Source organism: Diceros bicornis, chromosome 28 (genome assembly GCF_020826845.1).
Source record: "Diceros bicornis minor isolate mBicDic1 chromosome 28, mDicBic1.mat.cur, whole genome shotgun sequence".
NCBI lineage: Eukaryota > Metazoa > Chordata > Mammalia > Perissodactyla > Rhinocerotidae > Diceros > Diceros bicornis.
In genome coordinates this window covers 41752414-41822513 of record NC_080767.1, presented here as the reverse complement: position 1 = coordinate 41822513, position 70100 = coordinate 41752414, and the positions used below count along the sequence as shown (strand labels likewise).

Below are 70100 nucleotides of genomic sequence, written 5' to 3'. Positions count from 1 at the left end.
TTTCATTGTGGACGCAAAACATCGTGACAGATGTAGAGTGAATAAGATGTTAACACGAGTGATTACTCCCTGCTCCTCCCGCCATCATTAAGCAACTAAATAATACGGCCAGAGGCCTGGAAACAGGCTGCTCGTGTCAGCCTCAGCACCGCCACAGCCGGGATGGAGGCCCGAATCCAACGGTGAGAGACGAGCAGAGGGCCCCTTGCTGCCCTTGATCAAGGGTCTCTGGGCCCCACCAGGGGGGTCTTCCCACAGGCGCCAGCAGGCGCGGCTGCTTCCACTGGGGTCTTCTGCTTGGGCCAACTTGTCGTTGTCCAGGTCTGAGCTCTGGCCCCTCCCCGCTCTGTCCCTCCTCTGCCCTGGTTTGGTTTCCTGAGAAAACGTGTTTGCTCTTTTCCCGAGACACAAAAGCGGGCATCCACTCACTAGTGCCGCGGGCTGCTGCAGAGGCCCCGGGGTGAGCGCCTGCCCAGCTCTGTGGGTGGTCCAGGACCCAGGGAAGGCCCTTGTTCTGGCTGTGGCTTGATCTTCTCTTATTTGGATTTCAGGAGCCACTTAGTTTCCATTTCTGGGGTGGACATCGGCGTGGTGATCTCCGGCTGCCTGCTGCACAGTCTGCCTCATCAGCCCTGAACTTAAGACACCAGGGTGGCCCGTGCCCCGCTCAGCGCCCTCAGTGGCTGCCCACTGCCCACGATGGGGTCCAGATGCTTCGCAGCTGGGTGCCCTTGGAGAGGCCTGGAAGCAGCTCGGTGTGCCCACCTGAAAATGGGCAAGCAGTGGCACCTGCCTGAGAGGGTGGCGAGAACTGAAGGCCACGTGCACGTCACGCCCTGCCCACAGCTGCAGCGTCCGTCCAGGGCTGGCTGTGTCCTTGAGAAAGCCCGCTCACTCCCCGGAGGGACCGCGGTCACCCATTTCCCCACTGCATGGGTACAGAGTTGGAGCCAGTCTCCCAGCCGGCCCCTCCTTTAGTGGCGAAGGAATGAAGAGAGGGGGACCTGCCAAGTCCACGCTGGCGGGTTTTGCGCCCCACATTGCTGCGAGAGTGAAGATGAAATGCGCTAATGACATAAAGACGACGTGGCAGTGCTGGGCGGTGAGCTTCTCCCCTGGGATAACGAAAACGTGAGATGCGAGCTCAGAGAGATTGAGCTGCCTGCCTGAGATCACCCAGCACTGTACCCCAGCCTCTCTGAAGCCAAAGCTAGCGTTTTTTGGGTGTGTCCCAAGAGGGACTCGGAGATATGTTTGCTATTTCAACAACCATGGCGAGGACTGGTTCCCTTCACCCCCATTGTGTGCTCTCCCAAGATCCAGGAAACTACGTCTCCCAGCTCCCCTTGCAGGCAGGTTGGGGTCATAGGACTGACTCCAGCCAATGAAACGGGAGGCAGCCACGGAGACCGCATGGCGCTTGCTCTTTGGTACCATGTCCCCCTTCTCCAAGACCCTGGAGGCTCACAGATGGAGATGCCTGGATCCCTGCGCACCGCATGGAAGAGAGAGGAAAGCTGTGGCGTCATTCCACTGCCCTCCATCCTAGAGCGTCAGAAAAAATACAGCCCGCCCATCAGACCTGGGGTCAGAGACACTGTTCCTTCACTGAGGGGGTCTCTTCTAAATCTGTAAAGAGCAGCACAGGCGGCCCCTGGAAATGGCCAGTGTCCAGAAGGGTGGCCGTGACTGAGTCAGGGGAGGCCAGTGCCACGCCCTGCTGCTTCTTCGAGAGAAGCGAGAACGACCCCAGAGGCTCGGGGCCGGCATGGGGCCGTCGTCCACAGCCCTGGCCGGCACCTTTTAGAAAACCTGGTCTCCCCTCCCAGGGCTCTGTCCTGTGCCCCCTGGCAGCCTCGGGGACATCTGGGCCGACTTCTCTCCCCACTGAGAAGTCAATCATTTCACACCCAGAAAGGGAGACCAAGGATCCTCTGCAGCTCATCCCTCTGATTTATGAAGTCGGCGGACTCCGCGAAGCTCCCCGAGGCCGGGCAGTGTTTTATGTCACCCTTTTACATGCATGATCCATTTTATGACTTGTTTAAGAAGGCGACAGAAAGTGCACGCTTTCCCCCCTCCGCCCACCCCGCGTAGGAAATCGACAAGCCCGGCCTCTCCAATCAATACAATCAGATTCTGCTGACATTGAGACGGAGGCTGAAGGTCGTCTAGGGGTGCACTCTGACTGCGGGGAGCTGGGCAGGCCGTCCGGAGCCAGAGAGATTTCTCGGTCATGCTGCTGCTGTATCTAAAAATGATCTGGCGCTGTACTCGGACAGATGGTCCCGGGGTGGGGCCGGTGCTCTTGGAGGAGCAGTGTGGGGAAATTACCCCCACCCCGCCGGCCCTGCTCCCAGGGAGAGCCGCAGCCTGCAGGCGGCCCGTTAATGAAACTCAGTGGGCGGAGGCTGCGGGGAGACTCAGATTTACACACACGGAGCTGGAGGGAAACGGGAGATCACTCCATCCGGCCCCTCCCTTCATACAGTGGCACATCTCCTCAGCACCCCGCCGGTCATCTCCTCCCCTCTGCTTGCATACCGCCAGTGCCAGGAAGCTCACCACTGTGGGAAGGCTCTTCCCTGCACCAGCCGAAACCCCTCCTTGTACCTGCCCCCTTGGTGGCTCCACTTCTGAAAGCTGAAGGAATCCAGTCCTTTCTCATCCTGAAATGAGGCCACAATGGAGACCAAACAGAGGTGGCCAGCCCAGCTCCTCCACCAGCCACCTGGCTGGTCTCAGCTGCCTTCTTAAGTTCTTTGCCCTTGGTGCCCCACTCGCCTCTCCGTTGTCCTAGTCCTGTGCCTCGGTTCCCTTCATCACACCTGACGTGGACCATTTTCCCCAACTGAACTCACCTCCTGCCCTCCCCGATCCCGCTGTGAAGCCCCCGAGCTCACAGTCAGCCATGGGAAGATAGTTATGGCCGGACCACGGAGCATATTGAAGCAGCCGTGGCATAGCTGGGCCCTTTGGCCATTCACGAGGCCCTGAGCCCTCTCGTCTCTGTGCAGACATCGGGGTTTATGGGTCTTTTTGTTCCCCGTGGCTCCCGGCGGGGCGCTGAATATACCAGGTGCTCAGCTAGCCAGTCTGAGGTGGGGCAACCCCTGACCACACCCCCAGCTCCCTGAGCACACCCGCCTCTCACCTCTCATCCTTGTGGGTTGATGAGGAGTCGTGGAGAGGTTCTCCCAGGCGCCATGGCACATGCTGTGTCAACGTCCATTTCCCCAGGCCGCCAGACCCAGTGGCCGTGCTGCCCTAACCTACAATTAGGGAACGTTCTAGACCAGACCTGGTGGCTGTGACACTCTGACTTGCTTGCAGGGAAAATTCTAGATTCCTGAGGTATTTGCCTGGCTCTTTTGTTTCCTGATGGCTTTAATATCTGCAGGACCGCGCTCTCCTACTTTTCCCACAGAGCGTGCCCCCCATCTCGGGGCAAACAGGAGCCTTCACAGCTATGCTGAAAGGAGCAGTGTGTTCGAGAATGGTCCCGAGCATGCTACAGACCCCACGCCGCAGCACCCAATTTGGGGTGACTTTACAATAACGGGGATTGCACCATTCCTACGGGGCACCCACCCCATTTGCTTGAGCGATTTGCCTCGAGGCACGTTGGTGAGATCCGAGGCTGGGGCCGGACCAGGCCTGTGGAGGTCATGGTTTGGGATTTCCAGGGTCAGAGACAGAGTCTGGGGCCAGGGTGGGGACGTACGTGAGGGGCTCATGTAAGGTAACTGGAAATTTGACTTCATCCACCCACGGTGGGCTGTTGGGCGCCTGCAATGTGCCTGCCGCGGGGCGCGGCCTGGGGACCCGTGGTGAGGAAGTCGGAGGGCCCTCTGCCCTCCAGGAGCTCTGGGGATAAAGCGGGGAGCTGGGAGGTGGATGCCAGCAAACGTTACCCTAAAACCTGCAGAACAGCACAGGGTAAACCTGTTTGGAGGAAGACAATTTATGAGTAATATTCTCGAAACAACTGGTTGCATCTAATCAAATAATGTTTCTGTAACTCACGGCTAATTTGTTTTCAAGATCAACCCTATGAATATTTTCAAGTTGGGATCTATTTTCTGATTCTTGGTATCTGTACACGTTGCCTCAATTCTTCATCTCATTTCAGCTGCTCTGAATAATTCACACACACCAAATTGCTTCTTGCTCCTGCTGTGGAGACGGCGGGGGAGAGGCTGCACGGTCCGGAGGGCTGGGGGGTGGAGAGCGGAAAGGAGCCCCTGGCTTCCTCTTGCCGTCCCTGAGGAGGGGCTGGGGTGCTTTCAAACTGAAGCAAAGGCAAAGAGGGTGTGTGACAGACCTCCACCCGCCTGGAACTCAGGGCTTCCTGGGTCCTTCTCTTCCTTTCTGTGTCATGACCCAACTCTCATTTTGAGAAGCAGAAAGGAGATATGCAGACTCCACCCTGCACATCACAGAGAATCGTGGCAGGATGTCCCCAGGGCCCTGCGGCCAGAATAGAGGGCAGGAGCCAGAACAGGCTGGGTCCCGCTCCCCAATGGTTCCCACAGGCCTCGAGGGGGACCAACAACCTCTTCTCCTTCCCACCAGCTCAGCGCCCGGTGGGAACCTCCGAGGAGGTCTAGAAAGATTTGCTCTAGTGGAATGAAGACTTGACGACGGCCACGTTTTGATTTGCATTCTGGAGGCCCATTCCCACCTTGTCCCAGCGTTCCTCCTCTCTGCGTCGTGGGGCTGGGTGCACCCCATCATTCACTTTCCTGCCAACGTTTGCAGGCACAGAGCTGGTGGGAGAGGTGAACATCTCCCTCGGAGTGTCTTCTGTGGGGGCAGGACAGACAGACACTCATGAAGGAGTTGCTCTGTTGACTTGAGTTGATCTGTAGGTGGAGAAGAAATTGGCCAGGTGAACACCTGGGCTGGTGTGTCAGGCAGAGGGAATGGCCAGTGAGGGCATGAGGCTGCAGCCCCGTGGTGCTGGGGACGAGCACCAGAACACGTACATTTGCAGTTTCGTCTTGAACGCGTGGCCTCGTGGCTCCGCGATGGGGTCGTTGCCCCAGTCATTGCTCTGCGGTCTATGAGGCTGGTCCGTGGGTATGGCAAGGTGGTCAGCGCTGCCAGCCTGCCCCTGAGGCTCGCTCGGGGTCACCTCCTGCTCCCAGCCTATGCGATGGATTGCTGTGATGACCAAAGGAGGTAATGAACTCGAGGGGCTCAGCCCGGAGCCGTACACGCTGACCTCAGCATTGAGGAACACTGAGGAGCATCGAGCCAGGCCAGCCAGCGCCCAGCGCCCACGTCTCACAGCCCCCGTCGTTCCCAAGCCTGAGGCCCCCGGCCCCGGTGCCCATGTCTGGCCTCCCTGCCTTGGTGCACGGGCTGGCCCCCGTGTTCCCCATGGCGATCCGAGTGTGGGTCCCATCTCAATCCTGATCCGTAGCTGTGGAGCCTATGCCCCTCCAGGTCGGCTGAGTGGCCTCTGTCGCACAGCTGGCCGGGCTGGAGCCGGGTTCTGTTACACTGACCTCTCGCATCCACCACCTCCTCCACTGTCCACGGAAACTCTCTGGGCGTCACACTTGTGTGTGTCCCTTTAGTCTTCCCTTGTGAGAAATGGCTCCCCCCAAAAGCCCACACCACGGAGGAGAGCAAGAGAGGGGAGCCTCTAAGAACAGATGTTTGTTATCCAGAAAATCGCCTTTCAGATTACTTTAAGCCTGTAGTGATAGAATCGCTAATGGTTCCAAGAGGCTGCCTCAATTGTTTTGTTATTTTATTGCATCTTTGTGGGCAAAATTAGCTGCTGGTTTTGTATCTGAGAATCGGAGACTTGTGAGCACCGCCTGGAATTGTCTGTCTCTGTCTCCTTTGCTGGACTGAGAGCCCCTTGGGGGCCGGGGTGTCATGTCTGAGCCTCTGGCATGAGCTCGGCACGCCTTAAACATCTGCAGAACTGAACATCGGGGATCGCTGCCCAGGGCAGCTTTCAGACCAGCCTTCCGGGGACAAGCGCAGACAGACAGCCTTCTGGGAGGAAGGACTGAGGAAGTCTGGGTCTGGCCATGTCAGTTATTTCTGAGGCTCCAAGACGCGCAAGCCAGGCCCGGAGCCGCCGAGCTGCGAGAATGTCTCCTTTCCCGGCCCTTCCCGAGTTAACGTCGGCTCCTCCGCATGACCTGGGGCAGCCGCAGTTTTCCTCTTTATTATGGCCTGCCACAGCCAATTTAGCGGGGCCCGTGGGCACCGGCCTAAGCAAGACAAGCGGCCGGGAGCTGACAGGAGAGCCTGTCCCGCTAATCAAAGGAGGCGGCAGCAGGGACGAGGAGCTGGCGGGAAGGGCAGGGTCGCGACGCCAGCGGACAAGTGGGCACCTTTTGCAGTCTGCTGCCTCGGGGACAGCCGAGGGGTCTGTGCTGGAGTTGCTGGCAAAGAACGTGCTTTTCAGGAGATCTGTGTGAACCATTGACGTCCTTGAAGCGAGAAGCTGTTGGAGAGAGAGACAGAGGAGGGGAATCCTCCAGGAATGATACAAGAATTCAGTAAGCAAAAACGAGACAATGAAGAACGTGCAGCAGCGACATCACCCTTGGCGGCCTTCTTTTCTGTCCGCGCTGGGAAGGAGACCATCAATACCGAAGTTACTGTTTCTTCTCGCAGGGCCGGCGGCTGGAGGCTCCTGTGCTGCCACAGCCCTCCCTCCTGCCCGACTGGGGACGAAAACGGACCCCGGGGTTGCGGGGGGAGCAGGTGTCCTTCCCGGCAATTCTGGAAACTCTGGCCAATTAGAAGACAGTTGCGTGACATCGCTCCAATTTCTCCAAACACGACCCCTCATTCAGCAGGAGCCCAAGGCTGGGTGTCGGGGGATGTAGTCCTGTCCCAGGTCCGTCACTAACTAGCTGTGCTAACTTGTTCAGGTGTTAACTAGTCTCTCTGGGCCTCACTGTCTTTGCTTGCTAAGTGGGGATGGCGGTGCCTTGGAGGCGGATCAGAGGGCTGCGGATCATCTGTGGAGGACACAGGTCTCACTAAGCAGGAGAGGGAGGTTTGAGAGGGCCACAGGGTCCTTCAGGCCGGAACCCCTGAAGTCACTGACGTGATGCCTGGTGCTCCCGCCAGCCCGAGCGGAGGTCCCTGAGCATGGGGAACATCTACAGCATCAGATGTAATGCTCCCCGGTACCCCTCCCACGAGGCCCAGTGTGGGGAGAGGAAACAGGCCCCAGGCGGGGTGTGTGCGGTGGAGGCAGGTTGGAGCCCAGGTCTGGGGGACTTCACGCCTGAGCTGGGCCCCTCCCTCCTGCGATGGCACAGGGCTTGGGCGGGGCTGGGGGGCCTGGGAGGCCGGGGCAGGTGGGATGAGGTCTTCAAAGCAGAGGTGGACGCGGGCGGGTGGATCGCAGCTCCATTAACCTCGAAGGAGCAGCGACGTGACCTTCCGAGGCCTGCTTGCTAACCTGCAGCTGCTCTGCGTCTGATCGGGTGTGTGGAATGTATGTGTGTGTGTGCGCGTGCGCTCACGTGTGTGCCCTTGCGCTGTGCACACGTGTATGTGTGTGCACGTGGTGGGGGCAGCAGGAGGGAGGGCACACAGAGGAAAAGGCCTGCTCCCCCACCTGCCAGCTTCCCCAGCGAGGGTGCAGCAGGAACAGACGCCAGTCTCGGCCTTCCTTTGCCGGGGCCTTGCCCGCCTTGGCCGCCCTGCTCAGCGCCCAGCAGCAGTGACTCACCAGCACCCAGGGCTGCAGGACGAGCCCAGTTCCTTGGCTGGCACACCGTTCTGGCACCTTCCGCTGCCTGCTGTGTGATGAATAAGCGTCTGGTGACGTACCAGCTGGAGGACAGGCCGTGTGTGCCAATGGGCCAGCAGAGGGCGGGAGGAGCAGACCGCAGGGGCCCCGGTTCAGGGCCCAGCCCGCCAGGGGTCAGCGGTTCTGGCTGCTGCTTCATCTCCTCGAGTCGGCTTCTGTAAAATGGAGAGACGGCGACACCGTGTCAGGCGGGGGATTTCCCCGAAGATCCTTCCGAGGACAGGCCCTCACCTCGCTCTAGAGTCCTGGCCAAGTCTCCGGATGTGGGCACTTCATGCAGAACAACACAGGGCTGCTTCAGAGACGCAGCATCCCGAAACCACTTTAATCTTTGCTGATCCGACAAAATCAGGGAAGGCAGAAAAATCCCCCTCAGATTTAGTAATTATCCTGGGTGAGACTTCACCATCACAGGGATTCTGTGTCCTCGTACACAAGGCTTTAAAGAGCCCTTTGAAAAGCGATGGACTACGGCCCGCATCAGAGAGGTCACGAATATTCACCCGGAGCAAAACTTATGTAAATGGACCCTTGGGCCTTGGGGTGGAATTTCCAGTGACAACATCAAACACAGACTAACTAAGAGAAGAGCCCAGAAACAGACCTCAGTACGTGGGACACTCAGCAGAGGATTCAGGGGGAAAGCTGGGCTGTTTAATAAATAGTGTTGGGACAGCCGGGCGGTCTTTGCAAAAAGATAGAACTGGACCCACACTTCACACGACATAAACCCAGAGGCAGTGACAGCCTTAACGTACCAGCGCCAGAGGAAAAGGGTAAGTTCCTTATAAATGTCCTGACTGTGACTCGAAAGCTTTAGAAGAATGATTGATAACTTTGACTACATTAAAGAAAAGCCACTGTAACCAAAATCAAGAAAAGAATGACAAACACACAGTATTAGCAACCACGGAATCACAGTCAGAGGCTAATTTCCACCCATACAGAGAGCTCCTCATGCTTGTGTGAAAGAAAACACCAACAAGCGAGGAGGAAAAGATAGGCAAAAGGCAGGACTGAAAGTTCACGGATAGATATTGCCACTGGCCTCGAGACAAGTGAAAAGATACCGCTCTGACTCTTAGTAAGAGAAATAAAAATTCAAGCTGCACGGAGACACCACTTCTTACCTCCCAGAGTGGAAAACTCCCAAAGATTTTCCGAACACTCCATGGGGAAACCAGCACTCTTGTCCAGCGCGAGGAGAGAGACAAACTGGTCCAGCCTCTGTGGAAGGGTGTTCAATAGCATCAGGCAAAATAACACAAACATTTGCCCTCAGACCCTTTATTCCAAAGACATGTGTCATATGCAAAGACACGATGTGATTTTGCACAAGGTTATTCATGGAGGAATGGTTTTTAAGAGCAGAGTATTAGAAATAACCCAGATACCCACCCCGGGGCACTGGTTGCATACACTGAGCCACATTTGCACGATGGAATACCACACAGCGATGAAAAGGAATAAAGTAGAGTTCCATGTTACTAAAGTTGCCTGTGGGAAAAACGGTTACGTGAAAACAGCAAGATGCAGAGTAATATCCAAGTGGGGGCCCTTGTATAAGAAGAGTGGGATGTGGGCTCCAATTCATGCCTCTCTTTACTATTGAGTTCGAAGTTCTCCCTGTCTCATTCTTGTAGCCTGTGAAAATAATCTCTAACAATGGATTTATTAAAACAAAATCTTGCTACAGGGGACCCTTTTAAAAACAACTCACTCACAGGAAACCAAATGGAGACTGTTCCCACGAGACTTTCTCCTCAATACTGCAGGTCTGGGCCACCAAGGAAGGGACAACTTATCTGATGGTGAGCAGATCCGCCCCAGCTCCTTCACAACCAGAAGGCTCTGCTCTGCCTGGGCCTGATGACACATGGCATCGGATGGACCATCTGGCTTCCGAGCTCACTGGGTAGTGGGGTAGCCCTCCTCCGTCACGTCCAGGCATTCAGTCTCGCTCTTCACGGCTCAGCAGGCCCCAGGGCCACCGCCTCCGATCTTGCTTCTTTCAGAGAAAGGTGCCACATCTTTCTGGGCCATGCCTGCACAGGTGGCTGAACAAGGATCCGACCCAGATCCCTTCCCTCCCCAGCCTCTGAGAGCTGCCTCAGGGGATTCATTTCCCCATGATGAACCATCCATTGTCCAAAACTCAGCCCCTGCCCGAGCGTCCACCCGCCTTGTCCAGCGACACGTGAGGGCCCGGAACGTTTCAGATGCGTCTCCATGTCTGCTCGTGCCGTCTTGTGGACGTAAACACTCTTTCGTGGGACGGAAGATAGCTGCCCTGAGAATTCCTCCATTGGAGGACAAGGAGCCTGGCGCCACTTTACAGCATGGTGTGAGGTTGAGAGGTCGCATGGGGGGCGGGCATGGGTGCTAATATCCGCTTCCAAGTGTGGTCTGTGCTCAAGCTACCACTTATAACCTTCAAACGGAATTAAGTTGTGTTCCAAGAAAAGACGACAACGTGACACCCAGCTCGGCATGTTTGGCTGTCTGAAATAACCATTGCCACTAATTTTGGGGTCCCTTCTCATGGGCAGAGCCTGGCACCTCCGGGTGACCTTGCACTTCCCAAGAACCCAAGAGATGACCGTTCCCCCCACAGCAACTGCTTCCCTCCAGCTCACTTGTAAGAGCTGGGATGGCGAGAAGAGCCACCTTCTCTGCATGCGTTCCGTGAATGCTACACGGGCATCCTGACTCCGTGGGAGCTAGAGGAGGATTCCACGGGCACCCGTGCGGGGTCACCCGGCATGGGCTTCCTTCAAGAAGAGGAATTCCAGGTCCAGCCGCACACAGAACTGAGTGTCTCAGGCTCCGGCCTCCGAGGACTCTGAACAACGGCCAGGTTTTGATTCCAGGCCAAACTTTTAATAAAGAAAATTCATCCACAGATGTTCTGGCACCAGCCAATATTTTCGGTTATTGGAATCTGGGAGATTTAGTGGCAGACGGGTTGTTTTATTTGCTTTCTGGATGAAACCATTTTTCTTGCGTATTTAATATCCTGGAGGAATATTTTCCCTAGCAAATACTCAGTCTGAGACAGCAAATCCATTCTGGACCTATCGGGCCATGATTTTCTTTTCTGGTGACTCAGAACAAGTATTTGTACGTGTGTTTCTTCCTGTGTCATTAAGGGGAAATGACGAAGAAATCGGCCCGTAATTGGAGCTGTGATGACAGAACAATTAAATGTGCCTGCACGGGTTTCTGTCTTGTCAGGAACACCCGTGGCCGCATGGATGGTATTATGGAACTCAGGGCTTTTATGTGAGTAGCGGCTCCTCTCTCTCGTGGGGATGAGTTTGTATGCCATCTCACTCCAAGATAATCTGTAAACTTAAAGTATGAAAATACCTCCCACTTTTAAAAGTTTTAATTGTAAGCTTGTCCTGCCTCGGTATGTGAGAGCCCAGGGAGGGCTTCCAGCTAATGAGGCCCTCATTAAGGAGTAGGTATTTCCCACCCCTCCCTCCTCTCCTCTCCTCGATGTCACGAGTCAGCGTGTCTCTGACTTCTGTGGCTGAAGAAAATCGAAGTGCCAGCAGAGACAAGAAAGCAAGAAAGGATTTTTGGATATTTTTGTCTTGGGCTTAGTGAATACCATCCCCTCCCCAAAATCCCAAAGAAAATATTGGGTGTAAGAGAATCATAGATGCTGGGAAGAAGGGGCAGATGGGAGAAAGGGTGATGGATGAAGGACTTAAAAGAACACCAGAAGAAGCAATGACTTCTCCTAGAGGATGGGAAATGAGAAACTTCCAGAAGGCAGGGACCTTTGAGCTGGGGCCTGGGGGCCTTGGGAAAAATTTGGGGAGGAAAGACGGTGGCGAGGGCACGGGTGAGAGCACCAAGGGGCTCCAGGGTGCAGAGTGTCTGGAGGTGGAGAGCTGCTTGGCGAGGTCTGAGAGGACAGTAGGGAGTGGGCAGAGGGGACAGGCCAAGGTGCATGCAGGTTAAGAGGTGGCATGTGTCAGGCACGAGGCGGCACTGACCCCCTGCAATGGAGTCTAGGTGGTTGTGATTGAGAAGCTGAGGACCCACTCGTGGTTAGAGACGTGGCCCCGGGGGTTGGGTGAGGAAGGGTCCTAGAGCAGACAGGGGCTCCCACGCTGAATCAGGACCTGGTGGCCAACAGTCCCAGGCACTGTTCCCAAGTCCTGGTGCGTCTCCCTCCCTCCCCACCCAGTGGCTTCAGGCTCGTCCTATTTTTCACTGGGGGAGCTGACCACGGAGCTAAGGAAACGCCCGTGCGATCCTAACGATGGGTGAGAATCAGCGGATCGTCATCGCCTTCCTTCCTTAGGATGTTTCTTGACCAGAAGGTGGATGGGGGAGGAGAACCGGGGAGGCTTTGCCCTATTTTTCATCTCATATTTTCCCAACTATTGGCCAGGGCCGGATCACAAGGGCGCCTACTGTGACTAAGCTGGGCACAGTCCCCACGCCCCCCGCTCACCACTTCAGCGGCTCCAGTTTCTGAGCGGGCCCAGGGACCGGCGTGGTACGTTCTTAAACATTCTCAGACTCACTCCACTTCGTACTGAGCATTGCGAACATCAGACACACCCCATCTAAGTGCCATCAACAACCCTTCCTGGGTTCCGGCCCAGCTGTCTTTCCAGGACCAATGAGAGAAACTCAGAAAGACTGCTTTGGAAACAGCTCATTTGCTCACGGGTCTGAGCGCAGTGCCAGCCGGGACGGCCTCACGGGGTTGCCCAGCTTTCCCCCGTGTCCGTGTCACTGCCGTTCCATCCATGCTGCCAGCAGGTGCCAGGTGCCCCAGAGCAGAGGGGAGAGGAGGGAGGTGGGTGGCTCCCGCATGCCACACGGCCCTCCTGTGCTCAGGCAGGGTCCGAGCGCTGTCTTGTGAGAGGAGACTGACTTTGACCCTGTTCCTTCTGGCAGGAAGGAACTGGCGGGAACTGGCTGGCAGGAAACCCCAGGGCACTCAAGAACAGCTCAGGACATGGAGATGCGGCCTGTTCTGCGGAGACTCCAAGGCCTGCTAGAGGCAGGGCCCACGTTGGCCTGGGCTCCTCGTATGTGCAAGGTTCTCCGTCTCCAAGGCCCAGGGACCCAGACCCCAGAGAGGGCTGGCCACTCGTCTCCTGGACCCACCACAGCCCCTAGTGAGTGGACTGGCCAGAGGGGCCTGAGTTTACCTTCCCCGACTCTCCAGCAGTCTCTCTGCTGGTGCCTCCCGCCACGCCTGAAGCTGGTGCCTGTGCAGACTCCTTCTAGTGGTGCCCGTGCAGGAGCCTGGCAGGTGGAACGGTGGGGTGGGGTGGGGTGGGGTGGGGTGTGTGCGCAGTGGTGCAGTCCTTGGATTCAGATGCCCCCCAGGCAGAGGGGGACTCCAAGCTGATTCTCTGGGCTCCGACTTTTGGGGGGATGGGTGTCTAGAGACCCGAGGGGACTGTCCATAACGTGACCTTGCTTCCTCTTCTGAAAGGACCACTCACACCCTGGAATATATCTGCGAGCATCCAGAAGTGTCCATCGTTTTTAAGACCCTCAGAAATGACGAGTGAAGCAAAAACATCTCCTAATATTTTTATTGTTCCTTAGATAACTGGATAGTACAAAGTTTCCCTCTTTTTTACTTAAAAAATGTACTTTCCACGCACTGTGGCCTTCAGGAACATTCCTTTCCCACTGGAAACTGAAGCTTCCCTAGATAAGCCCTTCTCAACTGTGGTTACATTATTTAGGTAATTTAACAAGAAGAGAATAATTCCTTTGACTATTATCAACACGAACTTGATTATCTCTCTATAAGGGCAAACACTGATATTTTTTTTTCTTTTTAGAAACGAAACCATCCACTTATTAATCCAAACTACGGCATTGCATCTACAGCATCCATTGCATAAACTGAACACACAGAGTTACCACCTCAAGGGAACAAGAAAGACGCTGCACGATGTATCTACGGGGGACGCGGATTCGAACGACGTGGGTACCGCCCCTGTCTGCTCCACACGCTCCAACCATCCTCCGCAGGGACTAGACACAGGTCTATGGGCTACTTGGAGTCTCAGGACAGTTAATGTAAGACACAACACACGGTCGAGAAACAGCAGCTGTGATGGGATGCGAGTTAAACTAGCCTACGATGAACCCTCCGCACGCTGTGCGCAGCCTGGGGGCTCTCGATGAGACACAGCAATCACGTCCATGGGAGCGACCACGACCTAAGGAAATGTCCATGCGATCCTAACAGTGGGTTGTTCTCGGGCGAGAGTTGGCCAACAGTCATCGCCTTCCTTCGTTGGTATATTATTATTTGACCAGAAAGGGGACCAGGGCAGGGGCGGGAGGAGAACCAGGAGCCCTGGGCTGCAGTTCCAGCTGCAAATATGGGGGTTTCTTCCCAAGCGTGTAACCCTCCGGCTTGACCTGGAGAAACATGGAGGTAACGCCAATCCGCGACGCCGGAATCCACACTGCTGATGATTTGTCAAAATTAGTATTGTTAGTATCAGTAACATTATTTTGGCAGCTGTTTCACAGGAATTTCCACGTGGGTGAGGCCGTGGACCCTCGGCTTCCAGGCAGAGGCAGCTACAACTCGTCGGACCGGATGACGTGGAAGAGGGTGACATTGTAGAGGATCTGGTGGCCGTTGTTCCACGCGTAGAGGGCGCGGTCCTTGGGGTTGTAGTCCAGCATGGAGATGTGGGAGTACTTGTTCTGGAAGGGGATATCGATGTACTCGTAGGTCGAGGCGTTGGTCTGGTAGGCGTAGTGGACCTTGGTGCCCCCCGAGTAGCCGTTGGTGACGTAGAGGGTCCCGCAGATGATGAAGGCCTCCCCCGCGCTGCGCTTGGGGTAGCTGGTGTTCCAGGTCTGCAGCACTTGCAGGGAGACGGGGTCCAGCTTGCTGATGACGATGTTGCCGGCGTTCTGGTTGGTGGCGTAGACGGCCCACAGCCCGTTCTCGTCCACCATGAGGTCGATGTCCGAGTGGCCGCCCCAGGCGTAGTGGTACATGTTGTTGTAGCCGGCGTAGTCCAGGCTGCGTGTCTTGAGGATCGTCTCCGTCTTCAGGTCGAACCTGATGACGATGTGGCTCTGGAACTTGTTGAAGTAGATGGAGCCGTTGTAGACCACCTGCCCCGTGCCCGACCAGGGGTGCGGGAGGCGGTGGGACGTGAAATTGTCCGTGGTCATGAAGTCGATCATGGATTTGTACTCGCGGACAAAGCGGTTATTGTGGTAGCCGTCCATGTACCAAACCTGCGGAGAGAGCAGACCCCGTTAGTGGTTCCGAAGGAGGACGGGGAGGCTCCTCCGGGGAGGCAGCCCGCTCAGACTTGGAATTTAACTTAGCACCAGAGAAGGATCTGAAGGCCCCGGAGAGAATAATTAAGACTAAACGATGTCATATCCTTCCTCCAAACTCATAGGGAACTTTTCAAAAGGGTACAGGACTACCTCCCTACCAGACAAACAAGTGTCCGGCTTGAAGAAAGGCTAGGAAAGGACCCTCTGCGAAGGGGGTGTGGGAGCTGACAGCCTGGGGCATCCCCGGTCTCCCTATGGGCATGGCTGCAGCCACCCTCTGCAGGTCTCCTAAGTGGGTGGCAAGGAAACCACTGTGGGCGCCCAAATCGAGACCCCTGCTCGGGCTGCCCCCAGGCCATGGGTCTGTGGGCACATCTGTTTGTTCTCTCTCTACCCTCTCCCTGGCCGAGGGCACGCAGGGTGTTCATGCTTATTTGGGGAAGGCGGAAACTCCATCAGTGTATGAAACCCCAAACCAGCAAGACGGGGTTGGAAAGCGAACAGCCACCCGGGCCCTGGACGAGGACGGACGCTCACAGCAGCAGTGCTGACCCGTTATCAAGGTCGCCAGAAGGGCGACCTCCCCCATCCAAGGAGGTGCGTCCGTCAGGCCTCTCTGTCCCGCGAGGCCGTCACGGCGGCCGGGTTGAGTTATCAAACCTGGTGGGTGGAATGTATCAATCTGGCATTTGAGACGCAGTGCGTGTGTACTCAGTCACACCCCATCCAGGGAGAGTGCCTCCCCCAGGAGAATGCTGGCTTCTCAGAAGGCCCTGATGGTGAAAACCAACCAAGACAACACACCCAGCAGTGGCCCAAGTTTGGGGTCACAGGGAAGAGATTTCCGATTCTTGCTTCAATGCCAGTTGACCTGAAAACCATCTAGACTTTGTACGAAACGCTTCAGTCATTTTCAACCAACATGGGAGCAAATTAGAAAGCAATGCAGTTAGTCGGGGAAACTCTGCCGGGCGAATGCCATTCCGAGTGCCCGTCTGCAGTAACACAGCTGATGGTCCATCAGGGCCCTGCCGGCTGCAGGAGATTAGGGACGTGGGAGCTTTCAGACCCGAATTACACATGCGTTAAAAACTTAAAAAAATCATAACCTTGTTCCTGAGACATCGTTCAGCTGCTTAGAGGCAGATGCGCCTTTTGTTTTTAACGAGTTTTTTTTTTTTTTTAAACCGGGTCTCAATTGAGGCTTTTATTTTCTCCGGCCTCCCGCAGGCCGGTCCCCAGTGATGTGGGTCACGGATTAGCACGGGGCAAGAGCAACGTGTGAGGGGCGTTGGAGGACTCAGGCGATGTGCAGAACCTCCTCTGATCCTGTTGCTGAAAAGCACCCTCCTGCCTCCACTTGGCTATCTCCTGAGACGGGGAGCTCACTGCTTCTTTCAAGACTCAGCTCAAACAACATTCCTCCCTGAAGCCTCTCCCTATCGCAGCATGGAGAACACTTTCTGGAAGTGTGCAAATGTGTGCCCCCGGCACCAGTGGGCCCTTGATAGTGGGGACCCTGTCTTACGCGTCCCTGTACCCCCAGGGTCCAGCATCTCCTTCCTGTGGGCAGAGCTGGGGGAAATCGGCATCAGATTACTAAGAATTTTTAAATTCTTAGTAATAACAAGGTTATGATTTTTTAAAGTTTTTAACGCAGGTGTTAATTCGGGTCTGAAAGCTCCTTTCCTCCTTTTCCTCCTGTAAACTGGCAAACTGAACACAGGGCATTGCACTTTTGTGAAACGCAATTGAGGGTGGGAGGGAAAGTCAGCACGAGGTGTTAACTGTTTAACAACCACTCTTGGCCTGGTAGCTTTAAGTTGCCAATGAGAAGCTGTGCTCTGCAAAAGAGAGGCGCATATGTGGACCCCCCCGAGTTTGTTCACTCTGATGTCATCTGAAATGCCTTCTCCTTCCCCTCCTATCCAAGTCCCAGGCTCAGATGGAATCTGTCACCTCCAGCACGCCTCCCCCGAGCTCTCCAGCCTCGCCCAGAACCACAGCACCTGAACTGCCGGAGGCCTGGGACCAGCGGTTCTCATCCTGGCTGACTCTGAGGGCCCTGGGAGCGTTCACACTCCAGAGCGATTACATCAGACCTCTGTGGGTGGAGCCAGGCATTCGTGTGGGTTAGAGCTTCTGGGCGATTCTAACGTGCAGGCAAGGCTGGACCCTCTGGCTTGGAGCCTGAGCTGCTCACCGTGGACTTGACCACACGGGCCCTTTGCAGGGGTTCTCAGCCCGGGCTCCCCACCTGAGGAGCTTAGAAAGCCCTGTGCTGAGCGCCTAGTGCTGCCATTCTCAGTTACTTGTTTGAGTTATGGTCTCGGCACCAGGATGTTTAAATCTGCTCATGGATTATTACGTACCAGCCAAGATGAAAACCACCACTCTAGCTACACAGCGAGTACGTGGGGCCATCCTCTCCCTGCGTCCCCACCAGGGGCCAGCTCGGGGCGCAGCCTGGTGGAGGAAAGCAGTGAGTCCTCTTGACAGATGACTGCCCAAGAGTTCTCATCCTCGGTCCAGGTCCAAGGCCAGTGTTCCAGCGAGGCTGGCGTCCGGGGAGGTGCCGAGGGGGTGCTGTCTAAAGCGGCTTCTCAGCCACTTGGCCTGAGTTAGCTCTTCCCTTCGGCTTGTCGAGCATCTGTCACGTGTCCTCCTGACAGGGCTGCTACCACCAAGGAGCCTGGGCTGCTGCAAAAGATGCTCTAAAGGGAGCCGCCGGCCGACCGGGCAGAGGACGAGGTGGGAGACACCGGCGGCTCGTGCCAGAGACTTCACTAGGAAGTGAGGGTTGAAAGGGAGTGGGGAGAGGTCAGGGCCCAGGACCAGCCCTGCTCCCTCAGAGAAAGGACTAGAAGGGGCACCCATGATTGTTGAACACCTAGCTGTGCAGGCTCTCGGCTGACCGATGACCACACTCACAGGCTAGCCCATTTTGGATAATTTGACCTTCAGGAAAAGGGATTCGGTATGAGCCTTATAAGATATCTGGACGGCTTTGACACTGTCTAGAGGACAGGGAGGAATTTAAACACTGAGCTGAGCTCATTACTGTTTGTAAAATGACAGTATTTTGGTGATGATAACGCCCCCTTTGAACATGAGCTTCCTGGGGGCAGCGAGGGGCAGCTGGTCCCCTTTCTAGTGTCTGATGTGAGTGGCCTGGGACTTCTAGGGTGGAAACAGGCCAGTAAGAGGGAAGGCGGTCACTGGACTCCAGAAGGATGGTCCATGGTCAGGGTGGGCTACTTGTCTGAGTTGGGGGCAGGGGTCTCCTGGGGAGGGGCACAGCCTGGCAGGGATGAGAGCCTGGAGTCGGAGCGGGAGCTTCCGGAGCCCCAGTTCCACCAGAAGCATGTAGGCCAGTCACTGCTGAGAGAAGGCTGCTGCTGGATGTGGTGGGAGAACAGCAGAGCCCAGCACAGTGCCTGGCACACAGCTGGTGGTTAATAAGTGAGTCGAGGAAGGGTGGATGCAAAGGCAGCCCAGGCTAACCTTGTTCTAACAGCTCGGCGCAAGGGCGGCAGGTACCTGAAGGCTGTGCCGGCTCTTCTGCAGGCCCTCCCCCAGATGGGCTCCCCCCCCGGGGGCTCCGCGGCAACTCAACCCCCTCGGCCTTCGCACACCCCTCTCACCACGCCCTCCCTCCCTGGCAGCCTGCACTAAGCTGACATTGATTTTTGGTTTTTTTTTTTTTTTTGGAGTGAGTTATTGGTTCCCTGCGTGTATGTGATCAAAATTGGATGGGAGAATGGAAAAGATCAAAACAAAACAAAACAGAGCTCTTCCAGATCAATGGCAGGACTGGGGACGTGTCACTTAGCAGGCTGGGCACTGGAGGCGGCGATGCTGAGCACACGGGGCTGGGAGTGGCTGGCTGGGGGCAGGGCTACCAACTGCCCAGAGCACTCCAAGCAGACCCCCAGCAAGCTGACCCCCAGCATCCCTGGCAGCCGAGCCCGTCTCCTCCCTGCCCCGTGCCATCAGTCCCCCACCAAGGCCTCCTCCTCCCGCCGTGCCTCCTCACATGCTCTCCATCACCAGGGCCTCCTTTCCTGGAGGACGATCAAGTCATCAAGCAGAAAATAGATGTCCAGCTACCAAAAGCATCAGCAGCACCTCACGGCTTTGGAACCTACGGCCTCACTGGATGGGGGAGGCACATGGCCGGGCCTCCAGGAGCCCTGACACCTGGTATGCGAGAAAAGAGGCTTTGACTAATGAGCTACCACAAAGGGTGCTGATGTCAGAGGCGGGCTGAGCGGAATCCTCCAGACCGGTTCATTCTCTGCAGCACTAAGGTCACTGGTTCCAGCTCACGGGTCCCAGCAGATCTGCCCGTGTTTGTGGGGTGTGTGTGGTGGGCAGGCAGACCACAGGCAGGAGGCAAGGAGAGGGAGACTGGGGGGATCAGGAGACTCATCTGGGAACAGCAGTGCCTACTGTGGACATGTGTTAATAAAACCAGTGACCAGCCTTTCTCGAGACCGTGGGCAAGTCACGCGACCCTTCTGGGCCTAGGTTTTCTCATCAACGCAGCAGAGATCAGGAGGACCTCGATGCTGGCGGGTCTCGGAGGACCAAACGAGACAGGCAGGCAGCGTGCCCAGATGAGGGCAGGCACACGGGCAGCTGCGTCAGGGGCCCCGGTTCCTTGTCCTATGTTGATGGAGTCAATATATACACATCAAGGGCTTCAACAGCGCCTGGCACCTAGGGCCTGCTCTCGGGTCTGCTATCAGCGTTTTGTTTCTATTTCTGCATGATTGTTATTATCAGCGACATCTGGGCAAGAGCACGCTCCTAACCAAACTCGGAACAGAGGCGGAGTTTTCCAGGTGGGATGCAGACTACAAGGACAGTCGATTAAACTGTCAGGAAATCTGCAAGCACCAGCTAGCTGTCACGATTCAGAAAACAGGAAACACCCTTCACTCCAAAATACTTGACCCCAATGGTATCCCGGGTTTGCAGTCTCTAGCCAGCCCCTCCAGAACTCTGCCAGCAGACGCTGGGTTGAGCGGCTAGGAAGACGCTGCTGGCCTGCTCAGGGTGAGAGGTGGGGCGTCCTCCCGCTGGAGGTCATTGGTAAAGATAAACGCACAGGCTTCGCGAAAGCCCTTCCGTCGTCGCCCCATCCGTCTGCCCCCGAAGGAGAAAGTGTGCCAGAGACGCAGTGCCCCTTCATGTTTTAATACAAGAGATCAGGCCTGATGCTGCCTTCTACCGGACGGAAATGGGGCGGGCGAGGAACAGAGAAGGGCAGTCTCAGGATAGAGAGAACTCCACCCACCATTTCCATTAAAAGTCCTTCGGACAACGCTCAGAAGATCTCAGATTTCTAAGCCCCCCTCTCGATTCTGCCAGGAGGAAGAGTTGAGTTCTTTTCAGTGTTTATTGTCTAAACGTCCGGAAGGCAAGAGGCTGATAGGAAACCAGCCCCAGATGGTTGGCCGGTTTACTCTGGGTGACAGCAATCAGGTTGGCAGATGCCAAAGTCAGGGAAGCCGAAACAGCTTCTCTCCTCCACCCAGAGCCTTGGCCGGAATCTTCCTTTGGCGGAAGGCTCTAAAATGACACTGTCCTAACGTCCAGGGGCCGAGTCGGCCAGGCGTCTCCCCCTCTCATCTCCCCGCTTCCCGAAGGGGCTCAAACAACAGAACCCAGGGCCCCCTCCCACCCCGCCATCAAGAGAAATGTGGTGCTTGTCTCTCTCTTCCTCTCCAAGTTTTTACCCTGGGGGAAAATTCTAGAAAAAAGAACGTGGCCTCTTTCCTATATCAAAAAGGAACATGAGTTTCCATCAGCCATGAAAGGAATGGCAAATGAAATACAAATGAGACGTCATTAAAACAAGAAAGGCCTAATGGTGTCTCTTGCTGAAGCAGGGGCCAGGGATGGGAACGTCCGGGAACGTTCCAGCTGGAGAGAGACAGACCGAGCGCCCACCTGCCACCCACCTGCCACCCACCTGCCCGAGGCACAGAGCCGCGCCTGGGGAGCGGCGTTGCAGGGGCCCGTCATTTGCCATCATTCGCCACCGTTGTCCCCGTATTGCACCCGTCCCTGTGGTCTGTGACTCCGGTCAGCACAGGGACCTGGCCCCTCCCCAAAGTCTCCCAGGAACACACCCCCGGGGGCCCCACGCTCTGCTCAGCCCACAGCCCCTGGAGTGTCTGTCGGGTGGGCAGGCCCATAGGCGTGAGGGCCAGAAAGGTGCAGGAGGGAGACCAGACCCACTGGCTCCCAGGGGGACCCCCTCGTGCAAACGACCCCCAGACCCAGGCCCGATGGAGAGGCACTTACCCTGTTATCACCTTCTGGGGCCAGAGGGTCCGTCATCCAGGACCCGAACCTCGAGCCGGAGGTCTTGATGGTCACAGGGTCACTTATGCCCGTCAACTTGCCACATGCTGGAAGAGAGGGCACGGCGCAGGAGGAGAGGAGTGAGTGCCGTGGCCTGACCCGACTGTCCCCTGGGGGAGGACACAGGGTCCCCTCTGCCCTTCTTGGTCTGGGATGCTGCTAAACAGATGCTCGTGCCCTTGCTCTTCCTGGGGACACGCCAAGCCACCCACTCCCACAACAGAGAGCAGCTGAGGCCAGGGAGGGCAGAAGAGGGAGCAGCCGCTGCCCCCTGGGCCTCACGCCCTCCCTCCCCACAGGCCTGGGGGCGAGGCTGTTGCTCCGGGGGTTCAGATCAACCTCACCAAGACTCAGTTTTCTGCTCTGGGAAATGGAGACGGCAGCAGCCCAACCTCCTAAGGCTGCTGGAGAGAATGCGATGCTAACAGCCCAGCACGTGTCTGGCACAGGGCTAGGCTCAAAGCAAGACGCAGTGTAAGGTGTGATTGGTTTCACGAAGCACCAAGGACCAGTGCGCTTCATTATAGAGCTGCTACTCTGCGCCCTTCCACACTGAGAACCAGGGGAAAGGCTGGCAGCCTTCCCACCGAGAGGCGGTGAGCTTTTCCCCCAGGGTGAGAGCATCTCTTCTGCCTGGAGGAGGAGCCCTGAGGCTGGAGAGGCAGGGTTCTGAAGGTGCTGACAGGGCAGGGAGCATCGGGATGGATGGGACCCTCTATGCCCTGTGGGGACATGTGCCTTCTGTATGGTCCCCTCCCAGGTCTGCATGGCTCTGCTCAGCTGCCATGATTAGCATATGTACACAGTGGTCTGCAAAGTTCAGAGAAGATCCAGGGGCTTTCAGAAGACTGTCACTGACTTAACCCAGGACCACAGTTTAGCCAGCATAATCCGGAAAAGCGGAAGCTGGCCTGGGGAGGGGCCCACTCCCACCTCTGCAGTCCAGGGTGTCCCCTGCTCTCTCCCTGAACTTAAAGTGGGTGAGTATATCCATTAGCATCATCGTACAAGACTGGAGGGATGGAACCCCTGACACCCCGGCCCAGCACCAGGCGCTGCGGTTTCTGTGTTGGCAGGAGAACGGGCATCTGGGCAATGCAGAGGCTTTGAGGAGGATTAAGAGCCGACTGTGAACAGAAGAAAGGCTGGCTTTGCACCCAAATTCCCATCAAGTCACGCCGCCCTGCTCCTAAGTCCCAGCGGCCAGCTCTGGGGGCTGCTGCCTCTGGCCCAGATTCGAAAAAGAAATGCACGACTATTTTTACTCGCCTATCCCTTCTCCGGATTGATTTCGCCTGGTCCGCTTTCAGGAGGAATTATGCACCTTCCCACATAAATACTGTCCGTTCACAGCCTGAGGCTTCCTGCAGCAGCCACCACTGGCAGGGCCGGCCGGCGAGTCGGCAGACCCAGCAGGGTCACTGCTGAGGATCAGCACAAGTTCTCTGGGCCCTGTCCACGCCCCCACCCCACACCCCCCATCTGAGGGAGGAGAGCTGGAGGAGAAAGGGGACTGGGGGTTATGCCCAAGGTTAGCCAGCATCTACAACGACAAGAAGGTGCGTTCTTGGAAATCTCATGAAAGACTGCTTCCCCATGAGGATTCGGGGTGGGGCTCCCTAAGGGCTTCATCTGGAGGAGGGAGGGCGTAGGAGAGGCAGGACCCAAGTCTGCCCCCCAGCGCTCTCTTTGTTCCTACGACCCTGGGGAGTTCTGGGGGGCCCCTGGGAGACAGCAGACCCTCTGAACTGGGGGGAACTGGGAGATGCTAACAGGAGCCATCTCTCGCCATCCACAGCCCTCCTCCAGCTCCTCCTGCTGCCTGGAGGCCAGCGTCCACTAAGATGGCATTGTGCCCCCTGCGCATCTCCTGTGGAAGGCCTTCCCACCACTGAGCCAAGGGACAGTGGTCCTCTTGGCCGCCTGGAAGGAGAAGTCCAAAGGAGCCACTGCCCCCAAGGATGTCACAGTTTGGGGGAAAAGCCTGCAAGTTTTCCATAGGATAGCACACTGCGGGTTCAGCCATTTCCCAACGTGATGCGGACTCACTGGAAAGCTCTGTCTCCAGCCTGCGGCACCCACACCCTCCTCAGTTGGACGACCTCCCCTGAAGGAGACCAGACAGCTGTCCTCTACGTCACACTCAGAAGGCGAAGATGGCAGGTCAACGCCCAACTCGGCTCAGACGCCTGGCCCTGAGCCCAGGCTTCCCGCCTCCACACCTTTGCTCAGGCCGTTTCCTCCACCTGGAATGCCATCCCCGCCCCCGTCCTTCCACCTGTCTTCTGTGGCTCGACCCAAACTGACGCCTCTTCCAGAGACCTCTCCCTTGCGAACTCCACCCACCTGGTCCTCGCTGACCCGTGCTGGTGACCACGCCCTTCCTGGGGCCACGGGCAAGAACGTCTGGGTCTTACTGCCCTCATCTATTTCCCCAAGACTCAACCTGGGAAGCCGTCCAACAACGAATGAACGAATGAAGGAAGGACTCATCTCTTAGGTACTCAGAGGTAAAATCAGTCATCTCAGAAAATCCTCCTCCGTCTCTCGCTTCGCTCTGTGCCCCAGTAGAGGGGATGGGAGGCGAAGGAGGGTCACCCTCTCCTGAGTGCGGCATAGACAGTTTTCCCTGTCAGTAATGACGATACCGCCTCAGAGGGAAGTTGTGCGACTTAAGCGGTTGGACAATGGCGAGCTTCTAGAAGGCCGCCTGACGTGGAGTAAGCGCTCAGTGGAGGTCAGGCACCATTGTCGTTATCGTGAATTCAGACTGAAAAGCTGGGGAAAAGGGGGTTTCACCCTCAGCACAGTGCACTTGGGCTGCCCGGGACCCTCGCGTGGCATCCTGCCCACCCTGGACCTTCCGGCCTGTGGCTGCAGAGAAGGGGGAGCCGGTCGCTTCGGGAAACAGGTTGCAGGTCCGGGTCTGATGTGCAGGGGGAAGCTCCGTGTCGTGCCAGCTCCGACCCCGGCAAATGGTGGCTCGGGGACTAAGCCCCACCCTCTCCCAGCCCCTCAGAGGAGCCTTAATTCATGGGCTAGAGCGGACAGAGAAAGTCCCACTGGCCGGGAGTCCTGCTCCTCAAACTACTGGCTGCGGGCTCAGTTCTCCCGAGCCCCCAGGGGCTAGAGGCCGCCCTCCCCCACCCCGCCTCGCCTGAGTCAGGGAGTTATTTTTGGTTCTCTGTCCAGACTGTTTCTGCCAAGACCTCGGGAACTGACACGATCTAAAAAAGCCCCAAGGCAGAGCCGATCTAAAAAAGCCCCAAGGCAGAGCCGATCTAAAAAAGCCCCAAGGCAGAGCCGCGAGGCGGAGTCTTGGCACATTCAGTTCAGGAAAGCGTCCTTCTCTAGTCACGAGGGCCCAGGATGCATGCACGGGGAAGGGAGGCAGGCAGGGGAGGGTAGGGAGAAGGCTCAGGTGCAGGTGCATGTGGGAGGAGGCTGAGCTCCGGGGACAGCACACCAGCTGGCAGGGCCTGGCCTCCCCAAGAGCCCAGCATGGGTCTCAGGAGGGAAGCTGCCTGCAGAGCTGGGGGCCTGGACAGAGCGGTGCCCCCGCAGAGGAAATCACCCATCTCTTGCTATTCCTGAGGGAAGCCGCTTCTGGACAACAGCCCGGATCATCTCCACGAGGAGACTTGGGCAGGCCCAGGGTGATGCGCCCGCCAAGGAATCAGGCCAGAGACCAGACTGAAGGGACTGATGCCCCGCAGCAGGCAAGCTGGGCCCCGGGACGACCCCCTGGCCTCTAGGCCTATCTCCCTTGGTCCCAGCTTTGATCCCTTGAAGACTGGGAACAGCTCAGCCAGAAGAGTTTGCAAAGCTGGGAGCTTGGACGGACAAATGTCCCTGTAGATGAAATAAGCTGAGACGGAGCAGCCTCCCACAGGGTGCACGTTCAGACTCAGAGCCGGGGAGGCGGCACTAAGAGAGGGACCCTCCTGGACACTCACCGCAGGGAAGGGTGGCCCACTAGGGGATCTCTCACCATGCACAACCCTGAGCACTTCCTGATGGAGCCCCAAGGGAAAGCTGCCCCGCCAGGATCCCACTCAGGCCCCTGCGTTTCCTCCCTGGAGCCTTTCTAGTGGGTTCTCCTGTAGACCGAGGCATCCTAAACTTTACCCTCAGTCCTAAGTGCAAAATCAGTCTGTGCTATTTCACCTACCATCCTTGCCAGCAGCTCACTCGCCTGGCTCCATCCAGGCCCCTGGGGAGCAGGTGGGGGCCAATCTCTCTGCCTCCTTGACCCTTCCTACGGAAGCCTTTGGCATCCGAGTCCCAGGATGGTATCACTGAAGGAAACCATAAAAACCAGCTAGGCACCCCTGAGGCTAAGGGGACATGCCATTCCAGGACACGCTGCGTGGGGCATTAAGTCTCTGGCTTCTGCTGGGGCATCTGACTCTGCAGGCTCTCCATGGAGTGACAGCGAAGTCCCAGGCCCCAGCTCAGGGGACAGGGTGGCGGGGCAGCTCTACCTCTCGCCTGCCTGGGAACAAGAGGAGCTGCTGGGAGCCGTGGGAAGCTGCCTCCCTTCCAGAGGACGCCCAGAGACGAGCCTGACCTCAGTTCTAGAAACAAGAGTTTCAGATTCGAGTTTCTGGCTGGGCTATTAGGAAAAACACACAATCCCACTGAGGAGGGATCTTTAAAAATGGAAACTGAAAACAAACGGAAGCTGCAGCCCTTGTTTGGTTTTTTCTTTGTATGTTCTGGGGTCAGGAATTGGCAGCAACATCGACTCAAAGAGAAGGAGGGCACAGAGAGGCTAATTAAGAGCTCTCTGTGGGGAACAGCAGGGAGACCCTCTTCTCCACTGTCACGCCAGGAAGGTAACTGAGACGCTATTCACCAGACCAAGGAACCTACAGTCCGATTTCACGCCAAGAAGCCAAGGAGTTGAGGGGGCAAGGACGGGAACTGACAGCTACTGAGAGGCTGACTCTTGCAGAAGTCCTGCCCCCGGACGCTCTCAGTGCTCTCGGGCTCCGTGCGGAAGGCCGGCTGCCTCTGTTTAGGCTCCTTGGCGACCTCCAAACAGGCTGCCAAGATGGTCTGGAGACGTTGCCTATTTGCAAGGCTGAAATCAAGATCAAATTAAGCAGCCGCAGGATATTAATTTGGTTCTCCAGTTACTGAGTTTGAATGAAAAGCTAGCAAGGGAGAAGCAGCAGCAAAGCCACATTCATCAGCCTGTTTATCCATCTGTTGTCTGTCTGTCTATGCATCTACATACCAATCAGTCATCCATCTCTATCTATTGTCTGTCCATCTGTCTATCTATCTACCTATCTACCTATGTATCATCTGCTACAGACCTATCTATCCTACCACCACCTACCCTGTGCTGGGCACAGTGCGGAGCCCGTGATGTGAATGACCTCCATGGACTCACACAGCAATCCCAGGGCACAGACTCCTACACCTTCATTTCACAGACCACGAGGTGGCTGGCCTCTTGGGAGTCACACAGCTATCGAGTGGCACTTACTGCTTTACGACACTGCCTCCCTCAGACTGGGGGCTCTCACAGTCTGGTGTTGGTTCAAATCACCCGGGTGCTGGTTAAATGCAGATCCCTGGGCCCCACCTGCAAACTCTGGTCCGGCATGCCTACTTATGCATCACGGTCTTTCTGAAGGAAGAATTAAATGCAGAGGTAAAATCATGCACTGCACGCCAATGGTGGGGAACACGGCCTCTGGGGGTCTCTTCATCCTCTCTCTTTACTCCCAAATCAAACATTTTAGCAGCCTGAGGGGAACCAGGTGAAAGCCCCAAGATCCTAAGCCGTAAGGTGGATTCAGCCAGCTTCTAAAAATAGGCCAAGTACAGACGGGCAGGCCGCTTGTTGCAGGAGGGGGGACCCTCCTTGGAAAGACTCTTAGCTTCTCACCACTTGTAACTTTTTCCTCTGCATTTCCATTTTGCTCCTTGATCCCTTAACTGGAAAACATGGAGGTTTTATCTTGGTTTCTCCCTGGTATACACAGTCTGTATGCCAGGGAGGGAAAAATGCAGCTTGTGGGGCAATAAATAACAAATAAACCACCCCCTTGGATTCTTCACAGGCCAGGAGAGACCCCTCAGTGGAAGTGTTTGGAGGGTCTGGAGAGACAGCAGCGACGTGAGCTCAGGGTCACTATGGGTAGAAACCCAAAGACTGCGCCCAACAGAAATAATCATACAGTCCCATAACCATCAATAGAGCCCTATAATCATTATCACTGCAAACATTCACCCCGGCACCTGGAACGGCAAAATGGGAAGAGCTGGTACAGACCGTCCAGCCCAGACCCCTCCTGGGACTGTCCCAGGTCACCCAGCCCAGGTCACATACTGGGACTTGGGCACAATGCAGCACATCACTGAACAAACGCAGTAAACAGTCCCTCCTATAGGGCTCCTGTAGAGCAAAAGCGTATACGTTAAAACGGATCTGTTCTTAAACTCTCAACATATCTCACTGTCTTCTCTCCAAGACTGGGGAACTTAAAAGTTTATGCCTTAACTAGAATACCTAGAACAGAATTAAAAATAATCTCAATGTGGGAACCTGTTTCAACAAAAAGGTTAGCTGATTCTATTTCCTTGCCTTCTGAACATTCTCTCTCCTCCACTTGACTAACAGCACTAGGGATTTTAAAAAGCGTTTGTTTTTTTGGGATGCTTTAAGTTTATAATAAGCCATTTGGAGTGTGTTCAGGGGGGGAGAGGATAAAAAGGGAATCAAGTCAGAACATCAGATAAAACCTAAGGAAAACTTCACAAAGCAAAATTACCCTAAAAATTACCCTAAGTTACTCTGAAAAGTATGCAATATGAAAATGAACTTGCTTTGTGTTAAAAAACAGTTGGTGAGGAGGGCTGACTAATCTTTATTAAGAAAACTTAAAAATGGAATTGGGATTTAAAATGTATCATTTAAAAGTGGACTCAGACACTAATATGTTAAGATTTGTTACAGTAATTAACGGGAAAGTTGATAAGGCAAGTGGGTGTTCAATCAAGAATAAGAACCCCAAGGGGCGGCCCCACGTTGGGTCCACCTTAGAAAATATGAACAGGGGCAGGGAGCCCATTGGCTCAGAGGGTCCACTCCTTCCAGCTGTTAGGAGGGGCTCCTTTGCATGCTGTGAATGGCAAATCTTCAACTGTAATGTGATTAAATTTTATTTTCTTTTTTCTTCCAGATATGCATGATTCATTATCTCGGGGAGCTGCATCAGCCCTGGTTCTCAACCTGGAGGGAATCTGAGATACGTGTTTCCAGCCCTATTAAACTGGTGTCTTAAAAACTCATCCCAACACACACACACATTCTTCAGATGGTATGTAACATCTAACATCATCCTATTTTTTTCCAGATGTGTAACTCCATGGCATCTGTGAGTTGGCCTTCGCACCGGGTTGGACAATGCCCTAGGATGGGCACCGCCTACACTCCTTAGCTATCTCTTAAGGCAGCCCTACCCAAGAGCCCTGATCTGGCCATCACCTCCCTGGAGCCAGGCGGGCGCTGTCCACTTCAGCACCACTCCCTAAGCCTGTGTGAGAGCCGGAGGCGGGCAGTGCAGCGCCATGCCCCCGCAGGGTTCTGAGCCTACCTAGTTTTTGCATGCATGCACGGAGCCTTTCTTCAAGATTGGACACTCTGCTCTGAAGTTCATCGTAGTCATAGGCGCCAATTTCCTCTTGCAGCTCGTTAAGCACTGACGTCAGATTCTGGACCTCCTCTTTAAACTGCAATACCAATTTGGCATCGGCCTTGTACTCTTCCAACACAGGTATCAAAGGCCTAAGTTCATCCATTTTCGCTTTTATCGCCTGCAAGGTTAAAATAAGCTGGGTTCAGTGCGATGCGTGCAAAAACTTGTAACACCCTGCCTTTGCCTGGCTTCTCCCTAGGTGAGGGAAAGTGTGCATACTCCCGCTTTATTTATAGATTTATTTATTCTGGTCCAAATGAGTTAGGAGAGCATAGGAAACAGTCTTCAGAACACCAACATATTTGGGAAAGGTCTTTATTGTCAGTTTAGAATGCAACATCTTAAGGTTACATGCTTTAAGTCACATACACAAAGTTTCTTTTTTTTTTTTTTTTCAAAAAATGCATTGACAAGGGTTCAAAATATTCATGAAATGCATCTACAGTCGCATGCAAAAGAGGATCCTGGTTGTATTCAAGGTTCCTTAGTGATATGGTGCTAAAGATTGGAAAATAATAGTAAAAATGCGTGGTGCAAAAAGCTCTCTGGCCCTCTTTCATGGTTACATGGGGGTGGACTGCTTCTTCAGTCACTGCAGCATTGAAAAAACTCTTTTAAGTTAGCCCTGCAAGCAAGAAAATGAAACACTGTTGAACAGCTAGCTCACTAGCCTGCCTTGAACAGATAGCCATTAGTAGACAAATATTTTCACGGTCACTTAAAAAAAAAAAATCACCTGTCAGTGCTCGAGTTGGCCCAAACAAACTGCTGGAACAGTTATGGGGATTCCTTCACAACAATTTCTCTTGACAGTTTTAATGCAATTAAAGCATGGTAAAAGGCAAAGGGTTGCATTTCTTTTCCTGGAGCCATACTGCCCCAACTTTTGGAACTGGGAGAGAGGCCTGTGTGGACAATGCTTGCAAAAACGAGCTAGCCCATGGTTGCTAGAGACACCTCATCTTTAGAGGAATCTGAATCTACCAAAGAGAAAGGGTTGCTAGCCTTTCAAGGAGAGACACAAACTCTTTTCGGTCAGGCCCATCAAAATCTCTTTCCCATGATGACACGTCAGGAGCAAGGACGACACGTCCCACCTGCCTCCAACAAGAGCCATGGGCTCATTTCTCCTCAACAGGATCAGGCCTGCAATTATTTTATTTATAATATAGATTTATAACTTCATTAGCTTGCCATCTCGTCTGTATAACGTATCGCTTTAAGAAGCAAATTAGTTCTTGCTTCACGCAGGGAGCACATCAAAGGAAAACATTAGCATAAAAAGGATAGGGAGACAGAGCATCAGCAATTTCTAGTGAAGCTGGAAGGTGTCATTTGACCTGCTCATTTACATCTGGGCCAGATTTCTAATTAACATGCATGTATACCTCAATTAAGGTGCATATAATTTCTCAATTTAATCATTTTGCAGCTGAGTAAACTATAGGTGTATATATACATATTTGTACATATGTATATATAATTTTAGGTCAAACAAACTCCGGCTATGATGCCCAGAGTTCCCTGGAAAAAGAAACACTTACCAGGAAGTGAGAAAGACGTTGGTGTCTCTCTCTTCCCCGCAAATCTACAGTGCGCCTTGTCACAGCTACATTAGGTCAGATGTGAAAAACTGCCCTGAGTGATCCCTGCTCAGAAATGGCTCTAATCAATTAAGCTAATCCTGAGCTAATGTAATTTACCTGCAGCAGCTGTGGAACGACAAGGACCAATCGTGTCGCTTCCCAGCTAATCTGCAACTGGGCTTGAGAAGCCAGGACCTGGGACCCTGGCCTCAGAAACTAACGGGTGCTGAACACCGCTGCTCATGGCTGCCCCTTTCAAGGAGTCTTTGGCCAAACCAGGGTGAAGACAGGTTGCCTCTCTCTTCCCAGAGACTGCAGCCATTTGCAAGGCAAAGAACAAAACTTGCTGGGCTCCTTCCCTGCCCCAAATTGCTACTCCTGGAGGGAAAGAGGGAAGGGAAGCACGAAGGGGAAACAAGCCCAGTCTCTGGGAAAAGGAGGGGAAGGGGGAGGGGAGAGGAGGAGCATACATACCTTGAACTGCCTGGCCAGGTGTTGCTTATGGCTCTCCTCCACCTGCTTGAACTTGGATTCCAGGCCCTTCATTTGGTTCTCCATCTTCTCCACGTACTGCAAGTCTCTCTGAGTCCGCCTGTCCAGGACCTCTATGGATTGAGACATGTTTTGCACCTGTCAAAAAGGCAACATGTTCAAGGAAGGAGCTGTGGCAGGGGCCCGACGACCTTATTTGCCTCCTAATACGTGACAGTGGCCTTGTCCTCACGGCCAGCACACGGAACCAGAAGTGGCCCACGCATTATTTACTAGTTAATCATCAGCATCGGGGACTGTTCTGACCAAGAGCTCTCCAAACAGAGCAGATTGCTTGGTAAACACTTCCTCTGCCATCTTCCAGGACGCGTTCTTACAACCAGGGATGCAAATCAGGGGCGCAGGAGCCTCGGGTTCCTCACTGGTCAGAGTCGCAGGCATACGGCTCTGGGTAATTATTTTTCCTTTTCTTTTTGGAGGTGGGGATCATCTCCCGTCTCTTTATTCTGCAGCATGAAGTCAGCTAGGCAGGCATAAATACCAACCAAGATGAACAGCATTGTTGGGCTCCCCACCCCCAGCTATAGGTTCTCTTTCCCCCCAAATCCCACTGGGTGTCTTGCTGAGAAGGTTGATTGCATAAGTGCAGAATGAGGGAAGGACTCTGCCTGATTTTGCATCAAGCCTTTTTCTCCCCCATCTTGTACGCCATCCATCACCCCCACAATATCATAGGTAGGTGACTGCTCTGCGAACACGTACGTTCAGAACACAGAGTCAGAAATCAATCACCCAGCAAATGAAGAATCACTGTTTTACATCTTTATGGGCAGATCTGAATTGAGTTTCGCCTCAAGATGGAACTTTAATATTCAACAGGATTCCAGAGAGCTTGAAAGAAAAACACTTTTAGTGCAGCCAGCTGCCAGTGCATTTTATTTTCAGGAAACTGGCTCCTGCTTCTGTGCAAATGCATTTGGGGTGGTGGGTGGGGAGGTGGAAGGAAGCTCAGGACTGCCAAAGTGATGTTGGGGTCATTTCCTCAGAATCTAATCCAATTACTAGGGAGGAAGATGCCTCCATAACCGCAAATCTTCATGGCTGATTTTTTGCTCCATTGGAAAATACTCTCCCTTTTAGGAACAAAATCATTCGGGTATGAGGCTCAGCTTTGCCCAGTCGTGACGAGAAGAGATGATAGTGTGGTTTCCATTTCTCATGGTACATCCTCCACCCCCACAAATAAAACGAAATAAAAGAGAGACAGCAACCAAAGGCTGATCAGTGGGAGAAACACTGATACTGCTCCTCTCAGCACTTAACAATGCCTGGAATTTTATGGCTTGTTATCTGAAAGGAACACACACACATTCAATTACAAATTCAGGCTTGGAAAAAACAATACATGGGTGACCTTGACTCTCTCTGAGCCTTTCTCTTTAGATGCTTTATGGGAAACTGAAATGTATTTGCTCTATCACCTACATCTCCGTTTCCCCTCACCTGTCTTATTCTGTCAGTTTGAATAACTGCAGCTCTTCTTTGGAGAAATGTTGTCATGTTTGGTTTCCTTTATCCCTCAAGACCCAGCCCAAATGCCACCTCCTCCAGGGAGGCTTCTGTGATGAGCTAAGCCAGAAGTGGCTGCATGCTCCTTGGTAACAACATCACCGAGCTGGCACAATGCCTGCACAGCAGTAACCCACACACCTGTCCCAACCACCTTCTTGGAGAGGTAGCTCGTGGAGGAAGGGGGACTGGGCCTTCACACCTGTAACCCCAGCACCTAAGGCACAGGAGTGCCCCCCGCAGCCACATGGCTGGGAGGAAGGAACACAAGTGGCAGCTCCAGTCACGACGCCTCCTCCCCTCCCCCACCGAGAGGACATGATTGCTCACGTGACAGCAAAATCCAGAAAAGCAAGGGCTAGAACGCGCTGAGCAGCAGCTGCTGAGTTCACCCTGGCTTTGGTCTCCTACTTCTAACGGGGGCCGTGCACAGCACCAAGGGCTTTTCATTTGCCAGAGAAGGAATGCTCTTAAAAACTTTTAAATAAGGTTAAATTTTAAATTTAGAAAACAAACTTTAAAGATGCCAAACTACTCAGGTGCCTTAAAACAAAATACTCTCCTCTAGTCTTTCCCACCCAGAACGAACACTTCCTTTTCTGGCCAATCACAGAGCAGAGAACGGGGCCTGGGTCACGATCGCTCCCCCAGGCCTTCTCACCCACTAGAGGACCGTGGTCTGTAGCCCCTACTCTGAGCTCGTCCACTCCCTTACCCGTACCTAGGATGTGTCCCTGAGAAGCCAACTGAGGAGCTCAAGATCACCCAGCTACTAACTGACACAGTCCACCCCACGCCTGGCCCAGCGTGGCCGGAGGTGCTGAGCGGGGGCGGGCAGCAGACACACCAGGCCTCCAGGCAACGACCAATAGGACATTTGCAATGTTCCAGGCACCGTGCTGAGCCAGTCATGTTATCTATCTCATTCCATCTTTCCAAAACCCGGGGAGGTAAAGGCTATTTGGAGTCCTATTTTACACATAAGGAAACTGAGGCTCAGAGAAGTTAAGCAACTTATCTACCGTCACACAGCGGTCAGCCACCACTCAAGGCCTAGACTGACTCCATAGCTCACACTTTCAAACTCAGGGCTGTGCGCTTCTCCAAAGAGAACAGAGCTCATGGCCCCCACCTGCCTTTTGCGCTCTATGGGTCTCCAGTGGTCCTCAACCCCGGCCACGGGTCAGAACCGTGGGGAACTTTCAGGTACAGCTGCCAGGCTCCTCCCGAGGACTTGGGTCCAGTGAAAATCAGAGCCTCTGGGTGTGGGACCCACGGCTCTACCTCTGGAAGCTCCGCAGGCAGATGTGAATGTGAAGCCGGGCTGGCAAGCAGCGGAACTAGACGGCATGTGCTCCGTTGGGACCCCAGCCCCACTGACAGAACTCACGACCAGACGTGAGGCCCGGAGGGAGCAAGGGACAGACGCCTGCCCCTCCTAACAGACGGACTGCGTCAAGCAGGGAGGCCCCCTTCACAACAAATGCTTCTGCCCTCTGATGACAGAGTGCCCTCGAGGGTCTAAACTAGGGGTCCCCATTTTTAAGCAGTAACACTGTGGCAGAGATGGGCAGAAAGGAGAGCCCCAGGGCCTGCGTTCCCAGGGGCCCAGAGAACTTTCTGGAACCCATTTCCAGCTTTCTCTCACCCACTGAGCGCCTCCTCCCAAGAGCATGAGGGTCCTGTCCGCGAGCGCCCCGACCTTGCCTCCTGGCTGCCGGAGGCCCCTCCAAGCTGCATCTCCCTCTGCTTTAATTCTGAATAATTAAAGGCCCAATAAAGCTCTGGTCTAGTTTGGTGTTGATAAATGTTTGTGGGATCTATTAAATGCAATTGACTTTAATTCTTTTTAAACGATTTCCTGGGGTGGCTAACAATGGCCAGAGAGGGCACACTCTGTCCCCTTAGGGGGAGCAAGCTCTGGGACCAGGCCACTGCTCCGTGCTCCCCCAGGCCCTTCTTCCCAAGGAAGAAGGCTCCCTGCACGGTCCGTTCCAGACGGGCAGGGCTGGGAGGACCCCAGGACTCCTTACCCACCTCTCCCCTGACAGTTCGGGAAACGGGGTCCAGGAGAGGGACCTGCTTTGCCCACAGTAGTGGGAGGGTTTTAGTCAAGCTGGGCTCAAAGAATCCTGTCCCCAGCGTGGAGGGCAGCACTGGAGTGGCCGTCCTCACAGCACGGGGCCCTGCCCCACACATGCCTCCTCTCCTACTCCTCCACTGAGGGGAGAGTCACGGCTTACTGGGGTATGTGTGTGTTTGTGAGTATGTGTGTGTGGAGTGTGTGTGCATGTGTTTGTGTGTGGTGCATATGTGGTGTGTATGTGTGTGATCTATGTGTGTGTGTGTGTGGTATATATGTGGTGTGTATGTGTGGTGTGCGTGTGTGGTGTGTATTTGTGTATTTGTGTGTAGTATGTGTGTGGTGTCTGTGCGTAGTGTATATGTGTGTCTGTGTGTGTAGCCGGTGTGTGTGGTGTATATGTGGTGTGTGTATGTGTATTTGTGTGGTGTGTGTGGCATACGTGTGTGTCTGTGTGTGTGTGGAATATACGTGGTGTGTGTTTTTGTGTATTTGTGTGGTGTGTGTGTGTGTGGTGTGTATGTATTTGTGTGTGGTGCCTGTGTGTGTGTATGTGAGTATCTGCGTGTAGTGTATGTGGTACACATGTGTATGTGATTTGTGTATGGTGTCTGTGTGTGGATTGTGTGTGTGTGGTGTCTGTGTGTGGATTGCATGTGTGTGGTGTCTGTGTGTGTGGTGTCTGTGTGTGTGTGTGTGTGTGTGGTGTGAGCCCACTTTCCGGGGTGAAGTGTCCCCATATAAAACGCCCTTCCTGAGTCATATATGTGGTGATGGACAAACAAAAATGTACAACCCAAAATTTCACAATGTTAGAAACCATTAAAACATCAATAAAAAAAAAAAAAATGCCCTTCCTCCGGGGGGAGGGTGATGAATGGACCAGAAGGGCCGCCCCTATCTCCTTCCTCCCCCCGGTAACTCCCAGGGGCCCTGATGCCCAAGTCATTGGAGAATCCAGGCTTCCTGGTGCGGAATGTGCCAGGAGGTGAGTCGGCTGCCCCATCAGGAGTGGCAGCCTCTGTGAGGGCCGAGAACGCCAGGCCAGGTGGGAAGGCGGCCACCAGGTTTGAGTGCTGCTCCCTGCCGACCAGCTTTCTGGCTTGGGACAAGTCAGTCCACCTCTGGACCCAGATTTCCACTTCTCGAAATGGTGAAAAATCTCACCAACCCCATGTGGTTCTTGTGAAGATTAAGTGAAATACTGGATTCAAAATGTAGACACAACTTCTGTTCCCAGGTGGGCTACAAGGTAACAACTGAATCTGCTTTTGTACCAGGGAGGCATCCACAGTAGTGAACAGCTGCTCAAAGGCGGGGGACAGACCCCATCAGGCAAAATCCCAGTGGCCGAGCATTTCCGGCTCCCAGGGCGTCCTCCCAGGCAGCTGCTCAGGGACAGCTCTGAGCCCTCGGGATGACAGATCACAGGCGCTACTTGGAGAGACAGTCGCGGGAGAGGGGCCCCACACCCCTCTCCCCACCACCACTGGCTCCTCAGTGGAGCCTGCAGTGACCGGGAGGGTCTATGCCTCTCTCCTATCCATCCATCCATTCATTCCTTCATTTACAAATATTCCGAGTGAGGACATGCCGGGAAAGAGTGAGGCCTTGGAGCTGAGATGACCCGCAGGCTAGCCAAGCCTTGGCGCTCGCGTGGGCACACACATGCACATACAAGTACACCCACACGCACACACACCCTGCACAGACTCACCTTCTCCAGGAGCTGCCTCAGCTGTTTCGTGCGGGCATCTCGTGAACACATGGTCTGCTGGGGAGCAACCACTGTGCAGATACACCTGCCCTCGCTGTCCTGGGCAGAGCTGTACACCTGCCAGCTCTCCTCAGGGTTGGTGGGCAACACCTGGGCGGAGGGAGAGGGAGGGAGAGAAAGGGAGACCGTAAGGTAGTGTACCAGGGACAAAACCAGGGGGCATCGTCCACATCCGACCCCCCGGGGGAAAAGGCAGAAAGCAATGGTCCAAAGACACGTTCTGACCACGAAGAGGGAAAGGGGACCCCAGGAACAGAGACAGTCTCCCGTCAGGATCCCCAGGACTGGAAAGGAGTCAAACCGTCACAACTCTTTACATTTTTTTTTTTTAAATTCAAGGGGTTTTTAAATTTAAGGAATGTTTGGAGTTTTGGTATCTGACCAAATTGATCCATTAAGTAGAAGGGAGGGGTGACCAGAGGCAGGGAAGCAAGAGGCTGGCTGACTCACAGTGGGCACGTAATTCAGAAATAAGATCTCCTCCCGTAAGGCAGGCAGGGGTGGCCGGCGCAGCCTCACTCTGCAGCTCCCTGACGCTGGGAGATGAAGCACGGGCCCTAATAGCTGGGATCCAGCAGCCTATTAGCCCAGAGCTGCAACGACCCTGAGCCCCAGCAATCTTCCCGCTGGCAGCCTGGCGAAGACTGCCCGAGAGAACGCCGGGCTTCCCACTCTGCACAGGCTGCCACCCACAAGCCATTTGGTGGATGTCACCGAGTTGCTGGTGACATGTTGTGCAGGGGTCACACCCAACCTCAGTCCTGAGGTGTGCCCAAGGACCACCAAGAAACCAGAGCTGCACATGGCTGGTGACATGGTGACATGGCTGGTGTCACCTTGCCTTGCAGCCCAGCTCAGGTAGTCCTGACCACCAGGTACACAGGGCAGACACTGCTGTTGGAAAACACCCCCTGAACACAGACTGTTCCCCCACTGCAGCCTGCCCAGTTGCCTCAGGTCACCTCCCTGCTATTTTTAGCACGAGGGCGGGGAGAAGTTGGTGGGAGAGTCCATAGTATCATTACATTTCATTTCATTCATTGCCAACCTCAGAAGCTCAGGGCCCAGAAGCAGGAACAGAGACATTATGAAGCAAACACGGTGCATGCAATTCTCGAAACAGCAGGTGAGGTGAACGTGAGAACGCTCTTAGGAGGGGGTCACACGGAGACCTCCCGCCGGAGCACTGCGCCCTTGGCAGCCAGAAGGGAGCGGGCGAGGACACTCGTGTCCTTCACCTCTCCTTTCAGCTCAGAGGGAGCCGGGCCTGGGCGCGCCCCTTCCTCCGTGAGCCCGGCCTGGCGCTCACGGGTGGCTCTGGCTCAGCCTCCGCTCCAGCCACCATCTAAGTTAGCCCTGCCCAGAAGCGACCCGGGCCACACGCCCCTCCCCCAAGGCATCGAGAGGAAAGGAGAAACGATTTGAGAGGCAGGGCGGGAGGGGTGCACGGTAGGCAAGGGGTCGAGCTCCGCTGCAAGTGGCTCCCGGGGGCCCCGTCCTGGGCCCCACGGCACTCTCCTCCACGGGACCCCAATGACCTCCGTCCGTACGGGGATGGGGAGGGAAAGGCGCCTCGGGACTTTGGAACGCGCAGGCAGGCGAGGGCACCAGCTCCCAAGCCCGCCGCCCGGCCGGGCCCCACTCCGGGCTGGGTTCAGTCCGGCTTTCACAAAGTAGGGCGGGCTCCGTTCAGAGCCCTGGCTGGACCAGCCAGCCCGGGATGGAGCGGCGGCGTCTCCACCCCTCACTTGCAGAGTGACCTTGGACAAATCCCCAAGTCCCCCGCCTCAGCTTCCCAACCTTATCAATGAGAGACTTAGTTGAACGAGGACTCCAAGCCTCCGAGCTCCTGAGCAGGCTCCCCTCGCCCCACGAGGGGACCAGGCAAAGGAAGGAAGCGTCGCCGGGGAACCGCAGCCGGAGGAGTGGCCGGGGCTGGGGGCGTGGGGAGCAGGGTCACCCCGCAGCGCGGAGGAGCCGCCTCGGGACCCCTGCGCGCGCCCTTGCTCCTGCGCCCTGCGCCCCGCGCGGCGCCCGCCCAGCCCTGGGTTGGAGGTCGGGGAGGGAGCGGGAGAAGGGCCCCGAGAAGGCGGGCGGCGGGCGCACTTACGCCGGTGCTGCGGTCGAGCGTCCCGCCGCTGGCCGCCGAGAGCTTGGTGGTGTTGAGGCCCACCAGCGAGGGCAGCGTCTGGGACATCCAGTTGGTGATCATGGCCATGGTGCTCAGCACAACCCCGATCTTGAGAAGCGGCACCGACATCGCGCCTCGAGTCGCCGCCTGCGCCCGCGCCGCGCCGACGCCGGCTCCGCGCCCCAGGCAGCCTTCAGGCGGCGGGCACCGCGGCGGGCAGGGGCGCCCGGCCGTGTCCCCGCGCCCCCTCGGCCCGCCACCGCCCGCCCGCCGCCGCCGCCGCCCCGCGCGCCCGGGCCATGGCTACGCCGCCTCCGGGCGCCAGGGAGAGTGGCCGCCGGCGGCCGCTGCCCGCCCCGCCGCTGCCCGGTGCCTGGTGCCGCCGCGTCCCTCCGCGTCCCTCCGCGCTCTGCCGCCGGGAAGGGCCGCCCGGCTCTGCCTCTGAGCGCGGCGCGGGCTGCGCGCTGGGGCCGTGGCCGGGAGGCGGGGACACGGTCGGGCGGCGGCCGACGCAATCCGCCCAGGAAATGGGTGGATTTTTCCTCTCCGCTCTGGCTCCCCGCCGCCCCCTGGCTGCTGGCAGCGAGATCTGCAAAGCCCCGTCGCCGAGGAGTTGGGATAGGGTGACCCGGCAGCCGAGACGGACCACCGTCACCCAAGTCATAAAAGTCCGCCCGCGGCAGGGCGGCTGCCTAAGCTGCACGGATTGGCCGCTGCCCTCTCACCCTTACGGCCGACAGCTGAGCGAGGCCCAGGCACCCCTCTGAGACACCCCCTCCCAGGGCCCGGTGCTCCCCGACTGCTGGAGACCTACTGCACTCCCTGCCAGCCTGGGCCGCCCCTTGAAACCCAGCCGGGAGGGCGAGCTCCTGGCCGGCTCCGAAAGCAGCCCTTCATGGGGGTCTCCAGCCCCAGCACTGGGGGAGGGGAAAGGGGTGTAAGAGGAAAGACCCTCCTAGGACCCCGGGAAGCCAGGTGCTCTAAGGCCTTTGGGAGGAAGGGAATCTCCTGGCAGCTGCCAACACCGACCAGTGTGGGCTCCTGGGTGTGGGTGTGAGGGGTGGGTGCACGCAGGAGGGGCCCCAGGAGTGTGCACACAGTGGAGGAGCTGGGTGCAGGTTTGGGGCTCTGGCAGGGGCAGGGAGCTAAAGGGGCCCCACCCATGAGGAGTGTGATGTGGGTGGGGCAGGTCAGGGACCTGGGGTCTGTGGTTGGGGGCAGGAGTGGGTATCCTCACTGCTTCCTGTGTCCCTGTGGGGGGACTGGAGTCTGGTGCCCAGGCAGAGGGGCAGGGCAGGCTGGCACAAGCCCCCAGCCCAGGACACGACGTGTAAGCCTCCTCAGAAGCCAGCCTGACTCGTCAAACCCCTTAATAGGGCTTTAGAATGTGCAGGAGCCTTCTGACCCAAGATGAAAGACACATCCTCCAGGCCTCCATTGAGCCTTCTCAGCCATTGGGAAGGAAAGAATTGTCCAGATCACTCACCAAGCTCTTTTCTGCCTGGGCAATAATTAATCTCCCTTCCTGGTTGGGGATTGAAAGATGGGGTTGGGAGGAAGGAGCCGGCCTTCCTGGTGTCCACCTAAGATGGACCCCACCTTCCTAGGGCTTCTCTCTGTGCTCTGTACCCTCTTGTAGAAGGGACTCAATGACAGCCGGAGTGTTGGGTGTGAGACCCACCGGCTGAAGGGGCCCCTCGGATTTGTTTTCCTGATGAATACTCAGATCTGTGGCAGCACCTAGGTCGCAGGCGGCGAATTCCAACAGTTGGGGCAGGACGCCATCTCCCAGTGCCAGCAGGTACTGCAGGCTCTGCCTCAGCAGCCCTGATCCACGAGCACAAGGCACCCCTGCGGGGCTGGGAGCCCTCACCCAGGCTCTGCCTCCTCTCTCTTTCAACGAGGATTTGACACAGATTCAGGGCCACAAGTGGAGCCACCAAAATCACTCACACCCGCTTCCCACGGCAGGAGGACAACGACCACTTATTTTGTCGGAACAACTTCAAATCCAGCCCAATCCAGTCCACAAAACTTGCACGCCGGCCGTCTCAGAAGCTGCAGGCATTTGTCACCTACTCAGCACAGGATGTGGGGTACCCTGTGCTGCAGACTCCACATCAAAACCAAGGCACGGACACGGTGTGCCCTAAACCCCAGGACAGAAGCAACACCGAGATGAGAGTAGCAGATTCCTGGGCCCTTGCAGGGCACCCTGCGTGAACTTCCCTACAACCAACCCAGTAGACGCCATTGCGGGAGAGGCATCTCAGAATGGTCACTCCCTGTGCGGACTCTGGAGCCGCAGCTTGGGGGTGAGCCCTGGCTGTGCCACTTACTGGCACTGAGACCCTGACCGAGGGGATTAGCCCATCTGTGCCTCAGTTTCCCCATCTGTAAAATGGGTTTAATAACAGTAACCTTCCTCTCTGGGGTGTTGTGAGGATTAAGTGAGTTAATGCAGGAGCTGGCTTGGTGCCCAATAAGAGAGCCAGTCCTTGTCATCCCCGATTTGCAGAACACCAAACAAGCTCAGAGAGAACCCTCAGGTGAGCGACTGGTGAGAACACGAGGGGCAGGGCTGGGCTCCGATGCCCCCAGAGACCTCTGCTGCCTCTCCTAAGAGCTGCTTTTGGTTAAGACCATCCACAAGAGATGCTGTGATACAGATGGACAATGTGATACAGATGGACAATGTGGAGGAGGTATGGTTGGACACGGAAACCACTCCCTGCAGCCAGAGCCCAGTTCTCGGAAGGTGACACCCCAGGTGGGCAGACACAAAGAATAAAAAAAAAAAAAACAACTCTCCTGTTTTGAGGAACTTCTGATTTGATTTCACGTCAGTAATGTCCCGCAAGGATTTGCAACGGGGACTCTAAATTTGACGAGTGCCAGCTTGGCTGGGTTCTCGACAGAGGGAATGAAATCCAGGTAGTTTGCCACGATGAAGCCAAGTGCTGCTGCAAAGAACCGCTGGAGGCGAGGCGCCCCAGGGATTGATGACCTGCCTTCCCTTCCACCGGCCAGGGACTCTCTCCGACCCTCCAGGGGACGGGCAGTCAGCGCCGGCCTGGAGATTTGAAACCCCCTTCCCCTGTTTCTCCTGAGCCTGCAGGCGCACTGGGGAGCTAGAGAGGGATCCTGGCATCCCTAAGGGCATGGCTGAGAAGCAGCCTTTTAAAAATACAGCTTTGGGTTACTCACACTAGGCTTGCCAAATGTGGACTGCGCCCTGGAGTTCCTCCGGTTCCCTGGGAGCTCAGCTGACCCCGGGAGGTCAAAGCATCGAGAGTGATGGGAGGAAAAGCTGACTCACACCCAACCCGCTGCCTTTAAATCCTAGTCCTCATCTCTTCATTTCTTGTCTGTGTTTATAGAGAACTGAATAGACTCGTTGTCCTTGCTGCTCCCTCCCAGATGGAGCGTGTGGACAGGACAGGGCTGTGCAGTGGATACGGCCCTGCTCCCCATCCACCCGGGAGCCTGCGCCCGAGCTGCTCTCACCTGCACCCCTGCTGCTCTAGCCTGCACCTGTGCTGCTGTACCCTGCACCCTTGCTGCTGTAACCTGCACCTGTGATGCTGTAACCTGTGGGACCCCTGCTGCTCTAGCCTGCACCTGTGCTACTGTAACCTGTACCTGTGCTGCTCTGACCTGCACCCTTGCTGCTGTAACCTGTGGGAACCCTGCTGCTGTAATCTACACCCATGTTGTCACTCCAGCCTGCGCCCCTGCTGCTATAACCAGCTGGGAGGTTCAGGGTTAGTCACTTCCAACTCCTCTAATCCCAAACCAAAGCCCTCTGCAGGTCTGGAGTCTACAGTTCAGTAGGAGAGACCGCTGCTTTTAATGCTTCTGAAGGGCCATCTGAGAAGCCTCGCGCAAGTGAGGACAGACACCGGGCCGCTTTGACACGTCATGATTTGATTTAGAAGACTACGTGATATTTCCAAAAGCAGTCTACGGACTGGTGAAGAATGAAGGCGTTTGGATTAAAGGATCCCTGGTGGCAGCCAACACCAAGTGCTCCTAAGGAGGAATTTAAATCCCAGTTTTCACACGGCTCCCCCTGAAGCAAGTCTCACTTATGTTCGCAACTCTGAATAACCCTCATAAGACGATGGAGCAGGGCTGCACCCCAGACACCCTCAGACTAAGAGCCTGATGTCACTCACTGCTCACAGACGCCCTGGGTGGTGCTCACGTGGGCTCCACTCCACAGAGGAGTTGTTTCAGGCTTAGGAAGATGACAGGACCTGTCCAAGGTCCTATGGGGGGCCAGCTGTTCCCAGGCCAAGTCCAAAACAATGGTCCACATCTACCTTCCAGACGTCATGGTGTCTCAGTCCGTTCAGGCTGCTCTAACAAAACATCACCTACCAGTGGCTTATAAACAACAGATATTTATTGCTCACAGTTCTGGAGGCTGGAAGACCGAGATGAAGGCGCCGGCGTGATTGCGTTCTGGTGAGGGCCCGCTTCCTGGCTCATCGCTGGCGCCTTCTCGTGGTGTCCTCACCCGGAGGGAGGGTGAGGGACCTCTCTGGAGCCTCATTATAGGGCACTAATCCCATTCACGAGGGCGGGGCAGCTCCCAAGGGCCCCCCTCCCAATGCCATTGTCTTTGAGGGTTAGGGTTTCATCACACGAAGGGCAGGGGCATGAACATTCAGACCTCAGCACACGGCCCCTGTGAACTCTCACAGGCCCGGGAGGAGCGTGATCCGCGTGGCCACAGACACCCCGCCACCTGCACAATTCCACGGTGCACAGGGGCCCCCCAGAGACATTTCTGCCCGCGCGTTCCTAGGCCCTCGTCAGAGCCTGTGGAAGGCCATGAGACCGGCCCTCCCTGCGCGGTTCCTGGCTCAGGCCTGCAATGCCGGGGCACCTGTTGTGACGTGTCAAACTGGCCTGGTGTCTGTCCTCACGCCAGCCCCCTCCTGCGCAAGTCCACCTGCGCACGTGAGACAAGAAGGCTGACCTCCACGGCCCCAGGGTTCACGGCTCTCAACATGACGTGAAAGCATCCTCCTGCCTAAAACCCTGTGCTTCTCATGAGGGACAGGCACGCATGGGGGGTGAAGCGTCACCTAATGAAGGCCCACAATGACCGTGTGCCAGCGAGGAGGGCACATCTGCGTGTGTCCAGTCCACAAACAGAAAACCGAGGTCCACAGAGTGAGGACCTGCTGGGGTCTGGGCCAGTCCGCCAGGCTCCTTGGCAAAGAGAGACCCCAAAGGACACAGTTTGGATGCCCTTTTGCTGTTTAAAAATATGCATATTTTCCTTAAGCTATTGGCACATAGCTGGGGGGGGGCCAGGGAGAGGGAGGGAGAGAGAAAGAAGGAGGGAACAGAGATGGGAGAGAAAGAGGGGGCAGGAGCGAGGAGGGGGCCTCACGTGGAGCCACTCTGCTCCCTCCACCCCACAGGCACCCTTTCCAGTCACCCTCCCTGCTGGGGGAGGAATGTTCTTGGAGCAGGGAGAGGACCTGGTCTCCAGCCGGGCATCTGGGAGGAGCCCACGGATCCCCCAAACCCTCTCTCCCAGCAGCCACGGAAGACCGCCACGGGCAGTCCGATCCAAATGTCCCCTTCATTGTGGCCCCTCTGCGGCTCTGGGGGTACACTTGGGCAGACGGCGGTAGACGGTGGTGGATGGCAGTGGACAGCATTATCACTCCTCGCGCCCTTCCTGTAAGAGGATTTTCCTCCTGGCCTATCCCCTTGCGCCTTGCAGTGCCTCCCTTGGGCAGAGGGTCCCCTGCCACTACCGATGTCGGGCTTGGCTGTGTGGCCTGACATTCTGGCCAGGGAAAGGAGGGGACAGCTCTCTCCCCTGAGCAGAAGCCGTCAGAGCCGTGCACGTCCCTGCAGCGCTCCTGTTCCCTACCTCCTCCATGAGGAAGGCGTGTACCGAGAGGACCTGGGAAGACACAAGGGCCAGAGCTTCGCCAACCACCACGGCAGCCTGTACCGAAAAATGCACCGTGGTCCTTGGGAGACACCACAATTTGGGGTTTGTTAGCAGAGTTAGCGAGAGCTGGCTAATCCAGGGCATGGACCTTCTTTTACCTTCTGCTCAGGTTCTAGCTCCTTCTCTGGTGTCGAGACTTATGGTCTCTATTCAATCCCCCAGGGACGGGGAGCCTCTTCCCCGAGGGAGAGCACTCTGCTGACTGCAGCTATCACGGGGGGGACTACTTTTTCCACTGAGCTCTGCCGCGCCCATTTCCAGCCCTCAGTGCTGGGTCTTTGTCCATCCAGAGAGCTGACTGTCTGTGGCTCACCCTGGCCTTCCTGCCACAGCCTCTGCTCCCACTCCGGAAAGTTCCACGCTGCTGTCATAAATGTTGCCTCAGACGGGCTCATGTCCAGACCGTGGGAGGCCACAGGTCAATAGCTGTTCAACAGAAATGGGGTCAAGTTTTGGGAGTGGCACTTTGAAGAACACAGACGAGATAATTCAGCGGGCACATGGCCCTCTGAACTCATGGTGTCGGCGGCCCCACCAACATTACCAATTCCTACCTTCCAGGAAAGGGAACTCTCCATAGCTCAATGAGAAGGACAGTCCAGTTTCTATTGAATAAGTAACTGATCTTGACATGAATTAAATGATGTTAACATGAATTAGAAGGTGACATGTTATAAAAACATCTAAACATCAACTCTGGGGTCCAGCTGGTACGCAGAAAACACCCCAGAATGCAACATTTGCTCAGAGCAGAGGACTTTGGTGCTGCCAGATTCTAGACAGTGAGCTCCTTCCAGCCGGGGCACGCGGTGTCCACAGGTGGCCACTCCCCTGGAACACACGCTCCACCCTCAGCACCATCGCCACCTTCACAAACTGATTAGGACCCTCTCACTGCCTGCTGAGCCCGGACTTGGCCTCAGAAACCTTCTCAGCCGCCTCCGCCAACAGTTCGTGTTGTCTCTGGAGAAACTGCCCGCTTTATACCCCTCGTGCTGCTTATGGAGTAACTAAATCAATGCCTCTTCCCAGCTGCCACTCACAACTGGTTCTGCCTGTGCATCCACAGGACAAGAATCGGGGGCTGGGCTGCCTGGGGAGTGGGAGCATGTGGGAGCCCTGGGCGGGGCAGGGGCACAGGGACTCACATGTCTGAGAGCAGAATGCTGTCAGATTTACAACCAGCACCCCAGGTGTTAGTAAAGTTATTGATCATATTTATAAATACCTGTCTGTTCTTTCTTTGACCTTCAGATACCCAAAGCATCACTTGAAGTAAGTGGGAGTAACTCTCTTTCCAGAACCACCCACAAGAGCCATTTTGCACACTAGGGAAATGTCTGGGGGCAAAGTTTAACCTCCTGGGGGGCGTCCTGTATACCCGTGAAAACCACAGGATGGAGCTGAATTGCGGTAGATGAGCATCTCCACGGTGAGTGTTATTACCCCGTGCGTCTGACTGTGGACAAAGGCGGGCATTCAGCATGCTCCCATGCCTCACCTGCACTCTTCAATCTAGACTCTTCCGAGTCACCGACTCGCTCACTGACCATCAGATTTTAAATGTCATCGAACCGTGCACAGGGAATATCCAGGCCAAGTCCCTAGTGCCGAGATGGGAACAAGCAGATTGGTGAGCCCACGCCTTTTAAACACTGCTGGAGAGCAGAGGAGCCACCATCGCCAACTGTCACCTGGCAGTTGTCATGAGATTTAAGCTGGGCACAGAAGAAGGGGGGATGGTGTTAACAAGGAAGACTTCCCCAGACGCGGAGCCCCCTGCCAGGCCCGGTCACCGAAGTGCGGCCGTACATCCTCTCCCTGGCGGCTGCCTCACTCCCCGAGATTGTGCCAATTATGCCAAAGGCAGCAAACGGTGTGAGTAGAACGGCAGGTGTTTCAGGCAGTTTTGAGATTTAGCGGCTGCATCAGATAACTGCGTCCGTGTCCTAAATCTTACTTCTTGGATCTGAGTCGTCAAGCTGGGACATTCGAGCTGGTGCCGAGCTCCTCGCGTGAGCCCTGATTTTATTCCTGGGAGAACCAAGGGGAGGAACCTGAGTGCCCTCTCTCAGCCGCCCCTCCAACTCCCCAGGGTGAAGGGACTTGTCCGAGGTCGCCCATCGTTAGTGGTAGGGAGGAAGCCACAACCTCTGACCCCCTAAACGCTCCTCCCGGTGCGCTGGTCTTCCTTCTAAAAGCCAGGTGTCAAGGTGAGCAGTCCACTGGGCTCTTGAACATGCCTACAAAGGTGGCGTGAGCTGGCGCCTCCTTTTTACTGGTTCTCAGTGATAATGAGCTGTTTTCTCTCCTTTTTATCTTTCTCTCCGTCTTAACAAGAACATGAACTCAGGTGTCTCAGGTGACAGACAGACCTGGGACTGCGACTCGCTTGCTGTCTGGGGTCTGTCACTTACGTGCGGGGCCACAGGCAGGTTCCCCAGCCTCGGCCCCCTCATTTCGAGCACGGGGACAGTAACACAGGGTTGCCAGGACGGCTGCGACCTGATCTAGATTAAGCTCCTGGCAGGGAGTGTGACATACAGTGACACTCAGAGAATATTAACCCTCATTACGGGCTTTACCCCGAGTGCTTTAAGCTCCTGGCAAGTTTCTTCTGTGTGTCATAATCTGAAAAAATGAAGAGAGATGCATTTTTCACTCTCCATGTCCTCCTCTCCTTACCTAGGCCATGGGAACAACCTTACGACTGGTGGTTTCAGGGTGTGAAGAGCGTCCACAGAGCATCTTCCAGAGCTGAAAACTGGCTCCTCTCCCCGTCCGCCCAGCTCACAGGCGCCATGCATCTAATTCAGTTTAGCTAGTAATTAGTTTTGTATTACTTTACACGGTGGTGTTAATACTGATTACAGGGCCTGATAACTTGAGTGATAAATACAACCCAAGGCGGAAAATTACCTTACTTTTTATTGGGGAAGGCTGAAGTCAGTGGAATGAGAAGCAAATTGCTTTCGGAGATGAAGCAGCTGCCTCATGTTGAGGATTTAGAGCTTAACGCCCCCCTGGTGTCACGGTGCCTTCTCGCCCAGTGGAAGCCCCCCTCTCATGGCTGTTCGTGGGTCCGGAGGCCAGCTCCCGTAGCAGTAGCCAACTGCAGTGCAAAGACGGAATAAATTCCTTGCATTGTGAACTAACTAGTTTAGGGAGAGACCCCAGTGCTCCCCGAACTCCCTGATAGCCACTAGCACTCCAGTGTCCAGGGCAGATGTGGGGGCTGAGGGGCTGGGGCAGGTGGACAGATGTCGGCGGGGTCAAACTGCCCAAGTTGAGCCTCGAGCAGGTGACAAAATTCAGCTGTTTTATTCTCGTTAAATTTGTCCAGGGGAGTGGGTTGGGGCCTTCCACTGTCGAAGCAGCTGAGTCTGAGGATGAGAGAACAGCTTTGAGGTGAGGGGCCTCAGTGGGATTCTGAGGGGGCTGACTCCACGCCAGCTCCTTGGTGACCCCTGCCCTGTGCACACACAGCACCCACACACCTCCCCCGAGCCGAGTCCAGGGTTTGGCCACATCTCTACTCAGGCGCCTAGACCGGCAAACAGCCTATCAGCCTCGGGGACGGAGCATACAGCAGTCACTCCATAAAGCCTGAAGGCACATGACAACCACAGTAACAGTTGGCACTCCTGGACGGTCTGGGCTTCCTTACAGCTGGAACCCCACCAGGATGTCGAGGGGGCGTTACGTTGTTAAGAAAGGCCATGCCCAGCTTGGGGTTAGCACAGCTAATGAGAAGGGATCTACTTCACTCTTAAAGCGGATTCCTCAACACACCTTTATTGAGCTCTGCACACGAGAGCCCAGGTGTCTGGCCCTTCTTCATGTGCAGCCTCTGTGTGCATCCTCCCTTCTGCCCACCTGTTCTCTCTCCATCTTCCTGCCCCTGGCTCAGTGCTGGACCCAGGGGCAACCTTGGGACCCGGCTTGCACATCACCCCTCCTCCAACGCTTTCTCCAGCTCCCGCAGCACAACTCAATCCTCCCTCCACTCCGGTCCCAGAGCACTTGGCTCAGACAGCTCTCGTGCCTCTTAAACTAATAATTACGGCAGAGCCTCGGGTCTTCTCACAAAGCATGTCGGCTCAGATGCCAGAAGGCAAAGCTTGGACTCGCTCAGCATCGTAAGCCCAGGTCTGACCGAGTTAAACCCGACCAGCTGGCACCCGAGAACGGCACGTGAACGGAAAGGATGAGTGAGCGACTGAACGAGCAGGATTGGGGTTTGTAGTAGGGAGACACCTTCTAGAATCATCTAGTTTTGTCCTCCTTGTTTTAAAAAGGTGGAAGTTCGGGTTGAGAGGTTAAGAGCCTCTCTCAAGCTCACGAGATGGTGCCTGGTGGGAGTCGAAGAGTCAGGGCAGCAGAGTGCAAGGTCGCGGTACCGACTTCCCAGCCCTTTCAGGCCATCACATCCAGGGGACACACTTCCATCTGAATGGGCAGCTGGGGTGGGCCAGGAGCTCAGGCAGCCCCAGTGCTGCCCCATCTCCCCCAGGACAGAGAGAGCAACTCCTCTGCACCCCGGCTGGGGAGCTCCCCACGACGCGTCTCAAGGAGCATGAAACGCCAGCCCTTCACTAAAAGTCAAAGAAGAGGACCAAGGAAAACGTCTTTCTATCTGAGGACAAAGTTCAGCAACCCCACAAGCCTGCTGCGCAGTAGGCCATCCGTCAATAGCTGGCACTTGATTGAGTGGCTCATCGTAAGTGAGCTGTCAGGAGAACAGATGGCCCGGCCATGTGCTCCACTCCCCTGCCCGTCTGCCTGAATCCTTCAAGCAACATCCACGAGTGCAGGTGAAATCCATACGTTTCTGACTTGTCCCCATTACCACGCCTGCTGATCCACAAACGCAGCAGCCCTGGAACCTTGTGTCCCTTGGAAGGGCCCCTAAAAGTGAGGTGTGGCAGTGGGGTCAGTGCAATTTACCTAAAGTGGGAGCAGAAAAAGGTGGCAGGGGACAGACACCACACAGCTCAATCACCAGCGCTCTGTCCTCCTTTTCCTAAAGCCCAGAGGGATCGTAGTCCTTTACAAAGGTAAGTAATAAGATGCTTGGGTATGGATGTCCCCAGACAGCTCTCAGATTCAGAGCAGCCCAGCTCTGCACCCACACCCACTCCCACCCCAGACCCCGCCCTAGAGGGCACTGCTCCAGGTGAGAGGCACCTGGCCCAACCCCAAGGGGCCTACCCGGGCAGGACCAGGGTAGCCAGGGTCTCTGGAGCTGGTCGGAGCCCACCACTCTCTGAGCCCTTCTTAGACTTGAAATGGTGACAGTGATTTTAGCGGGCTGAGTCTCTGCCCTAAAATCCCACTACAGTTAGGGATAATAGGCCTCCTACGGAAGATTCTGAAAACACAAGCTCAGAGGCAGGCCTAGGGCGGGCAGGGCCATGCGCGAGGGGGGAAGTGCCTCTTGGCTGCGTTGAGGGACACATTCCCCTGAGAGATCCCTCCACTCAGCTTCAGAAAGATGAACCTCAGGAAGACAACACCACCTTTTCCCTTCCCTGCCCCGGGGGAGCTGTCCAGGGTCCTGAAGAGGATGGTCAGCATGCAGGGTGAGGATGCAGGTGTGTGTGCAGGGGCTGGCTGAGATTCCGATGGCTGGCACCTTTAGTGTGGACAGCCAAACACTTTCACCACCAAGACGAAGCTTGCAATTGAAGTTGAACCAAAAGTTTCTTCCAAGAACAGGGGGTCTTGAAAAAGGTGTGTGGAGGAGAGCCTACGGAGGAAAAGCGTCTTGTGGACTGGGAATGAAGTTCAGGGTGCCCGGAAGTCAGAACCATTAAGGCTTGGAGCACCCTCAGGGCAGCCACTTCCAGCCCACCCGGGACCAGCCATCTCTTTCCCGAGATGCCTAAGTAAGGCACAAGCTGCTAATCAGAACCTGCCTGGCTCCTTTCTGCCCGTGTGTGCTCAGGGCTGTGGGTGTGAGCATGCGTGAGTGTGCACGTGCATGTGTGCAACTGTCCATCCACAGCGCACAAACCCACCACTCAGCCAGGCCTCCCCACCACCAGGAAAACTTCTCTCCTGGAGACCTTGCAGAGCCTCTCCAGGGGAACTGGCTGATTGTCAGATGACACCGGGCAGGGGTCTCTGAGGGCAGGTGGGACAACAAAACCCTCCAGAGGCTGGGGTTGGGGCTGCACTTCTCGGGCAGAGCTAGGGAGCTGGCAAGGGCTTGGAGGCAAAACAAGGGAAGCTTGTTCCAGAGCCTTCTCTCCTGTGATCCACCTCTCTCTCTCTTCTCTCTTTTGTTTCCTCCTTTATTCTGAGAGGGAGGGAGGTGGGGAGGGAGGGAAGGAGGGTTGGGGCAGCTGGGGCTTGGGGCCAAGTGCTGGCAGCCCATCCACTTCCTGGACCTGCAGCTCCAAAGGGCCGGCGTCTCTCAGCTCAGAGCGTGGCACAGTGGCACCATCCAAAGGGCATTTTAATGTCACTCCCGTGCAGCCTGGCTCCTGAAGCTGGCAGACTCTTCCCAGCACCCTGGTGCCAAAGCAACACCCCCAGCCGGGCGCTCCCAGACAGCCCTTCTCCTTCCCCCAGACCTGCCAGCTCCGAAATACATTCTTAAAATGGAGAATACCAGCCTGAGACAGGATCTCTATTGACACATTGTTCAGGGGATGGCAAGCCTGCTTAAAATGCCCAGCGGTCCCCGCACACGCGTACGGTCGCTTGCCACTCACACTTAACGCCGCGCCTGTGGCCGCAACCCCCAAGCCTGCCACACTGAGCCCACAATGCACCCCAGCCCCACACATGCCTGCCGCCTGCCCTTCCCTGTCTGGTCTCAGCAGCACAATTCCCAGTGGCTGCTTGGGAAGCCCCAAGGGCAGCGTTATAACCAAAGGGGTGCATGCAGGATGCTCCAGAAGAGGGGAGCAGGGTGCAGGGTGGGGGGTGGGGTGGGAATTAGGTCAGATCTACCTCTGAAAACGCCAGGGGCTTGGACATCCTGCTCTGTCTTCCCCCCAGATGACAACAGCAGCCAAATGACCCCCTCATGCTGCCCTTTGAACTTCTCAGCAGGAGTAGGAGGCCAGGGAGTCCTGGGGGGCGGGGGGCAGCTGTGCAGCCCCGCTGAGTCAGGGCTGGGGGGTCCTGGGGAGCCGGCACCAGTCTCGGGTCAGCCTGCACCCCTCCCTCCAACCCAGGTGCGGCCCGGCACTCTGGCCCCCTCCCCAACCCCGGGGCTCGGGCGCCCAGGCAGGGGGCGCGGGGCTGCGCGGAGCCGCTGCCCGACTTTGCCGGGCTCCCAGGGGGCCGGGCGGGCACCTCGCACGCAGGGAGGAAAATGGCGTTGGATGCACATACTTGAGTGAGTTCAGTGCCCATCAGGATGAGGAAGAGGAGGCTGAGGAGCTTCCGGGCCGGTTGCATGTCTCGCTGCCACCTCCAACGTCCTAGCATGCAGGGAGCCTTGGGTCTCGCCGGCCGGCGGCTGCGTGGACGCGGACGCGCTCGCGCTCCCGGCTCTGCTGGCTCCGCGGCGCCTGGCCGTGTCCCCGCACCTTCAGCACCCGGAGCAGGCGGCGCGCGGGGTCTGCTGCGCGGAGCCTCCGCTCTGCATAGTGATCGCGTCCCGCGGTTCCGCGCGGTCCGGGCAGGGCTGGGCCGGGCGGGGCCGGCGGGCTGCCCCTCCTCCGCCCCTCCTCCTGACGGCTCCCGCGCCCCGCGGAGCGCAGATGCGCGGCTCGAGGCGGTGGGTGCCAAAAGTTTGCTGGGAAGAGGCGGGGGCGGGGTGGCGCAGAGGGACCCGCGCGCCACGCTCACGCGCGGGAGGGGGAGGGCGGCGGCGGCCGGCGGGGAAGCAGGCTGGGACAGGATGTGACATCAAAAAGGCGGGGGAAATTTAACTCGGAGAGAAAACTCCATTCTCACTGGCCTCAGCTGCAGCGGGGCTCAGATCTGGGGATCTGGGATCTGGGATCAGGATGCAGCGGCGGCCAGAGCTGGGGACAGGGGCCCCTGGACTCAAGGAGTGGGCAGCGGAGTGGGGGCGGGGGGATGGCCGCTGGGGGAGGGTCCCGGGTGCGGGCCTAGGATCAAAAGGCTTGGCCTCTCCAGGAGGTACAGAAGATAAAAGCTGAACATGTCCTTAGAGGTCACCCTTGGATAGGATAAACTGAGGCTCAGACCAGGAAGGATGTTTCTGGAGTGGGGTTGTGAGGATGGGTGCAGAGCTAGAACGTGGGCCCTCTGGCAGGCTGACTGGCCTTCTGTCCTCCTGCGGTGGTCAGCGTGGGCATGAAGAGGAAACAGGCATCGCGGTGTGCTGGGGCTCCTGTCCCCATGCAGAGCATGCGGGCTGCTGGTTTGAATGCACACGCGTTCCGGTGGGTATGCACAGGCCTGTAAGGCTCCCTGTGGGTCTGCATTGTGTGCATGTGTATTCGCATGGCTACAGAGGACACAGCTTTGCCTACCCAAGATGCCTTCCCTGACCCCAGAACCTAAGAGAGGAGCTCATAAGCCAGCACCGGGCGCTTCCAGAACCCGCTGAGCCCGGTCTGTCCTTGTACCCCCAGACCTGGAGATCTCCTCCAGCTGGTGTGGAGATGCCCCTCTCTCTCCCTCTCCGTGTCACCCTCACTCTCCTTTCACATGTGCCCAAGCCGGAGAGCTGAGTCTCAGACCACAGGGAGCTTGTCTGGGAACCACACTTTCCATGTGAATTCCCCATTTAGGGGGAGAAGGCCCCAAGCGCCTCTGTTTTCTGAGAAGCTAAGGTGGCGATAGGTATTTAGAAGCATCTCTCTTAGTGTTTAGTCTTTGGAAAATAAACTCTATAAAGAAAATATCTGATGGAAAGAGGCTCTAAACCCAATAACCACAAGATGCAGGGCTGCAAAGTGTGATGTGGTCTAACCTTCTTATTTCACAGATGGAGAAACTGGAGCCCTGGGGGAGGGGCGTAACTCACCTGGAGTCACTCGAGGAGTTCCAGAGCAAAGGCGAGGTGCCAACTCCTGCCCCGTCACCGTGCCACCCAGCACTTGAGGAGGCGCCCTCTGGGCGTTGGGTGAAGGAGCTGGGCGTGAGTACTCGAGAAGAGAAGATGGAGGGTAGAGCTGGCATGGCCTTCACTCTCTGAGGGGCTCCGCCGTGGAGGAAGCACGCCTCTGAGCACCAGAGGGCAGAGCTACAACCAGGGGGCACGTTACAGGGAAGCAAAGAGGGGCTGGGCTCTTTGGTGAGGAGTGGGCTTCCCTACCCTGGAGGCATTTAAGCAGAGAGAGGTCCTGGTGGTGTGCCCTCAGGCGGGGAGGACCCCGAGATTCTGAGATGAGATGGTGCTAGAGAAATGAAAGGTGGGGTTGTGGGAGTTGTTTCTCTCTCTTGTCTCTTCCTCTGCTCTTACCGACCAGAGCGTCCTCACTTTGAATGCAAGAAAGTTGTTTGTGAGCCCCTTAGCCCCTTGGCCTCCTGGTGATCGCTGTAGAGACAGTAAAGGGTGGAGAGATCACTGCACTTGGAGCTGGAGGGGCTGCTGTCGTCCTGGCTCTTCCGGGTAGTGGCTTTCTGAGCCTCAGTTTCCACTCCTGTAGAATGGGAATGAATGATGCCAGCGCTGCGTGTCTCACAGGCTGTTGAGAAGATCAGACACAAGAATGGGTGAACATACTTTATAAACTCAAAAGAACTAGGAGGAAGGTTCAGAGAGTCATTGAGCACCTTCAGCACGTGGGCCCCCTGCTAAGTTTCTCCTCCAGCCTTCACATTGGTGCCCTGGGGCCACTGCTGCTGTCCCCTGTGTCCAGAAGAGAACAGAGGTACGTGACACGTCATGGGGCTGGGATGCGAACCCGGTCTTTGCGCTTTTGTTTCCAAGGACTGGGGAGGAAGACGGTATTGATTTCCTCAGGTGGACTGAGATCTAAGATCTAATTTTAGCAAGACTTGTTTTTATTTTAAAAGTCATACAACTATCTGACCCAGCAATTCCACTTCTGGGTCTAGGCCCAAAGGAATTGAAAGCAGGATCTCGAACAGATGTTTGTACACCCATGTTCATAGCAGCATTGTCCCCAACAGCCAAAAAATGCAAACAACCCAAGTGTCCATTGACAGATGGACAGATAAATAAAATGTAGTACATGGAATGGAATATTATTCAGCCTTAAAAAAGAAGGGAATTCTGACACCTGCTACAATATGGATGAACCTTGAAGACATTGTGCTAAGTGAAATAAGCCATTCACAAAAGGACAAATACTGTATGATTGCGCTTATATGGGGGACCTAGAATAGGCAAATTCATAGAGACTGAGAGTAGATTAGAAGTTACTAGAGACTGAGGGGAGAGAGGATGGGGAGTGATTATTTAACGGGTACAGAATTTCTGTTTGGAGGGAGAAAAAGTTTTGGAAATAGATAGTGGTGATCGTTGCACAATATGATGAATGTAATTAATGCCACTGAATTGTACATTTAAGATGGTTAAAATTTTACTGTATATATTTATATTTAGTTTACTATAAATATACAATTTTTACCACAATTTAAGAAAATAATAATGTAATATACCAAAAACCATTGAATTCTACACTTTAAGTGGGTAAATTATGTGGTATGTGAATTATATCTTAATAAAGCTGTTTATAAAAAATTATACAGACTCATTATTGTATTACTTTAAAAAAATAAAATACAAAGCAGAACGTATCAGCGACAATGAAAGCCCACCAGGGTGGTCGCTGGTGGTCGCCATGCAGATGTGTTTCTGTGCGTGTGTGCAGAGGAAGGATAATGAAGAATGTAAGGCAATATCCTCTACTAACCAAATCCTGACCCCGTGACGGTGGGCATGTCACCCTCCATGCCCACACCTTCTCCGAGTGGAGGTGATGGGCACGGCCCGAGCTGGCAGCTGATGGAGCGAGCGACCCCAGCGTGGGAAACGCCTGGGACCGAGCCTAGCGGGCACGGCACAGCGGCTGGAAACAAAGAGGAAGATGGGCAGGCTCCTGTTGGAGGTGAAGAACATTCTGCTGTGAAGGAAAGAGATCAGCCCTCATGTGGTTTGCAGCCTAGGATAATAGACTGTTCTTGAATTTAACAGAAGGAAGGGAAACCAGAGTGAAAAGGGAGAAATTACTGATAAATACTCGTTTATCTTCACTGCACGAGATATTGTCTCCTAGAAGAAGCTTCTAATGCAGAGAAAGAAAAGTCCACATCGACCGTTAACCGTTGGGGCTCAGACACGCTTCCATTCTGGCCATATCGGCCACAGCCTGTTTAGAAACACAGGAGATTTTTGCCTCTTTTTCCTCTGGTCTCCCCGTTCCCAACCCCAGATTTTTAATGTCTATATTATTTTTACATTGTCAGGGTTTATGATGTTTATATTCGCTCCTTCAGCAAATATCCCTCATTAGCTGTTCCTAGTTCTGGATTTATGTGGATTTGGTGCCCAGTCCTGTGCCAGCTCCTCCTGAGTTCTTTGCTTTGATTCACCCCTTTTGGGTTGGCTAAAGTCTGGGTGCAAGGGCCACAGTCAGGGATGCTGCCACACCTCTCTGCTGACCAGTTTAGATTCTTGTCTTTCTTCTTACCTCACTGGCTTTCCCATCTGGGAAGTCGTGAAGAGCCACAGATTGGTGGCCTCAGGCTCCCATCCCTCCATGCCAGGCCTGAGCCCCCAAGCCGTGCTGGGATGTGACCCAGTGGGTACGGAGCCATTGGGTGCCACTTTGTTCTTCATCTGGTACAGCAGGTTCTGGGGTACACCCCCCAGCCCCCGCTGTCCTCCTGATGGAACTTGGACCAGCGAGTGCCCCGCAAGGAGCCCAGTTCTTGCTGAGGCTCCTCTGGACTTCACCAAATCCATATGCTTTGAGCTCCTTTAAGACAAGCCTCCTTCCGCTGCCAGCCTCATTATAATGTGACAGCACGGTTGCCAAGGCAACGGCACTAACTCTCCCCTCTCCTCTCTGCAAATTTCCCAGCAAATGGGGCCCGAACCTACGCAAGTTGTCCGGCCGCCCGTGCCCAGAGCAGCGGGCTACCTAGCTTCCCTCTCCTCCGCGTGCTGAGCCGAGTGTCCCACACAGCCTCCCTGGCCCGGACCTCCGCCCTTCCTTCTCAGCCTCCCCGGCCCCCCACTGTCCTTGTTAAACTGACTCTGGGGAATGACGGGTATTGACTGAGAACCCAGCACATGGCAGGCCGGGCCAGACAGAGGGGCCTCCTTGGGGCTGCGGGCACTGCCCGGGCGACCGTGACAGGCTCCTACCCAGGACTCAAGGCTGCCTCCCCCCGTCAGCTCTGGGGACTTGTGCCTGCCGGTCGCCGGCTTCTAACTTTTGGAAGTTATCAGGGAAGGAAGGGCAGCCAGTCCTGCACAGCCGCTGGCCTCCCTACTGGACGTGGTCACTGTCACTGCGGAGCTGGTGGAGACCACACTGCCTCAATCATTCCCAGCCCTCCTGTGTGCCTGGCCTGTGGTAACGGACTACACGTCTTCTCTCAGGAACCCCCAAGGCCTCACGGGATGTGGTGCTCACTGCTTCCTTTGCAGGTGTTCACCCAGAAACCAGCAGCACGGAGGCCCCAACTCCATTGGCTCCAGTCACTGCAGCCACCCCTCCTCCTTGTCCAGCTGGGATTCCAGGAACCAGCCTTGGAGCCTCTCTCGGCCCCCAGCAAGCCGGCCTTCCCCACCGTCCCTGCTCCGGGACGGCCAGCAGGGCTGCAGGTGTCACCACCATGCAGACTGGTCCCACTTGAACTCATCACCTCCCACCCCAGGGTGCCTGGGGCTACCAGGAGTCCTGCCTCAGCCCCACTCCCAGCTCCCACTCTCCTAGCTGCTCCCACACATGCTGCCCTCCCCACACTTGGTCCCCAGCTATAGTGTGATTCTTACTGCACCAAGGAAACGGGGCTCTCTGAAGAGCCACCCTCAGGTCCCAGGCACTGCCTTGCTCTGTCGCACAGGGAATTGTCTCCGCCCCGGGTGGCACTGCCCCTCTCCCATGCATGTCCTCTCTGAGTGACCATTCCCATCAGCCACAGAACGTTGCATTTCTCCCCTCTTGAAAAAGAAAACCTTTTATCTTTCATCCTCTATAGCCGTTGCCCCACCCCTCTGCTCCCCTGTACAGAAATAAGGTCTTCACTCACTGCGTCCACATCCTCTCCTCCTGGTCTCTTCCGAGCCCGCCCCTCAGAACTGCTACATTCCAGCTCACCGGGTTGCCAAACCCAATGGTCAAAACGGCCCCTTCTCTTCCCCTGGACCTGGGCAGGCCCCTCCGTTCGTGGCCCTCATCAGGCTTTTTGCTGGTGCTCGCCATCTTGCCACCTTCTGAAGGTGGGGTGACGCTCTGTCCTCCGACGTCTCTCTGCCAGGTGCTTCCTCTGGGCCCTGACGTTGACCCCCATCTCTATGCTGTCCCCACTTCCTCTTCCCTGAACTGCAGACTGGTAGTGAGCTTCCAGCCCGACGGCTCCCTGGCTGTCCAATCACCTCTCTTCCCTGACGGGCCCACACAGCTTCGCATACCCCACTCCAACTCCATCCCAGGAAACTGCAATCCCGCTCTTCCTGTCACTCGGGCCAACAGGCCGGGAGCTATGCCTGGCTCCCTGGTTTCTTTCACCTCTCATCCAACCCATCAGCAAATCCTACCTGCCAACCATCCAATCATCCGGGATGCGCGCTTCTGCCCGCCTCTGCAGTTGGCACGCTGCTCGCTGGGGTCCCCACTGCAGCCCTTACCTGCAGCCAGCGTGGCCCTTCTCAGGCCTCACTGAGATCCTGACCCTGCAAAGCTCATTGCTTATCCTGTCCTACGATGTCCTCTGTCATGAGGCCCGTCCCCTTTCTAATCTCGTCCCTCACCTCCCCCCTCTCAGTCCTCTCCAGCTGTACCATCTTTCTTGCTTCCCTGGGACACACCAAGGACGCGCCTGCCTCAAGGCATTTGTACTTGCTGTTCCCTCCTGGGGAACCTTCTTGTCCTGACACCCGCATAGCCCCTATCCTGGCGTCATTCAGGTCGCAGCCTCGTTGTCACCTTTCAGGGAAGCTCCCCCCGACCTCCTGGTGCAAAGAGCATCTTCGCCCACCCCATCTTTCTCTAGCCCTTGACTCCGCCTTGTTTTTCCTCTTGGTTCTTTTTACCATTTGATATAATACATATTTATTTGTTTATTTTTTCTCTCTCTCCCACTAGAGCTCACTGAAGGCAAAGCAAATAATGTCGATACCTTTACGGGACCGTATGAGTGTCCTGTGGCTGCTGTAACAAATGACCACAGACTCGGGGGCTTAAAACAATAGACACTTGTCCTCTCCCGGTTCTGGAGGCCAGAAGTCTGCAATCAAGGTGTTGGCAGGGCCGAGCTCCCCCAGAGGCTCTAGGGGAGGGTCTTTCCTGCCTCTTCCGGCTCCTGGTGGCTCCTGGCAGCCTTGGCTTGTGGCAGCATCCCTCCAATCTTCAAAGCCAGCATCTTCAAACTCTCTGCCCATCTTCACATCACCCTCTCCTCTGTATGTGTCAAATCTCCTCTGGCTCCCTCTTGTAATGACACTTGTGATGGCATTTAGGGCCACCCACATAATCCAGAATGATCTCTCCCCATCAAGATTCTTAACTTGATCACATTTGCAAAGACTCTCTTTCCACGGAAGGTCATGTTCATAGGGGCCAGGGAGTAGGATGTAGACATCATTTGGGGAGCCGTTTTTCAGCCTACGGCAGAGACAGAAAATAAACAAGGAAGCAAACAAAAGAACTTGGTAAATATTGATTATGGCGAGTGTGTGAAGCTAATAAATGGGATGCTGGGACCCAGAGTCACATGGGGATGTGGCCAGGCAGGCCCACGGAGGAGGCTCAGAAGGTGCCCAGGAAGTGGGGGGAGTGTCCCACGGAGGCTGGGAGGGGGTGAGACTTGGTGACTTTGGGGAAAGAGAGAGATTGAGAGAGAAGGCTGGCACGGCTGGTGCGGGCAGAGGGAGCGGGCAGTGGAGATGGCTTAGTGGAGGCTGGAGCTGGCAGGACCTTCTCAGCCACGGAAAGACCTTTGGACTTTGTTCTCATAAGAAGGCAGCCAGCAGGGTTTTAGGAAGGGAAGTGATGGGACTGATTTCCATTTTGAGACCTCTGCTTCTCGGTGGAGAATAGAGTGGGGGAGCCAGAGGGGACCACTGGGGGCTGTTGTCCTGGGGCGGCTGAAAGGGGTCACAGGAATGATGACCGGCCTTGGCTGAGGGTGGTCGCGGAGCCAGTGGAGAAATTAGCGGTGTGGATGGAATACTTGGTTCCGAGAGACGGTGGGGACAGGATGTGCCGACGGCTGGTGTGGGCTTGGGGATCAGGGATGGTCTAGAAGCACTGGTTTCCGGCTCTGGATGGGTCATGGGCTCCCACTGCGGGCGGGGAGATGCAGAGACAAGCAGGGTCAGACGGGGAGTCAGGAGCCCAGTGTGGGGTGTCGTAGGTGAGAGAAGCCTGGCAGAGATGCCAAGAAGAGGAGCCGAGTAGGACACTGGTCGTGCCGTCTGCAGTTCAGGGACACGACCACAGGTGGGGATGCACTGCTGGGACGGGCAGCCCCTCTGGACCTGATGGGCTCCCCCAGCAGGGATGTTGTGGGGATGAGGATGCAGAGACCGGCAGCACGTGAGTCGCTCACCCCTCCTCAGGGAGAGGCGGGAGCTGAAGGGCAGAGGAGGGGTCCCCCACAGAGCCCAGCCCCCCGTCCAGTGTCGTGGGGCAGCCCTGGGAGCAACTTAGGCTGCGGTCCCTAGGACATCCTTGGTGGGGTCCCCTGGGCTGGCGTGGCCCCCTGCAGGCTGGGGGTGCTCAGCAAGCAGGGCAGAGGGCTCCAGGTACCCAGAACCAGTGAGAACCTGGGCGGGAGGCCCCACACCTGCCCGACGCTGAGGCTAGGGCACGCCATCCACTGCCGCTGTGGGGGTGGGTCCCAGCTCAATGCCCCCTGCTTGTTGCTTGAGAGCCCGCCCAGACCCTTAGCCTGGGGCCTGGCTGGTTCCCATGGTGGGGTTCCTGTTCTGGTAGCCCACCCTGTGCCCACATCTTCTCCTGGTAGAGGGAGAGAGAAGGAACTGTGCAATTATTAAACCTTCTGTGAATCACAGTGCTGGATACTGGTGTGCGTGCAGCGTGTTCTCACTGCCTCTATATTCAAGCCACGCTGCTTCCACCTTTGCAAAGTGAGGAAACCGAGGCCCTGAGATGCTAAGCGCCCTGCCCCAGGTGGCAGCAGAGCTGCAGCGCTGCGGGTCCCGGGCTCCTGCTCACCCATCACGTGTCTGCTGGGAGTAGGGTCAGCTTTGATCTTGCATCCCCCTCCCAGGGCTGGAGACCTGCTTCCGAATTCCACCTGTGTGGCCAACAGCCGTCAGGGGACACACAGATCATCGGAGAGCTGTCACCTGCTAAACAATTACCCTGTGCCAGGCCCTGGGCTCAGCTCTCTGCAGCCCTATTTCTCTCCTGCTGTTGCCTCATTTTACATATGGGGAAACTGAAGCAGAGACAAGGGGAGACACTGGCTCAGGGTCACAGGGCTGCCTCAAACCAGGACCCCCAGGATCCAGAGCTGGGCTCTCCCCTGCCCGGCGGCCCTGCCTACAGCTGGCCCCCCTCCAGACGGGGCCCCACTCAGCCCCCGCATATACATCTGCAAAGACACACTCCCGCTGAGGTCTGAGGCCTCACCTGCCGGTTGTCCGGTTCCTCAGGGTGCAATTTGAGAACAGAGACAGAAAACCAAAGGCTGTTAAATGCACTGGTGAAGGTGGTCGGTTTAGAAAAAAAGCAAGATGAAATAAGTCACATCAATCTCTGTGGTCTCTCCAGCTAGTGTGTTGTCAGCAAGAACAGCAAAAAAAATTGGAGACAGTCGATACCAAACCTGCTATTTAGGAAAAATCGCTGAGGGCCTTCTTGGCCATGCCAAGGCACGGATGTGAATCAGGTAACTGCTCGCCCTCCGAGCCCTTTTCTAGAAGTTGTTGCCTGGGTTAAAAAGCTCCAGGTGAGAAATGCAGGCTGCTGCATGCAGTGGGAGGAACTGGGGCTGGAAAGGGAGAGCTTTCGGGGCTCACAGAGCCATGACCCCAGCAGAAGGGAGGGCTCGCCAGAGGCCTCCTTGGAGCTTCGGTTTCATAAGCAATGGTTTGGAGTTTCCGTGGCACCAGCATCATGTTTCCTCTTGTAGTTTACTCAGGAGGCACGGCTCTGGGAGATGTGCAGGAGAGGCCTGCACAACCTGAGGCAGCAGAGGAGAAGGTCTCTGCTCCTTTTTCCAGTGGTTGCAGTACAAGCAATTATTTCACCCACAGATAGAGGCTGGTTTGCTCCTTTTCAGATTTGTATGCTTCTCTGTCGTGCTTTTACTGGAGGTTCTAGAAACCACCACTAAATGTTGAATAGGAGTAGTGAGAGCGGGAATCCTTGTCTTGTTCCCAAACTTCAGGGGAAAGCGTGCACCACTAAAGTATGACGCTAGCTGTAGATTTTACATAGCTCCCCGTTATGGTTCTCTTCTATTCTTAGTTCACTGAGAGTTTTATTAAAATTCGATATTTAATTTTGCCAAATGCTTTTTCTGTATTGATTGCGATGACCATATGGTTTTCCTCCTTTATTCTGTTAATATGGTAAATTACATTGATTGATTTTCAGATGTTAAACCATCCTTGCATTCTGAGATAAACCCTTCTTGGTTGTAATGTGTTACCCTCTTTATATGCTGCTAGATTCCCCAATTTGCTAATTTTTTGTTAAGGACTTTCGTGTGTGTGATCATGAAGAATATTGGTTTGTTGCTGTAGCTGCTTTTTTCTCGTAATGTCTTTGTCTGTTTTGGTATTAGGATGTTTGGCCAGGATGACGCTGGCCTCATCAAATAGGTTGGGAAGTTTTCTCTTCCCTTCTGATATCTGAAAGAGTTACTATAAATTTGATGTTATTTCTTCTTTGTTTCGATAGAATTCACCAGCGAAACCATCTGGGCCTAGAATTTTCTTATTGGGAAGATTTGTTTGTTTTCATAAAAAAACTCATTAAAAAAATAGATAAAGATACTCAGATTTTCTCTTTCATCTAGTGTAAATTTTGGTAAGTAGCATTTTTCAAGGAATTGGACCTTTAAAACAAAGTTGTCAAATTTGTTGGCACAAATTTTTCATAATATTCTCTTAAGTTTTTATTATTGTTGAATGTATTGAAATTAAGTTATTTATTTCTGACACAAGCAATTTAAAGCTATATATTTCCCCCCAAGCACTGCTTTAAATGCATCTCATAAATTGTCATACACTGTATTTTACTTATCATTCAGCTTGAAATATTTTCTGATTTCCATTGTGATCTCTTCCTTGAGCATGGATTATATGGCATCCACATGTTTGGGAGTCTTCTATATATCTTGCTATGATTGATTGCTAATTTAATTCCATTGTGGTCAGGGAACATGCTCTGTGTGCCAAAAATTCTTTCAAATTTAGTTTACTTTTTCTATGGCTCAGAATATGGTCCGTCTTGGTGAGCAGACCACGCGTACTTAGGAAGAATGTGCATTTTCGGTCGTGGGGTGTAGCATCTGATACATATCAGTTACTTCCAGATGATGGACGGTGTTGTTCAGGTCCTCTATGATTTTATTGACATTTTTCTCCAGCTCTCCCATCAGTTGTTGGGAGAGGGGTGTTAAAATATTTTACTATGATCATGGAGTTTTTTTCTTTCTTCAGTTCTGTCAATGTTCGCTTCATGAATTAGGTGCACACACATTTATGACCGTTTAGTCTTCCTGACAAATTGACCCTTTGATCTTTATGAAACGTCCACCTTTATCTTTGGCAACACGCTTTGTCTTGGAGTCTATTTTATCTGATATTAACAAAGCTACTTCAACTCCTCTTTCTTACTCTTTGCATGGTGCCTATTTTCATCCATTGACTTCCCACTTGCTCCTGTCTTTATATTTAAAGTCTTCTCTTGTAGACAGTACAGAGTTGGGTCTCACTTTCCTTTTAATCCATTCTGACAACCTCTGCCTTTTAATTGGAGCACTTCCTCCATTAATATTTAGATGTATTGTTTTATATTTGTTTTCTGTTTTTTGTTTGTTATTGTTGTTCTTTTTCTACTTTCTTTTGGATTATTTGACTATATTTTAAAAATAATTCCATCATAATTTGCATCTTGACTTTTAAGTTACACATCTTTGTGTTGTTATATTAGCAGTTACTCAGGAATTACAATATACATTCCCTAATTTTTCACAGTCTGCCAGGGATAACGTTGTACCACTTTACAAACTGCAGGTCCATTCACACCCTCATCCTTTCTGCTATTGTTATCAAATGTATTACTTCACATACATTATAAACCCCAAAGACATTATCCACTTTTTACTTTAACCAGTCATATGTGTTTTAAAGAAATTGAGGGGACAAATAGTCGCTTTCTATTTACCTGTCTGCTTGCCACTTCGGATGCTCCTCATTCATCCTGAAGATCCACATTCCCACCTGGCATCATTACCTTCCAGCTGAGGAAACCCCTTTAGTGCTCCTTGTCATGTAGACCCTGGGGGAGGATTCTCTTCATTTTCCTTTAACTAAAAATGTCTTTATTCTTCATTGGTGAAGCTACTTTAATTGGATGGAGAATTCTTGGTTGGGAGGGTTTTCTTTCTCCTAGCTCTTTAAGGAAGGTATCTAAGATGCTATTAATTTTGTGGTGTTTTTTCTCTCTTTTCTTCACATTGGCTGATTTCTATCTATGTTCAAGTTCATGGATTCTTTCCTTTGTCATCTCCAATCTACTAATTAAGCCCATCAGATAACTTTTTTTTTTATTCACGGTGTTTTATTTTTCAGTTCTAAAATTTCCATTTGGGTACCTGTTACATTTTCTGTTTCTCTATGTGATTTTTTATCTTTCCTTTCATGATGAGGGTATTTTCCTTTCTCTCATTGAGTATAGTCAAAAATGGCTGTCTTTGCCTAGTAATTCCAGCATTTGGTCCACCTCAGGGTCTTTTTCCTTGTAAATGAGCACACTTTCCTGACTCTTCAATTATTGAATACTTTTCAAAACTATTATTGCTTTGTCGTGAGACTCTGGATTCGGTTGCATTGCTCCAAAGGGTTGGTATTTCTAGCAGGCAATTGACTTGGCTAGACCCAAACTACAAACTCAGTCACCCTGTGGATGGCAGGTGCCTGAGTTTCAGTTCAGCCTGCTTTTCTTCTGCCCCACTCGTGTGTGCTTCAGGGTCCAGCAGAGTCCTGGGCCGAGCTTCTATGCAGAATGCGGGTCCCCTTCTTGGCTCTCTCCTTTTCCAGATCCCCCCTCACTCTCCAGCATCCCTGCTTCCCAGGGCTCCTTCCCATGCTTCCTCCAGCCAGAAGGATGCCAGGCTTTCCCATCGGAGTTCTAGCTGCCCGGGGCACTCAGCCCACGCACCCACGGCCTCCACGTTCTAATTCCCATCCAGTATCTGCCTGCTTATGTCCACCCCCAGAGACTTCAGCTGATTGTTGTTTGCATTTTGTGCGGCATTTATAGCTGTGTTTTGGCGAGAGGATTGGTTTCTTAGTTTATCAGTACTGCAACGGAACCCTGGAAGCCGTTTCTTTCTTTTACCATCATTTACCCCCCGGAGGGGCAGGGAAGGAGAAGCTGTTCTGTTTCCACTGCAGCCAGTCCCAGTCCCTTTATATCTAACAGGTCAACCTTTAACTTCTCTTCCGACATTTGGTCGTTGGCCTCCAGAAGCCGCTATGTGGTACTTTGAATGTTCTGTCTGGAAACTCCTTAGGTAGTTCACTGAGTTCGTTAAGTTTATTTCTGATTTTCCACGAAACCACAGGCAACAGCGGTGCCAAACTTTCTGCTCCAGCGTAACAAGGCCTCAAAGCCTCCAGTGGCATTCGCCGCCTTTCCTTTAAACCCTCTTCATCAGCCTCCTCGCGTCCATTTAGCGTCCACTAACACTCTCACGGACCCTTCGTCTTGACCGAAAGTCTTGATGATCCTCCAGCTTCCTCTTGCCACCTGGTTTCAAAGCCAAGGTCATGTGCTTTAGTTTTGGTTACGGCAGCACCCCACTTCCAGGAACAATACTCTGCTCTGGGACCTATTGTGCTTAATAAGTCACGCCAACTTAGTGCTTCAACAACAACAGTTATTTACTTTGCTCACAAATCTACCATTTTAGCAAGGCTCAGAAGAAACAGCTTGCTTCTGCTCCAGACAGCAGCAGCTGGGGTGGCGTGAAGGCTGGAGAAGATCCATCCACGTGCTGGGGGCTGGACTCACCTGAAGCCTCGTCAGTCACACGCTGGCCATTGATGCTGGCTGTCAGCTGGGACCACAGCTGGGGCGGGCTGTCGGCCAGGGTACCTACACACGGCCTGTCCACGTGGCTGCTTGGATGGCTGCCCAAGCAGGCCATCCACGAGAACAAGGTAGAAGTGAAGGCACGGCCTCTTGTGACTGGTATCACTCCCTCTCTACCCTATTGGCTGAGGCAGCAGAAAGTCTGCCCAGGTTCAAGGAGAGAAGCCACAGGTCCAGCCCTGAGATGAGAGGAGGGCAGCATCATAGTGCAGAAGGAGCATGAGAGATGGGAGATAATGGACTGGTCGTATCTGGAAAATACCATCTGCCACAGGGAGTATCTGATGAATGAGCGAGTCTTAATAATTATGAATGGATAAGCAACTATTCTGTCTTCTGCTTTGAAGGGCTCAGAATGGATTGTCCAAAACAGTTATTTTTCTAAACACCCATTCTGTTTGCAGCATTGTGCTAGGTGCTATTCAAGGTTCCTGTTCTTCAAATAATAGTAGTAACCATTGTTATTGTATAACACAATCCTTACATAGTAATTATTATGTGCCAGGCCCTTTTAAAGGGCTTTATAGATATTAACTCATTTCATCTTGTACCTGCCAATTGTATCTGAGAAAGACAAAGCATGCGTTCCAGGATACAAAGTTTGAAGATTGTGTAACAGATGAAAGATCCCCCTGCACCTAGACGTTCATTTTCTCCCCACACTGTCTGGCTCCTTTCTTCCTCACTGTCCTGAGTATCTGGTCCCCTGGGTGGTCTGACGACCCCAAGCATGCAAGACTCAGTACAACTGGCCCAGCGTTCTAGGGGGAGCACGGGGAAGCACTGTCATGAGGCCAGGCCTGTCTTAAGTTTGTGACGTGAGATGAGGGGCACAGAGCGGGCAGACCAAACGTCAGTGGGAAGGCAGAACAGGTGTGTCTGCAGGGGTCATTTATTTGAAAATCTCTGGATGATTTTTCCCAGCTCTAGAATGCCCCCTTTGAATCAGAACGAGAGTGACCCAGTTCTTTTTGCGTCCACTGTAAGTTGAAGCATCCACGAGCCGTGGAGGGCAGGCCGTTTCCGACTTGCTTAGCACTGGGCCCGGCGCCTGGCCAGCGCCTGGGATCTGGAGCACATGCTGGCGAAGGCTTTCTGAACAGACAAACACACAGCAGCAGACAAGACCTGTGACGGTCGCACAGGCATCCTCTAGCGCTGCAGGCGGTGGCTCGCTGAAGACCAGGAGCGTGGGCAAATCTTGTCTCTCGTCCCACCCATCTGCACGACCAAGACCGGGGCAGTGGTCGTTGTCACAGTCACCTGAACCACCACAGTGCGCTTCAGTTCTTTCTGTTCTCCCCCCAGTCTCTCCCACATTAAATCCATCTGGCTGCTGTGTCCGCCCTGGGAGTGGTCTTTCTACCACACAGCTTTGCTTGTCTTGCTGTTTACTTCAAAACCCTGCTTTATTCACTGAGTGCACAAGTTAAGGGTCAACCTCCACGCCAGGAACCTAACCCCCGGCCCTCCTGTCTTGGTATGAATGGAAGGGGCCACCTTCCTCCACAAGGGATTGGCTCCATGGGGTCTGGGCAGGCCCCTGCATGGCAGATCGTGCCTGTGTCACCTACAGCTCCGTGGCTGTGCACTCGGGGAGGGCGTCTTGCTTTCTGGTCCCCGAGCATTTTCAGTTTTCTCCACTTTGCACATGAACCAGAAATAGGGGTGGGGGTGTTAGTGATGGTGGGGCAGTATGGGGCGTGCGGTCAGGCCAGGCAATGGTGCCCTTGAATATTTTTTCCCCGTCAATCTGTTATGTGCACGATGTGAGAAGAAGAAGAGGTTTCTGGATAGGACTGATTTTATTCCTGGAAATGGGAGCGAAGTTAGCACGAAATCCCCCCACGAATCCTCCCCGGCGCGAGCTGAGCTGAGCTGAGGTGGAGATGGAGATGGCCGAGTCTCCCTTCTGCAAACCGGCTTTCAGATGAGCATCTCCCAGGATGCAGCCTCCAAGTCTTTGTTCAGGGAGTGATGGTTGGTTTATGTAACTCATTGTGTTTGTCATAGAGGAAGAGTATTGATCGAACAGCTCAATTCTCTTAGCAGGTGCAGGTCCGTCCATCCCCATTTGCTGCAACGTGGAGCAGTTATTCTTTTAACAGACACGGCTCTTCATCAGGGCCCCTCTCCACCAGGTAGGGAGCTGCTGTGGAGACGCAGGCATCTCGCATTTTGTAGGTCAGCGAGATTTTCTCCCCGTCCTTTCCCTGAGCACCTTTCTTTTCAGGCGGCCTCCCGCTCTCCAAACAGCGGAAGAAAATAGGCCCTTTAATTATCCATCCAGGCAAATTTGGGAGTGTGAAGAGAGGCAGTGAAACAAACATTTCATACTTAGTCAAGTGCCCGTTGAAACTGATTTTTCAGAGCTTGCGATGGAGTCCGTAGCTGTGGAAATGCAGGATGGCACATGATGCCGGGAGAGTTAAGGATGCGTGTGCTGCGCTCAGCCTGGCTTATCGGCCAGTTGCATTTCTCAGGTGGATCTGCATTTGGGTCTTCCCCTTGTCCGTGTGGGTGTTTGTTAGGCATTCGCTTTTTGCTGCCCATGCATGGTAATCCCTCTGCTATGTTTGTCCCCCTGCACGCCCCTGCAGAGCTGCAATGCCACAGACAGGGCTGTGTCCTATTCACTGGGCTGAGAGTCCCTTCTCCAAACTCCAGCGGGCCTCCACCCTGCTTCAGATTAGCTTAACCCATTCCCTCTGTCCTCCCCCTGGGGCCTAGACCAGAGGAAGAGGAAGAGGTTTGGCACCTCCCAGGTAAGGGAGAGACGGGAGGCACAGGTGCGAGTGCAGGATTGAAACTATTCAACCAAGAGTAAGTGCAGCCTTGATTCTGGTGGATATTATCCAACCATCTTCCAAAGAGTCGAGTCAACACTGCCTCCAAAACTCCCCGGGCACACTGCAGCCGTCACATGGGATTGCTAATTCATGTTTCTGATATAATTATTGAGCACTTCTCCTGGCATTTAAAAGCCATTTGTCTGTCCTGTTCTGTTAACTCTTCGTTCATATACTTTTCCTATTGTTTCTATTGGGTGCTTGGTCCTTCTCTAATGGATTCACAAGAGGACTTAGATGTTAAGGATACTAACCCTTTGTCACACATTGAAAGCACGTTATTCCCCCATTTACCATTTAGCTTCTGACTTCTTCCACTGTGTAAAAAGATTACATTGTCATGACAGGACGTTTACCTATCTTTTCTTTTATGGATTTTTGGTTTCTAGCCCACTCCGCTCTAAGATTATATTTTATAAAATCCATTTCCTCCTAGTGAGGTTATGGTTTCATTTTTTCTGATTAATTCTTTACTCTTATGGAACTTATTTGGGTGCAGGGAGCAAGATGGGGACCTGATTGCGCCAGTTTGTCCCAACTCACGGACTAAGCCAGGTGTTTCCCGCCAGCGGAAACCCTGTATCGTAGGTCAGCTTCTGGGCGTTCGGTCTCCTTTTGGGTGCCGGGCCCACTCACCGATCTGTTTGTCTTTTTGCTTACTGGGGCCACACCGCTGGAAGCCCTGTAGCTCCAGGGTATGTTTCATGCCTGGTGGGGTCAGGGCTGTGCCCTGTAGGGGACCGGGTGACCACTGGTGCACGGGGACGTCCTGGGTGGGAGAAGCTGGCTGTTCCCCTGTCCCCACCCGGGCTGTCCAGGTTCAGTCTGCAAGGGTGGGGCAGTTGTCAGCGGCTAAAACAGTCCCTGCCTTGGAAGACAACTGCAGGCCCTAAACAGCCTCCCCCCACTGCCCTCTGCCCGCGGCACCCTCGGCCCGCCCTGCACTCAGATCCAGACCCTGAACGGCAGGCCGAGAGCCTCTGCCGCGGTGCAGTGAGCCCCGAGGAGC

At 54.7% G+C, this 70100-nt stretch overlaps 1 protein-coding gene across 2 annotated transcripts; it reads right to left on the bottom strand.

Annotated features, from left to right (window-relative positions):
- Nucleotides 1–13359: 13359 nt before the first annotated feature.
- On the bottom strand, nt 13360–52538 carry OLFM1 (olfactomedin 1). Of its 2 annotated transcripts, none has more exons than XM_058524448.1 (6): nt 52162–52538; nt 36641–36790; nt 31254–31409; nt 29092–29311; nt 21419–21525; nt 13360–15055 (listed from the first exon to the last, which is right to left on the bottom strand). In XM_058524448.1, the coding sequence occupies exons 1-6, from the start codon at nt 52255–52257 to the stop codon at nt 14381–14383; spliced, it is 1404 nt and encodes a 467-aa protein (XP_058380431.1). In that variant the 5' UTR covers nt 52258–52538; the 3' UTR covers nt 13360–14380. The 2 variants fall into 2 exon arrangements, with proteins under 2 accessions (XP_058380431.1, XP_058380430.1); XM_058524447.1 differs by lacking the exon at nt 52162–52538 and adding an exon at nt 38811–39259.
- Nucleotides 52539–70100: the final 17562 nt, after the last annotated feature.

Bases quoted from the DNA above. Each gene is read 5' to 3' on its own strand.
- OLFM1 (XM_058524447.1), bottom strand. From the start codon at position 38,960: ATGTCGGTGCCGCTTCTCAAGATCGGGGTTGTGCTGAGCACCATGGCC. The intron at 21,526-29,091 runs GTAGGCTCAGAA...CCTCTCTTCCAG, and splicing joins TGCATGCATGCAAAAACTAG to CATGTGGCAAGTTGACGGGC. The intron at 15,056-21,418 runs GTAAGTGCCTCT...CTCTCTCCGCAG, and splicing joins CCCCAGAAGGTGATAACAGG to GTTTGGTACATGGACGGCTA.